General features: G+C 35.4%; 2 protein-coding genes and 1 long non-coding RNA gene across 3 annotated transcripts; 1 reads left to right on the top strand and 2 right to left on the bottom strand.

The window, feature by feature from the left end:
• Window positions 1–36,277: 36,277 nt before the first annotated feature.
• Window positions 36,278–61,332, top strand: GTF3A (general transcription factor IIIA). The gene is made up of 9 exons (XM_051986538.1): window positions 36,278–36,793; window positions 42,612–42,712; window positions 46,095–46,191; window positions 46,346–46,434; window positions 48,601–48,674; window positions 54,349–54,429; window positions 58,698–58,927; window positions 60,602–60,661; window positions 61,069–61,332. Exons 1-9 carry the CDS (start codon window positions 36,626–36,628, stop codon window positions 61,219–61,221), a joined length of 1,053 nt encoding a protein of 350 aa, XP_051842498.1. The 5' UTR covers window positions 36,278–36,625; the 3' UTR covers window positions 61,222–61,332.
• LOC127554728 (uncharacterized) lies at window positions 58,275–58,845 on the bottom strand. The gene is made up of 2 exons (XR_007952055.1): window positions 58,748–58,845; window positions 58,275–58,412 (listed from the first exon to the last, which is right to left on the bottom strand). It is a non-coding gene; the product is annotated as an uncharacterized LOC127554728 (long non-coding RNA).
• MTIF3 (mitochondrial translational initiation factor 3) lies at window positions 61,277–70,334 on the bottom strand. The gene is made up of 4 exons (XM_051986540.1): window positions 70,220–70,334; window positions 65,122–65,579; window positions 63,877–64,031; window positions 61,277–61,543 (listed from the first exon to the last, which is right to left on the bottom strand). Exons 2-4 carry the CDS (start codon window positions 65,576–65,578, stop codon window positions 61,319–61,321), a joined length of 837 nt encoding a protein of 278 aa, XP_051842500.1. The 5' UTR covers window position 65,579; window positions 70,220–70,334; the 3' UTR covers window positions 61,277–61,318.
• Window positions 70,335–72,089: the final 1,755 nt, after the last annotated feature.

Here is a 72,089-nt window from a genome sequence, read left to right as displayed (position 1 = left end):
TAACAAAGAGAATTGGCCATTGAGCCAGGAAGAGTTGCCTACTCAGAGACCTTTAAAAAGAGTGATTTCACCCTCTTGAACTCTCTTCTGTTTCCTGTCTAACAAGTTAAGATTTTTTGATCTATCCTTCAGACTTACATGGAGGATCTTTTAACCACTAGTGAATGGGAGGCTCTTTCCAGTTCAGCCCTCCTTGATTGACATAACCTGAAACCATAGTGACCAATAAATAATAAGTCGCTGTATCACTCCAAAACACAAATGCATTGGGTCTGAATCAGAGCACATTTTCTACCTGAAGTGGCAAATACAAGATAAGCTCTATGTGAAGTAAAGAATCACATGGATTAAGTGGCAGGGTACAGTCTGAGTTTCGTGCATGGTCTATGGGTTGGCCCTAGAAGGCCAATCAGTAGGTATGTTCCATGAGATGTGTTCCAATCTGCCCTTCTCTACTCCCCACAAAGTGTAATTCTAATTTCCCATAATCCTGACCCTTAGTTAGTAACTTCTAGGCTACTACAATGGACTGATTCCCAAGATGGAGTTGTGCTATTAGTCAGAGATTATATTCATGTTGAATCATGGAAATGTGACTAATCACTTCCAGATTGGAAAGTCTGGGTAAGCTGCTGTGAGTGTGAATAATTTCTCTTTCAGTATATTTGTCAGTTATAGATGAAAGGGGACAATTGAGGCTGACATTAGACTAATAATCACCAGAAGCCTACTCTGGAGTTGTGCCTTTTATATCTTATAAATTTTAGGGTTAAAAGTTATCATTTTTGACATAATAAAAGATTAATGATGGGTCAATTTCCTTCTTTATTTCTCTGTAACTTAATTAGATGATCTTATTTGTCTTATTATTAACTGTGTTTGTGAAGGGCAATTTAAAATTGGTAATGTAAATGAACTGTATGGCTCTATTCTGCCCTAGGTAAAGGAAGAGGGCAGTTCAGCTCAGTGGAGTCTTGTATACATGGTGGGGGATTCAAGAAAGACTAAGATATGATCCTGTAGCTTGTAGTAGAATGAGGTCACTCAATCTCATGAAATTTCTTTTTTCCTTCCCTTTTTCCTCCTCCCTTGAAATGGTTACTGTTGGATACAAATATTTATATATATATATGCAAAACTATGCATACATATTTCTGTTTATCAATACTTTCTCTGAATGAGAACAATCTGGAATTATGCCCAAAAAGTTATAAAATTGTCTTAGTATTTGTAAAGTGTTTAACACAGTGCCTGGTACAAAGTATTTAGTAAAATATTATTCCCTTTTCTTCTCTTTCCTTTCCCTTTTGTTTGTATACAGCTAAGTGCCCAATACATAGTAGGTGCTTAATAAATTTTTATTTAGTTGGCTTGAATTTGTGTTTTAGCAAACAATCTTTAAATAACTGTGACTGAAAAAAGTCATCACCTAGCATTTAACATTCTGGTGATGAGCCTTTCTAAACTTACCTGAACTGGCGTTCAGATAACTGTCTGATGGGCCATTATAAGGCTAGGAATCTGAGTTTTTTAGCTTGGTAGATTTGCCAGAACATCTGCTATAAAGTCTTTGAAAACCCAAGGTCATCTTCACACCATAATAAGAACTCACAATAGGATGTTTATAGAAGTTATTTTAACAATTTACATGAATTAAAAGGCAGTTGAACCAGATCAAGTGATTGAGAAGGTAAACATTTGTCATGCAAGGACCAACTCGAATTGATTCATACAGCCAAGTCTGATAAGTCTATGGCCAAGAAGAAAGTCATTTAGCAGCTTCAAATGGAAGGGAGGATCAACAGCACAGACTATGAGCTCCTTGAGACCAGCAATGATCTTTTGCCTTTCTTTGCATCCTCAGTGCTTAGCACTGGCACATAGTAGGCATTTAAAAATGTTTATTGACTGGTTGCTTCTGGAAGATCTTGAATATTTTTGCCTGCAGAACATCAATCATGATCCTCTGCTGACTGGAGGTATCCTCAAGCCCAAATCCTTTTAGGCTTCAGAAAGTCCTTTCCTTCTTGTAGTAGGATATTACTTAAGTCTCTTTGAAAGATCCCCTAATATATATTCTTTAATAATGGATTTGAGCAGTATTTTGACATGAGTTATGACTGCCCAAAGGAGAGGGAATTTTGAAATTCACACAAAAGCTTAGCCGTATGAGCAGGTATGAAACTAACCACAAATGTCTGCTTTCGTCAGACCTTCCTATCTATATCTCTGAATTTCCATTGATTTCTGTTTTATACCTTATAAAGAAAATAACAACCAGGTAGTCAATTTAGAACCCCTAAAAAGGAGTTCAGGAGAAAAAAGTTAGATTTTTAGATTGGATTTACAGAGATTGGATTAAAAATATCTAACTCTGTCACAACCTGAGACTAACTTCTATCTCTTTAAATTATTTTTGTCTGTTAATCAGCATTTATTTATTAAATGCCTACAACATGACAGAGAGGGGCAGTTAGGTGGCACAGTATATTTATGCTGGGCCTGGAGTCAGAAAGACTCATATTTTTGAGTTCAAATCCAGCCTCAGACATATACTAGATGTGTGACCCTGGACAAGTCATTTAACCCTGTTTGCCCCAATTTCCTCATCTGTAAAAATGAACTGGAGAAGGAAATGACAAGCACTTCAGTATTTATACCAAGAAAACCCCAAATGGGGTCACAAAGACTTAGACATAACTGAAAAATGACTGAATCACAGATATTATAATTACATAGTATATAAAGATATACATAAAATGAATAAAAAGTAATTTGGGGGAAGGAAGAAGACATTGGAGGAGGGAGGGCTCCTCTAGAAACACTACAGAAGGGAATACTTGAACTGAGCCTTGAAGGAGAGTGGATATTCTAAGTGTCAGGAGTAAGGAGAGAGCACAATCTGGAAGTAGAGAGGACCATGATATCAGGGAGGTGATACTATGACATACAGGTGAAATTCTGAGCCTGGAGAATATCTAAGGCAAAGGCATAGAGACAAGAAATGGGGTGTCATATCTGAGAATAGCTAGAAGGAAAATTTAGCTGAATTGTAGAATGTGAACAAAGTAATGTGTAAGTCTGGGGAAAGAATTTGGACCAGAATATGAAGAGCTTTAAATGCCAAAGGAGTTTGGCCAAAAGTCAAATGATTGCCTTTGGAAAAAGTAAGTTCCCTTCACTGGAGATTTTAAGCAGAAGCCTGATGACCACTAATTAGGGACGTTGTTGCAGTTAGAGCTTGGACTAAAGTCTAAGTTTAATGGCTCTAAGTTGTGGAGTAAAAACAGTAACACCCATTGAACAACATCATAGAGAGAGATTATTGTGGACATAGGTAGCAAGAAAAGGCTTAGAAGGAAGATGTGGTTTCCAAGTTAAACTTTGAAAAATAGGCAGGATTTCAAGACAAACAAATCAAAGATGTGTTTTCTACCCATTCTAAAACTGTTGAGATAATGAATGTTTCAACATAATGAAATTATGTTTGAGAATTATTTTGAGACTCCTTTCTGTGAAAGGATAAATCATATGAAACTTCTTTTTTATTTGTAACATCATTTCATTTCATATCTCAAAAGCAGCACCTCTGGTATTAAAATACCATCTATCCATTAAAATACCATCCATCTAGGAAGTGGATATCTTCAATAAAGAGAAGATCTAATTCAGTTCCAATTGATCAATGATGGACAGCATCAGCTACACACAGAGAACGAACACTGGGAAATGAGTGTAAACTGTTTGAATTTTTGTTTTTCTTCCCAGGTCATTTTTACCTTCTGAATCCAATTCTTCCTGTGCAACAAGAGAACTGTTCGGTTTTGCACACATATATTGTATCTAGGATATACTGTGACCTATTTAACATGTATAGGACTGCTGGCCATCTGGAGGAGGGGGTGGAGGGAGGAAGGGGAAAAATCTGAACAGAAGTGAGTGCAAGGGGTAATATTGTAAAAAATTACCCATGCATATGTACTGTCAATAAAAAGTTATAATTTTAAAAATACCATCCATCTATCCATACATACATATATATATATACACACACACACACACACACACATCTCCTAGCTATTATTATTATTATAATATCTTCAGTAAGCCATGAGACTTCACTTCTGTCTTTTATTCTTTCCAATTCTTGTGTTATACTATGCCCCTTCCTACCCTCCATTTTCATTTTTATGACATTTCCTGACCATCACATTTCCTTTGATGATAAAAATATCTCATATTTATGTACTTTGGGCTAAAGTTTTCATTTAAGAGTATCAACAGCTAAGTTAATATTCACAAAAGACCTAAAAACTATGATTCTTAGCATTTTGTGGCCCTTTTTATGACATGTTGCTGTTATCCTTGCATAATCAGAAAGGGACACCTAAGATTCATGGCCATTTTGTACTTTTCTTTGTTTTATAGATTGCATCAAAACAAGAATTACCAAGTAGCCAGACTACTGGTGATGAGTACCAACCAACCAAGGACTTTTTTAGAGAGAATTTTCTTATAATTCAGAGCAGGTGGCACCTCTGGGAGATTATATTGTTGGTAAGGAAAGGGATTATATAGTAGCAAGCAATTGAGATTTTTGAAAACATTGTGCAGTTCACCTAATGTAATCCAATCTGCTCTCCTCCTCAGTTTTAAGTCCAGCTCATTTTCTATCTGTTGCAATTGTCCACAATATAGATGCTGAAGAACTGGCTCAGTGGGCTGATTATTCAGCTGTACTTTCTAATCTTCAGCTTATCATTCAAAAACATCATTATCTGGCTATAGACTACTTTTCCAAGTTTATTTCACATCACTTCTCTCACACTTTCCATGTTCCAGTCAAAATGACCTATTTATTATTCTCCAAACTCAGCATAAATTAAGTCTTTCCATCTTGGAGCTTTTTGAGAGCCCAGAGCCATCTGTGTGGCAGTAAGAGACATTGGTGAATGACCTAAGTAGAGCTGGGATGCTATAAAGATGTGAAAAAAAAAAAAAAAAAAGGAAGGAAGACAAGTCATACGTGCTTCAAATGAAGACAACAGATGAATAGCTTGAATGGAATATTGGTTCCTGAGAAAATTTGTGATCAGTCTGAAATCTCACAAAATAAGCAGGCATAGAATGTTTTGCATTTGTATGTATGACGATATAAAATAAAGGGGCTGGATTTGACATCCTTTGATGCACTTTCCCATTCTCAATATATGAATTAATTGGATAGAACCCATATAGACAAAATCACAGAACCACTAAATAAAAATGTTTAAATCAATTAATACAAAATAGTAAGTAGTATAAATATCTTCCCTGGTTTTTTAATGAATGATGTTATATGGCAGAAAGCTTCTAAATGACTGATTTGAAGTCCCATCACTAGAAATCTGCTGAACCTGATTTACAAGCCAGATTTTCTTATTCTAAACTTAGAGTTCTCACCACTGCACCACACTGCCTTTTCTGATACCACCTACTGTTTTATATAGCATTTAACAGTTTAAAAGTACTTTCACGTTCATTATCTTATTTGATCCCCCTTTCACTTTTATTATCTCTTTGGTAAACAGAGTGTTGCTTTACCCTACAATAAAATTTATAAAGAAATTTAAATGCCTGTTAAATAATTTACTCAGGAAGACTTGAAAAAAACTGCCCTGGATTGATTGCCACATCCTTGTACCCATAAGTAAATGATTAGAATAGTCAATTGCTGAAGAAATGATATTGAAGCTAATAATATGATTTCTAATCTAATCTAATCTAATTAGAAAAAGACAAGGTAATCTGGCTTCTACACATAGTTAATAAAAGGCCTCAAGGTTTTTGGATAAAGAGGCAATTTCTGACCTTTCATATTAAGATCAGTACATGTTTTGCTTATTTCTAATTACTAAAATCTGACATTTGGAAATAATTGTTAGCATATATATAGCACTTTAAAGTTCACAAAGTGCTTTACATATTTTATTTTTATCTTCACAACTACACTAGTAAGTTTACACTATAAAATGGAGCTATTACTATGTCCATTTTATAGTTGAGGAAATTGGGACAGAGGTTAAGTAACTTGCCTCATGGGGTCTGCTTTGCTTTGCATTTATTGAACTCAAGATTCAGTCTTATTATGAAAAATTTCAAAAGATACCCAAAGTCTTTTATAGTACTATACACTTGAATTTTATTTTATCAAAAATTGTTTAACAGTAACAAGTTTTAGGAAAACTTGAACATAATAGGCTCACAAATTTTCAGAAATGGAAAAGCCCTTAGAAGTCTAGTTCAAGTACTAGTTTATAGGTGAGAAAATTGAAGCTTAGATATAAATGATTTTTCTGTGGTCATACAAAAGCAGCAAAGTATGACTGAATGTCATTTAAACATATACATAGCAATTATATGTGCTAGAAATTATACTTTATTTTTCTGGCTAAGCTTTTCAGTGGAAGATTCTCCCTAGTGCCACCTATGACATTGATATCTTAATTTAAAACTAATCTTTGGCAAGCTCACTATCCTGCTAGATCAGGAGAATTCCACATACATCATATACCTGGATTTGGGCACAATATTTGATAAAGTCTAGCATGAGAGAATCAGGCAACTTTGGTTCTAAGCAGAAAATTACATATTAAATCCACATTATAGACTACTCTCTGGATTACAGCTCAGAAAGTAAACTATAAAATATTTGTGTTATTGTTTGTTTAAGCCAAGATAATAATGATTCCCGTATTGATATAGTAGAACAAACACCATTTTGAATAAGAGTTTTAACTCTATCATTTAGTACTTGTGTGATCTCTGGGTCATTTGACCTCTTGGGACCTCAGTTTCCTCATTCTACAAATGAAGAGGTGTGATATGTAACCTGTAAGATTCCTTCCAATACTAAAATACAATGGCCCTATTAATTAAATACTGGAAAATATGAAGGATTTATTGATTTTATCTATGTGGGGTGTTCAGCCTTGTGTGGAACTTTATCCAATTGCTGTGACTCAATTGAAAATTCCTCAAGAATTGTCTGAAGTATATAGAGGATAAATGACCTACCTAAATTATTTCAAATCCTAAAAGGATTTGAATTCAGGGCTTTCTGACTTCAAGTCCAGCAATCTATCCACAATATGTAGTTACATGTGGTTTTATAACTGTGAAAATTATAAAATAAATTTTTTGATAAATATGTTTAATGACTTGGGTCTCAGTCACCATAAAGATAACATCAAATGGAGATATGACAGTTCTTTGATGCATTTTTCCCCTAATAAATATAGCTACCAGATAATTCTGCCTCCCCTCCCACCAACATCCCACCTATAGACCCCCAGGGAATGATTTTAAAAAACCTACTTTGAACCTTGGTTACCCTACTTGGCTGTCTACTATCAACTAAAATTACCAAATAATTGCCAAATTGGTACTTCTTTATTTATTGTATAGATCTGGTCAAGGATATGGAGGCATCTAGGAAGAGAAGACTCTATTCATGCCTAGCACGTAGTCAAGAAGATTCAGTTCAAATTTAGTCTCAGACAGTTATTAGCTGTGTGATCCTGGGCAAATCACTTCACCTTGTTTATCTCAGTTTCCTCATCTGTAAAAGGAACTGGAAGAGAAAATGGCAAATCACTCCAGTATCTGGACCAAGAAAACGCTAAATGGGAGCATAGAATCAGATACAAATGAAGAATGATTGAAAAACAACAATTAGGGAAGTAAGGGGAGAAAATCTCCTGAAAAATGCTTTTATACAACAATTTTAATCCAATTACTTTATCATCAATTTTATCTATTACTATAATTACTTATAACTGATAACTCAGTCATTTATAGTATTTGTTACTATACCAAGTATAAATAGAATTATATAGTTGATGACTATTTTTAAATGCTGCTTAATTATGTGGGTTAAAAACAGACCTGGGGTTGGATTCACAACAGTTATTGAACGGTTAAGTCTATAAATAACTCATGCCCCAAAGAGAAAGGCTGTGCTATCTTTCTTCAACCACAAGATGGCTCTATCTAGTTTATTTTATCCCTTCATTACCTCTCCAAAGTCATAAATACTGTAGCGAAAATCACCACTTCCAAACAAAACATCATGATCTGACAAAGGATATTGTTTTTGCAAAGCTTGTTAGAAGCACATTTTCTTTCTATGAATCACATGATGCCCAGGATTACACCCCAAATTAATCTAATTTGCAGTGGGGTAAAGAGCATCTCTAGGCACAGCTTTGTAATGGAAGGGTATAGTGTATTCCCTCATCCTTTCCTTTCTTTGTCCTTCGCCTGTTCTGGGTTGCCTTCTTCTATGCTCTCTGCCTGCTCTCCTCCCTTTTGCCCTGGTAACATTCCCAACTGTCTCTAAGCTTCTAGGTCACAAAACTTGTCCTCAGTAAGCATCTGATGACTGCACACACATTCATTCCTTCTTCCTCTGCCCAGGCAGAATAAAATTCTGTTGATTCTTTTGGAACATTTATTGAGTTTATCTCGTGTTTTAAATTCTCACCATTACCAGCCTAATCTGGGCTTTTGTCACCTCATGACTAAACAACTTAATAGTGTATAGTCAACCTGTAGTCAGTTACCTTGCCTACAAACCCCTCCTCTTCCAAGTCAACCTACAAACCATTGCTAAATTAATCTTCTTAAAGCATAGATTTCACCATGTCACTCTGGTTCAAGACTCTCCAATGATTGCCCATCTCCAGCAGCAACAAGCCCAAGTACCTCAGCCCGGCATTCAAGGCTTTCTGCAATCTGCAATTTCTATAATTTACAGCTTCTACTACAACAACAAGCATTTGTTAAGTATTTGCTATGTGCAGGGCACTATGCTAAGTGCTGAGGATAATAATATAAACAGAAAGAAAGACAGCTCGGGTCCTCAGGGAGTTTATATTCCAGTAAGGGAAGACAATACAGAAGGGAGCTAGGAGTTGGAGATGAGAAGGGTCCTAATTGTGGTAAAGTCCAGAGAACGAAACATGGCAATCTGGTCCCTTCCTCAAGGTTAACTGGCCAGCGCATTATCCAGTTTCATGTCACTTACTTTCTGGGACCTTGGTTTTTTCACTCATGAGCTGAATGTTCCAAACAGCCACAGTGGCTTGACTCAGGACCATTGTTGCTGAAAAGTCAGGAGAATGAGTCACCAGCAGTCTGTAAGCTAGAATCCATGTTGGGATTTGCCAAACGCCAAATAGCAAAAAGTGAAGTACTGAGCACCAGATCAACCCAATGTCTCAATCACTAAGATGCCAATTATTCATGTCAGCCATATTGTATTTGGATATAAACTTGGTAGGATAGGTGCTTTGAAAAAACTGTGGTAAATTTGAGCCAATAATCCCCAGGGACCAAAGTGGCATATACATCCCCCTCTAAAAGGTTATTTGTTAATTGGCTAAATGGAATTTTTGCCACTTACTAGAAGCTATATACTAGAAGACTAAAGGTATACACAATTGGCAAGCCAATAGCATTAGAGAAGAAATAACTTCCCCATGTATCTCGGAAATACCCCAGAATTCTCCCCAATAAGTCTAGTTTCTCCATCTGTCTCTGTCTCTGTGTGTATATAGGTGTGTGTGCATGTATGTACACATATACCTATGTATATATATACACATGATGCATGTATACCTATGTATATATGTATATGTCTGTGGGTATACATGCATTCATATATATACATTATATATATATTATATTATACATACATATACATTTATATATATATATATATATATATCCACAGACATATACATGGTATTTGTCCTTAAAATTGTGTATAAATATTACATTGGAACAAGCAATCACTTTTTAAAAATTTAAGTTGTCTTTGATCAGTAAAAATATACCTTCTCTACATCCCACCTTTCCCCTACCCTTTCCTAAATGATAAAGAAAGAAAAATAAAACCCCAGCTATAGTCAAACAAAATAAATTTCACATTGGCCATGTTTAAAAAAAATTATCATACTATAACTTGAGTCCCTTACCTCTCTACCAATCAAAAAGCATTTATTGAAGAACATCTATTAAAGAACAAATTAACATTTGTTAAGTTCCAGGCATTGTGCTAAGTGTTAAGGATAAAAAAAGCCCTTAAATAGCTCACAATCTAATTAAGGATCTAATCTAATGGAAACATACTACTAGAAGACATGTAGCATGTTTCAATGTAAATTTTCTAGAATCATATTTGGTTATTATGCTGAACAGAATTCTTGCGTTTTTCAAAGTTGTTTGTCTTAATAATATCGTTGCCCTTGTATAAATATTTTTGTTTCTGCTTACTTCACTCTGCATCAGTTTAAGACTTCACAAATTTTCTGAAACCATCTTTTATTATCTTACAGCACAATAGTATTTCATCACATTTATATACCATGATTTGTTTAACTATTTCCCAAATAATGAGTGTTGCCTCAGTTTTCACTACCCTGACACTTCAAAAAAAAGAGCTTTTGTAAATATTTTTATACACACTTAAGTTTGTTTTGTTTAGGACTAATCCTCCCTTAAACTGTTCTCCCTCTTATGCCTCATTCTTCTTTCTCCCCTTTCTTTCCTGTTGAATGCAGAGTATTTCTCTACCAAAATTTCTGTGTGTCAATTTTTCCTTCCTTTGACTGCTTCAAAGGTGAATGAAGTTCAAGCTAAAGCTTTTTCCTGGACTTTTCTTCCTCATTTGTATTGGGTACACTCCAATTCAATCTCTACTATACAAAGAAAGACCTCTGAGCATGTGAGTTGTTGGATACAATTTGCCAATATTGCCAAAACTAAAAAGTTCCAATATATGAAATATTCGAAATATATGTAAAACAAATGTGTGAACAGAAGAAGAATCTACTAACCTTCTAAGGATTTGAATGCCTAAGTTCCAGGTTATTCAGGAGCAATATCACTAAATCTACAGTAGGCTTACAATAGTTGTAGGCAAAGAATGTAGGAGCCCCACCTATAATTGAATGAGCCTGCCTTTTTTGGTTTGTAATAAGTTTTATATGACCTTCACAGGATAGAAGCATTAAACATTCACTTAGAACAGGTTGGAAAGTTGGGTTCTACTTAGAATTCTCCTATCTGGGTATTTTATTATGAATTTTCTCTCCAAAATGCAAATTAAGGGAACTCTTGGGTACTACTACACATCTCTCAGATTGGCTAAAATGACAGAAAAAAGATCATGATGAATATTGGAGGAGATGTGGGAAAACTGGAACACTAATATATTGTTAGTGGAGTTGTGAACTGATCCAACCATTCTGAAGAGCAATATGGAACTATGACCAAAGGGTTATCACACTGTGCATACCCTCTGATCCTGCAGTTTCTCTACTGGGCCTCTATCCTGAAGAGACCACAGAAAAGGACCCACATATGCAAAAATGTTTGCTGCAGCCCTTTTTGTAATGGCAAAGAACTGGAAACTGAATGTATACCCATTAGTTGGAGAATGGCTGAATAAGTTATGATATATGAAAGTTAGAGAATATTATTGTTCTATAAGAAATAATCAGCAGAATGATTTCGGAAAGGCCTGGAAAGACTTACATGAAATCATGCTAAGTGAAGTGATTAGAACCAGGAGAATATTGTATATAGCAACAAGCAAGATTATACAATGATCAGTTCTAATGGATGTGACTGTTTTCAACTGCAAGGTGATTCAGGTCAGTTTCAATGGTCTTGTGATGAAGAGAGCCATCTGCACCCAGAGAGAAGACTGTGGGAATTGAATGTGGATTAAACATAGTATTTTCCCTTTTTTTGTTATTGTTTGCTTGCATTTTGTTTTCTTTCTCATTTTTTTCCCCCTTTTTGATGTGATGTTTCTTGTGCAGCATGATAATTGTGGAAATATGTATAGAAGAATTGCACATGTTCGACATATATTGAATTACTTGCCATCTAGGGGAGGGGATGAAGGGAAGGGAGGGAAAAAATTTGGAATACAAGGTTTTGCAAGCATTTATGTTGAAAATTATATATGCATATGTTTTGAAAATAAAAAGCCTTTTTTTAAAAAAAGAATTTGTTCTCCAGAATATATTATGCTTCAGCTGAAGTAAAAACAAACAAACAAACAAAAAAACAAAAAAAACAAAAAACGCAGGACTAGTGATCTTGATTTTAGACTAGGCAAGAGCAAAAATATATCTAATTAAAAGATATAAGAAAGGAAACTACATCTTGCTAAAAGATAACATGGATAATGAAATAATATCATTACTAAACATATATACATCAAGTGGTATAGCATCCATATTCATAAAGGAGAAGTTAAGTGAATTGTAGGAAACTATAGTAGTTGGGGATCTTAACTTCCCTCTCTCAGAGGGATAAATTTAATCACAAAATAAACAAGAAAGAAATTAAGGACATGACTAGGATTTTAGAAAAATTACATATGATAGATTTCTGGAGAAAATTGAATGGGTATAGAAAGGAATATATCTTCTTCTTAGTGGTACATGGAATCTACACAAAAATTGAACATATAAGACATTAAAAAAAAAACCTTATAATTAAATGCAGAAAGGCAAAAATATTAAGTTTGCTCTCTTTGGAAAATAGTTTTAAGTTTGTATGTAAAGTCTCTAATAAGGTTTGGCTTTATAGACTACTGTTTGAGGAAGAAAAATCTGAATAATCCAATAAATTGGATTTATTTATTTTGTTTTCTTGAAGGGAAGGACTGATTTAATTTTATCTTTTTTATCCTTACTACCTAGCACAATGTCCAGCACATAGTAGGCATTTAATGAATGCTTATTGAATTGAGATTGAATTTAAACATTGAATCTAATTGAATTCAATTTAATTGCATTCAATTGTTGAATCAAATAAAATTTAATTGAATTCATGCTTAGAAATAATGAATTCCCATGTGTAATTGTGCTATGAAAGACTCTCTATAAGTAAAGTCAAGTCAATAAGCATTGATTAAGCTCCTGTTATGTGCTAAGTATTATGCTAACCCTAGAGATACAAGGAAAAACAAAACCTCTCTCCTTTTAAGAAATTCACAATCTCATGAGGTAAAGAACATGCAAGGAACTATGTGCAATTACAATATATATAGAAAACAGAGAAAAGAGTTCCCAGATCGCACTTGTGAAAAGTGTGCTTGTAAGAAATCCCAGTGAGTCTCGGGCGTGCCTTCATTTGCTGAGAACATTGGAATGTGCTTGCAGTTAGCTGATAGAATCTCAGAAAGCACACCAGAAGGATGGTTGACCTTTAATTAATGAGTATCCTTTATTGTAGGTCTGTGTTTATACCAGAAACCTGGCTAATTCCTGGAGTAAACATAATCTTCCTAAAAGAAAAAACAAATATTCTCCTTGGTGGGCATCTTGTGATGGAGCACCCTGTACCTAAGTGGGCTGCTCCATCTCAAGAATCATATACCAAATGAGAATACTTAGTGTTGTGCCTTCTTTGTTCTCAGCCTATAAAAACCCCTTAGTGGAAAAGGACTTTGAGGATTTAGCTAGGAAGTGTTGTACAGCTTGAAACTCTGAATAGCTGTGACCAAGGTCCTTCTAGCCAAGGAACTCAGATGTTGGTGATTCCTCATAATGGTGATGATGTTGTATGTTATTTTTGTTATTGTGTCTTTATTGTTATGGCAGCCACTATGTTTGTTAATTGTGTATTACTTTTATGCGTTAAGTTCCCTCTTCCTTTATGTCATTTAAATCAAGGTTCTGAGCAGTAATGAATTTGTACCCATCCCTTGAATGCAAATTTTGAACTTAAATTAATCTTACAGGGCTTATGGAGGGCAGCACTGGTTCTGGGTATATAATAATACTATAATGTTCCAATAATTTCTTTTCTTTTTTTTAATTTAAATTTTATTTTATTTAATAATAACTTTGTATTGACAGAATCCATGCCAGGATAATTTTTTTACAACATTATCCCTTGCACTCACTTATGTTTCGTTTTTTCCCCTCCCTCCCTCCACCCCCCCCCAAGATGGCAAGCAGTCCTATATATGTTAAATATGTTGCAGTATATCCTAGATACAATACATATTTGCAGAACCGAACAGTTCTCCCGCTGCACAGGGAGAATTGGATTCAGAAGGTCAATAATTTCTTTTAATAATCTAAAGACAATATTTGCTTTTATTTCTCTTTTGTTATTCCTCCAGAACATTTTTTTCATACCTAATCTTACCTAAAAGTAATATAGTGTCTATGGTCTTTTTAAAGGGACAATATCTCTTTTCACTGCCATTAAATCACATCAGTCAAAATTTTATTGGTAGAGAATTGACTCTAATTTATAAGAAATCAAGCCATTTTCCAATTGATAAATGGTCAAAGGATGTGAACAGACAATTCTCAGATGAAGAAATTGAAACTATTTCTAGCCATATGAAAAGATGCTCCAAGTCATTATTAATCAGAGAAATACAAATTAAGACAACTCTGAGATACCACTATATACCTGTCAGACTGGCTAGAATGACAGGGAAAGATAATACAGTATGTTGGAGGTGAAGTGGGAAAACAGGGACACTAATACATTGTTGGAGTTGTGAATACATCCAACCATTCTGGAGAGCAATTTGGAACTATGCTCAAAAAGTTATCAAACTGTGCATACCCTTTGATCCAGCAGTGTTACTACTGGGCTTATATCCCAAAGAGATCTTAAAAGAGGGAAAGGGATCTGTATGAGCACGAATATTTGTGGCAGCCCTCTTTGTAGTGGCCAGAAACTGGAAACTGAATAGATGCCCATCAATTAGAGAATGGCTGAATAAATTGTAGTATATGAATATTATGGAATATTATTGTTCAGTAAGAAATGACCAACAAGATGATTTCAGAAAGGCCTGGAGAGACCTGCATGAACTGATGCTGAGTGAAATAAGCAGGGCCAGGAGATTATTATATACTTCAACAACAATACTATATGATGACCAATTCTGATGGACCTGGCCATCTTCAGCAATGAGATGAACCAAATCAATTCCAATGGAGCAGTAATGAACTGAACCAGCTACGCCCAGAGAAAGAATTCTGGGAGATGACTAAGAACCATTACATTGAATTCCCAATTCCTATATTTTTGCCCACCTGCATTTTTGATTTCCTTCACAGGCTAATTGTACAATATTTCAGAGTCCAGTTCTTCTTGTATAGCAAAATAATGGTTTGGTCATGTATACTTATTGTGCATCTAATTTATACTTTAATATATTTAACATCTACTGGTCATCCTGCCATCTGGGAGAGGGGGTAGGGGGAAGGAGGGGAAAAATTGGAACAAGAGGTTTGGCAATTGTAAATGCTGTAAAGTTACCCATACATATAACTTGTAAACAAAAGGCTATTAAAATAAATTTTAAAAAAAAAACAAAATTTTATTGGTTACCAGTTTAAAAAAAATCTAAAAAAATTTTTTTGAAGGCAATCGAGATTAAGTGACTTGTTCACAGTCACATGACTAGTAACTGTCAATTGTCTAAGAACAAATTTGACTCCAGGGCTAGTGCTCTTTCCATTGTGTCACCTAGTTGCCTCCAAAAAACATCTAACAATTTAAAAATGTGACAAATAACAAAATTTAATTTTAATTTTAACAATTAGAAACTTTACAATTGGAAGGATTATGGTCAAAGCAACAAGACAAAATAACCTTGAGAGTTAAGAATACATCTTTCTTTCTAACTGCTCTTCTTTTCTAAGAAAGGAGAATAGGGAGTAAAGAATTCAAATAGGAAGGAAGGGGGGAAATTATTAGGGTTTATGTGTATAAGGATCATAAGCTCACTGCAGGAGTAGCTTCTTCCACTATGTTAATGGAAATATATTGCCATTTTCTATAACAGCAACTTACAAAATTTGTGCAGGGGTCAGGTGAGGTTTGGTAGTCAGCTGAGATCTGACTGTTAAAATTTCAGAAAGAGCATTTGCATCCAAGAAATCAACAAATGTTATAAATCAGGACTTGACTTACTGTTTATTGAGCATCTAGAATATAGACATAAGAAAAGTGATGAAAAAATGTTAATGATGCTGATTTAATTTAAAATTATGCCATACATGCATTGATTTATTTTAATTTCTAGAGAATTGATTGTTAAATATTTACCAGTACACCCCTGGGAGGCAAGGAGAGAAGGGGAAAAAATACCCAATGCCAGGGCTTGTTCCTCTAACACTTCCATCTAACCTTTTGCTTCCTTGTGACTAAGAAAAATGAATTTTCCAGTTACAGCTAAGGAAGTTAGAAAACAAAGTCGCATGTGATTGGTTATGCGCGCGCGCGCACACACACATACACACACACACACATTGAATGGTCAGTGAATTAAATTCTGTGAATCTCAGATCCCCTGCTATTGTTCTGGTATTCTAACCTTAATTCTCTTTATTCCTGGTTGCCTAATAACCTGTTTCTGACCTATACACTGGCCATTGACTTTACACTATCATTTTCACACTTCTGACCTTTTCTGAGATGAGACTTCCAAGCTACAGACTTTCCTCAATTCCAGACCTAGGACAATTCAGTCTATATCAGAAAAAGCCTTCAGTCCCTTTCCATCCAGGAGAGAGATATATTAGCTCCATGATTTCCCTGTCTACCTCATCTCATCTCTAATTGTAATCAGTAAATCCGAGTTGGAAGAAATTGTAGAGAGGATTTAGTCTCAATCCCTTATTTTATAGTAACAGGAAACTCATCCAGAGAAAAATCACAGAATCTTAGCACTGGAAAGGAATCTTAGAGAATACAAAGTTCAACCTGAGCATCTTCTCTAGAGCATTCTCACCTAATACATGATCACCTAACTTTTGTTTGAAGACTTTTGGTGTAGGGGAAGTCAGGAAGCCCATTCTATTTTGGGACTGATTCATTGACTTTCTGCAGCTCACTGCTTAGTTTTGTTCTATGAGACTATCTACAACAAGGCTAATACCTTTTCTAAATGAGTCCGTCTCAAATCTTTGAATATATCATTATTCCTTAATCTTCTCATTACTTAAGTATTCTCTAGATTATCAATATCATTACTAAAATGTGGGATGCAGAACAAAACCCAGATGTGGTCTGATCAGGACAAGTATACATCAGGACAATTAGTGTCATCTTTCTGGATATTACTCTTAATTCGAGCTCTGGCTTTGGGGGAGGGGGACAAGTTGTTATATTACTATTGACTCATATTGAACTTGACAGTCCTCTAAAAGTTCCGGGTTTTGAAGATAAATTATTTTTTAGACATGCATGCTACATGTCTAGTACTCATGAATTTTTTTTGAAGCCAAATACAAGATATTTATCGGCATAAAATTTCATTTCAAGCTATTTTCCCAGCCTGTCAAGCTATTTTTGGATGCTTACTCTGTCACCTATCATGTTCTCTTACCCTCCCAGCTTTGTGTCAAAGGAAAATGTGATAACATGCCATTCAATTGAATGGAGCCCTAGGAGGCCAAGCATAACAAGTTTAGCCTTGTCAAACCACATCCCTGGATTATTACTATCACCTGCTTACTCCATTATTAGTTGTTTAGTTACTCAGTAGTCCTGGAAGAATTCACAAAATAACAATGACTAGATCTAATACACACATTTATATTATCTAATCTCAACTGGATCCTCACTTTAGCAAGGTAATCCTTGAAAGATTACTGTTTCACTCTTTACATGGCTGATCCAAACCATCTCTTTTTTTAGGCCTCCAACATTACTTCCAATCCTAACTCTTCCAGTTAAAAAGCTCACTTCATACTTTATTGAGAAATAGGAATCATTCACGATAGGAAGGATCCCTCTTCTCTTCATCTCATAACTTCTTTATATCAACCTCCATTCCTTTCTCTTTCAATCTGTTATTTGGTGAAGGGACTTTCATCCTTCCTAACACCAACCCTTCCCATTTTCATTTGAAAATTTCTTCAATGATCATTCTCATATCCCCATCTTTAGTCTAATTCTATATATCCCATCAATTGTGAGATCTCATCATTTCTACTTCTAAATCATCTACCAAATCTCTTTCTTTCTCTCTACACATATAGTTATCATCTTAGTTTACTTTACCTCATTACTTTTTGCCTAGACTACTGCAATATTAGGGACATGTAATCTTGCTGAATTCCAATTCTTGTTCCCCATATATATGAAGAAATATTTTCTTTCTTTTTTGGAATTTCTCTAAAATGAAAGTCTGAAATAATATGTTCTTATTTGATAAAATCAGTGCTTCCAAGTACCATTTAAACAACTTTGTTTAACATCTAACATCATTAATAACCTGGTTTCAATCTACCTTTCTAGTTTTATCATACATAACTCTCCTTCACACACTCTCAATTCAGGCAAACTGGTTTTGTTATATAGCTCCTAAGAGATTGCGCTCCTTCTTATCTCTGTCCCTTTTCCCTCTGTCTACTATTCCTGAAGTGCATCCTTTTGTAATTTCTAATTTCTTTCAAGATTTAGTTCAAGCATTGTCTTCAGCATTAAGTTTCTCTTGGTCCGCTCCCCAACTCCAAAATTATTTTGGATTCACTTTGCACATATTTGGCATAAACTTGTAAATATAAGTCAGAAAAAATATTAATTGATTTAATAAGCATTCTGGATTTAGAGAATCTTGGTTCAAATTCTGTCATTGATACAACTACCTGTGTGACATTGGGTAATTTACTTAAGCTTCCTGGGTTTCTTTCCTCAATTGTAAATTAAGCAGACTATACTAAATAGCCTCTAACATTTCTTCTAAGCCAATATCTATGATTTTATGAAATAAAAAGTAAAATAACCTTTGCTCTTGAGTTTGCATACTGCTGGGGAGAAGGCAACAGCATAAGGTTACTGCCACGATCCTTGGCTACTTACACTACTTTCTTTCCTGTGGACATCCAATCATTAATGACTAGTTTTTGATTCTGGCTATTCAACTACTTCCAAGTCTACTTAACTGTACTATCACCAAGTCTAGCTTTTGCCATCTTTTCAATAAAAATAGCATGAGAAACTAGGGATGAAGAGAAAAAGGTTCTGTATTCTATCTTAATTACCTCCATTTTAGTGCAAACTGAGCACCCATGTCTATTCCTCATTGAGTTTCTTCACCCCATTAGGCGGTTTTTAAAGCTTGTTATAACATGTTTCTAGCACCAGTATCCTTGTTATTACAATCATTACAGTGAACAAGGTTGCAAGATATCACACAACCATCCATATTTGAGAACTGCTTACTCTGTCCTATTTTTACTTTTAAAGAACATTATTTCTTGTACTTAGGAACAGTGTATGATTCAAAAAACAGCCTTTGCTTTTTTTCTAGTCTTAGATAATGTTTATTTTTAGGAAATGGCTTGTATTCAGCTCCCATTTGCCTTAAAATGATTTTCATATAAGCTAAATGACTAATCATGGTTTGTAATATCAATAAAACATTTTTTAACTGACATTGAAGACTGGTTATTTTTTTTTTTTTTTTGCCATGACAGATTCTTTCAAATGCTTTGCTGAATCTAGGTAAACTATAGCTGCATCATTCTCTTGATGTATACTAGTGTTACTCTGCCCTCCAAAGTTGGGCTGTAATTTTATCTCTGTAAGAAATTTCCAATGTGAAAATTCCTTCCTCTTATGAGAATTAGAGCTCATTTATAAGTAACAATCTGAGAAAGGTGCCTATAGTAGAGAAAAGTTAGATGACTTGTCCATGGTCATGCAGTTATGACTTGAAGTTGTTATTAACTCCAATGTCATCCCTTTATTCATAATGCTGCATTGATTCTTGATCTGTTCTTGATGCAATATGTTTACTAACTCAGTGATTATTCCTTTTTTTCTAGATGATTATTAAACATCTCTTTAAAAATATGTTCTAGAATGTTTTCAAATGTGGGGCCTAGAGTTTGTGGGTGTTATTCTTTCTCCTCCTTGAATATTGGGATAATGTTTGCTCTTATTTAATCCTGGAGAACTTCTTTTCTCCAAAATTTTCAGAAAACAATGACATTGGCTCAGAAATCATATGGATAAGTGCTTTCAGCAATTATGTATACAGGTGATATAGAAAACACTCTGTTTGGTTCAGATGCCTTGACTGGGTGCAAATACTTTAAAAAAAAATTAATCATTCAGAACTGAGCATGAATAGGGACTATAAATCTTGAATCAATCCAGGTCATTGTATGAAAGTCTAAATGAGGCCCTAGCACTTGAATAAAAAAGAAAAACTATCTCAGACTTCGGAAGAAGAGACTGTGACCCTCTGGATTACTGAAGTTAGAGCAAGGTTGGAAGGGAAAGTCCCTGGCTATGTGGCCATAGAACAGGGAGGATCTAGAATAAGAGAAGTCCTCCCAAAAGGTCAGCTCTCTCCCTGACTTCATTTCCCAATGTCTATTCACAGACACTACAAAATAATCAGTTGTTTCATTACCCAAATGCTTCTAGTAATCTGAATTTTGCCTCATCTACAAAAACACCAGAGGTGTCTATTAGATAGAAATATAAATGTAAGATTAGTCAGAAAGTCCAACTTCTGTCGAAGTGTTGACAATCATTTCCTAACTGAAATTTAGAGTGATTGTGATTGAACTCAGAATTTTTCAATAAATTCCCGAAGGCCAAAGAGAGGGAAACTATATGGACTGTAAGGGCTATTAAATTATCTCCTGGACTTAAGGGTATTACACAGAAATTAAGTTCTTTGGATCTGAATATTTGAACTTTTCTTTTTTTTCCCTTTCTTTTCATAATATTTTATTTTTCCAAATATATGCAAATATAGTTTTCAACACTCATCTTTGCAAAACCTTGTTATCAAAATTTTTCTCCCTTTCATCCTCCCTTCCTCTGCCCCAAGACTGCAAACAATCCTATATAGGTTAAACATGTGCAGTTTTTCTAAACATATTTCCATATTCATCATGTTGTGCGAATAAAATCTGATCAAAAGAGGGGAAAAACACAAGAAAGGAGGAAAAACCAAGCAAACAACAACAACAAAAAGGTTAAAATACCATGCTTTGATACACATTCAGTCTCTATAGTGCTTTCTGGATGTGGATGGTACTTTCCATCACAAGTCTGTTAGAACTCCCTTGAATCACCCCATTGCTGAAAAGAGTCAAGTCCATCACAGTTAATCATCACATAATCTTTTTGCTACTGCATACAATATTCTCTTGGTTCTGCTCACTTCACTAAGCATCGAATAATGCAATGACTTCAACTTTTCAAGAGTAAAAAGTTGCTCTCTTATTATTACCCTATTAATCTTTATTTTCCTTCCAGAAAAGAGAATAAAATAAAAAATAATAATTAAATAGTAAGATTGTAATTAATTCCTGGAGAAAATATAGGACATCTTATTAAAGGAATGGTTTGTGAGTATTTAGAAAGGTATATGATTATCTCTAGGAGTCAAATTGGTTTCATCAAAAACATGTCATAATAACTTCCTATCTTTCTTTAATATGGTTGCTAAGCTGGTAGAGCAAAATTCCATATTAATAGGATACAGAGATTCCAGTAAAGTATTAAAGTATATTTCAATGTTTTTAGACAAGATAAAGAGATGCACAAGATAATAATATTATGAAGTGGATTAGGAACTGATTGAATTAATCACTAGACTCAAAAAGTAATGTTTATAGTACCAATGTCAAACTGAAGGAAAATCTCTAGTGGAACTCTCCAGGATCTATCCTTGCTCATGGTTTCTTACATATTTTTATCAATGCCTTGGACAAAGACATAGATAATACACTTTTCAGATTTGTAGATGACAAAAAGATGAGAGGGATGAGTAACACATTACATTACTAAATTAGGATCTAAAAATATCTGGCTAGACTAATGAGTCAAATCTAAAAAAAAGATAAAATTTTAAGAGACAAATATGAAGATTTTTTTTAAGTTACATTCATGGACACAAGATTGTTGGGAATGAGATGGAAAGAATGACTAAATAATCGGGGTGGGGGGGATTGGGATTGATTTAATGCATTATAGCTTCAATGTGAGGCAGCAGTGTGATGTGACAGCCAATGAAGCTATTGTGATTTGGGGGGACATAAATAGAGGAATAGTTAAAATAAGAGAGTCATGTCTACTCTGAGTCAAAACTGCATCCAGAGTATTTCGTTCATTTCTAAGCAATACATTTTAGCGGGGACAGTAGCAAAGGAGAACCAAGTCAGAGGAAGACTACTAGAATGATGATCATGGAAAGTCATGGAAAGTCAAATCATGGAAAGATCAGTTGAAGAAAGTAGGGATGTTTAGCTTGGGGAAAAGAATGTTTAGGAAGAGAAGGAATGATGGGGATCCTTAAGTATCTGAAGTACCTGTGGAAGATTTGCTTTACTTTGCTCTGTAAAGCTAGAAGAAATAAGTAGATGTTGTAGAGAGGCAAGTTTCAGTTCAATGTGAAGACAAACTTCCTAATAATTAAAACCACTTAAAAGTAGCTAACTACCAAATATGTATTATATCTAGGATATACTGCAACATATTTAACATATATAGGACTGCTTGCCATCTTGGGGGGGGGGTGGAGGGAGGGAGGGGAAAAAACGAAACATAAGCGAGTGCAAGGGATAATGTTGTAAAAAATTACCCTGGCATGGATTCTGTCAATACAAAGTTATTATTAAATAAAATAAAATTAAAAAAAAAGTAGCTAACTACCTCGAGAAGTACTAAATTCCCCATTGCTATAAATCTTCAAGTCTAGTCCTTTTTATTGGGATTGAAGGGGGATTTCTGTTCAGATGTGGGTGGAACTTATTGGCATCTGACATCCAGCTCTGACAATGTGATTCTGATGTTATAAATAATTCTCTTCTCAAAAAGATGTCTCATTTCTTTTATCTCCTTCTCATCAAAAAATTTCTTTAATCAGAACAATGACTTCTAAATAAAAATAATCTCAATATTAATCTGTAAGTAAACATGTAAGTAAAATCAATATTATATAATAATTGACAAAAATAAATTTGATAGGAAGTGGAATTTCCTTTTGTAGAACAATGTCTTGCATTTCTCATAGATTTATACATTATTTTATTACATTTATTATTACTACCATTTGGTATTTATATAGATACACATCTATGTACCTACACATATACATATACATACATATACATATATATATATATATATATGTAGTTGTCCAATTATTTCAGTCATGTCCAACTTTTTGTTACCCAATTTTGGGATGTTCTTGGCAAAAATATTGGAATAATTTATCATTTCCTTCTATAGCTCATAAGGAATTGAAACAAACAGGACTAAATGACTTGCCCATTGTCACATAGTAAGTAACTATCTGAAGATGGATTTGAACTCATGAAGATGAGTCTTCCTAATTCCAAGCCTCATGCTCTATTCACTGTGCCACCTACCTGTCCCACATGTATACATATACATATAAGTGTATTTGTTGGCATGTATATATACATATATACATATATGTGTATATATATACATATATGTATACACACACACATATACACACACACACACATAATTATTCAAGTCTGCATCCTTGGAAGGCACCATCCCTAAGATCAGGAATTTCTCCTTATTGAATTAGAAACTTTTCTTTGTCCTACTCACTATCAAAAACTGCTTTGTATTCTAATTCTTTTAGATATGTCTTATCTCCATATTGCTAGATTTTAAAAGTTTTATTGATTATATTATATTATATTAATATTGATTACATTCTATTATTATAATTATATAATAAACTATTTCATATACCATATAATTATATATTAACCTATAATATAATTATAGTATATTAATTATACTCCCCTTTTAAATATATTCCCTTTAATGCCTACCAAAATTGTTGTTCAGTCGTTTTTCAGTCGTGTCTGACCCTTAATGACCCCATTTGGGATTTTCTTGGGACACTGGGATGGTTTGTCATTTCCTTCTCCAGCTCATTTTACAGATGAGGAAACTGAGGCAATTGGAGTTAAGTGACTTGCCTAGATCTGAGGCCATATTTGAACTCAGGAAGGGAAATCTTAATTTAATAATTGATTTGTTGAATGAATATTATAACTTGTGTGTAAGCAGTTAAATGTCTTTCCTGCCCCTCCTTTTCCCATTATAATCACTATTTCTAATGTTCCTGATGGCAACATTAGATAGTTCACTATGATCAGGATAAACAGTGTTCCTACAGTTGTCAGTGCAAGCAAAAAAAAGATTGCTTTCCTATAAGCTGCTAATTACAAACATTTCATTTCATTTGTCACTGTGTACATTTTTCAACAAGTGCAGAAGTCGATGCACATTGCTGATTTCCTAATGAGAAGTCATATTCTAGTGCTTTGCAGGGTAGAAAGAATAAGTTGCCGGGTTCTTCCTCACTCCTGGTTGATAAACTTGAGCCTGAAACAATCACAATTTTCAATTTGAAATGATAAAAACTAAGACAAACAAATTAGCAGCCACTCAACTCTAGCTTTCCCAGTTGTGCTAATTTAAACTTTTTTTTTTTTTTTTTTTTTTTTTAATGCTGAACCTCTGGAAAACTAACCAACTAACTACACATAATGATGGTTCCCAAGCATGACCAAAAAAAAAACCTTATGTTGCTCAGGTAATTTATTCTTTCCACAATTTACCAGCAAAATGGCAAAGCACAGTAGGTTGGTTTTATCTAACACAATTCTATGGGAGACACTGACAAGCTGCAGAGAAAAGTAAGACAAGCAGGAGAAATAGGGTCAACATTATACACAGAAAAAACATTAGTGATCAACAAGTTCATCACCCCCATTTTACAGAAGAGGCAATTGAGGCCCAGAGAAATGAAGTGACCCACCCTAAGAGTACTTAGCTGGTGAGTGACAGGAATGAAATTATACTAAACTTTCACAGAAATAAGGCTCTGTATACTATTGACTACAATAATCTTCAGAAGAGCACAATTTTTTTCCTTTAGATTCCTTTCCTTTATCATTCCCTCTCCCCTTAACTCTTTTTCCCCTTACAGAGAAGAGTCAGACAGGTCAGGTAGAAATGATATTGAGCAACTGTTCAAGCATCTGTCAAAATTCCTATTTTTAGTGAATGAACATATTAGGCAAATTATTTTCTCCTCTCCAAAGGAAGCTGAATCCCATTAGAGGATTATGTTGAAGTCCTTTTTATAGCCTAATTTTGGTGTACGCCATCGAAAAAATTAGAACAGAAGTCATCCAATATGGATTTCATTCTGTTTTTCAATAGCCATCCCAGGAATAGCTACTTCTGAGGAATTGTGAGAAGAGAAAAAGGCAAAATAGAATCCTTATTCTTTCTTCTGCTGGGGATAAAGACAATTTGTGTCTATGATGTCTAATGCCAAGCCAGCTAACTTCAGAGACAAACACTAGAGGAGAAAGGTATAAGTGAGAAGGCTCAAATATTTTTATCACCTCATTTTTGTGATTAAGCATAATAAGATATAGGAAGATAAAATATCTAGTCTCAACAAATCAGCCTAGAGGCAAAGCACCAGACTAGTACCTTGAGCTCTATGACTTGTATCATTCTAACCATATATTCAGTGCACCATTTCCCATGTTCTTTTTTAAATAGCTTCTTTTTTTTAAAAAAAATCCAAGTTTTTATTTTTTTATGTGGTTTCTTTTCTGTTGAGGGAGAGTGCTCTGGAGGAACATCTGAGCCATGAATACATAAGTGATTACCCCAAAGCACCCCACCTTGAACCTGGTGATAGGAAAGAATCCTAGAGCCAGAGAGGATTCTATGGTACCTTATAAATATTTCAAAGGAAAAATTAAATGTGGTTTATATGAAATGTTATCTAGATCCTTGAACACTGGACTGAAAAAATATAGTGGATAATGATGTCTTTGTAATTTCTGCCATTTAATAGTGGCTTATATAGTTTAAAAAAAATTTAGGGGAAGTAAAGAATTTATAATTTAAGGTGATGCAATATATTATTTAAAAAATAAGGAAGTCTCTCAAAACTGCCCCAAACCTCTCCAATAACTCCATGAGGAGGATTTTATCATAAGAAATCACCAGGAAGATAAAACTTTCCAGTATTGTAGACAGAAATTCTATGCACATTCAAATCTCTGACCCTCTGGATAATCAGGCAGCAATTAGCACAAATCAGACTCTGCTCACTAGATGGATTCTGGCTCTTCAAGACTAAAATGGACTTAAAGTGGATATGAGGTGATTAAACACAGTCCTGCAGCTTTACCCAGGGGAGGGATGTAACAACAGTAGGTAAAAATGTGATGATTCAATGAAGTGAGGAGGGCTAATTAGAGAAATGAAGTATAAATTGCTTGATGAGCTGACAACCAAGTGGGAAATGTTCTATTTTAAAAGAGTATAGGTCCCTTGTCCTAAGGAAGAGAGCAGACCATACAGGTCAAATTCTGAATCTAAGGACATAGGTAAGAAAGAGGTTATAGTGCAAATAATATTGAACAAGGTATTTTAATTTTCAAAGATTTATTGATTATAAATATTTATCTACCCTGTTATAGGTATAAATATATACAAATATAGAAAATTTACATATTTGTATATGTGTGTATACACACATGTATGTATACTCTCATGCACACATAGTCACTGTTAATAATTGTTGGTATAGACTAACCCTTGAGGAAGCAGAGGTACTTAGAAAGCATCTGTGGCTTCATCCTTTGTTTCAATGCAGAGTTTCTCAAAGGTGGTCAAGAATATTCCACTGCCATCAGTAGCAAGATCAAGAAGTCAGTTCATTAGTAAATAAACATTTATTAAGAACCTACTCAGAGTCAGACACTTTGCAAAGCTGTTGTTGTTTGCTCTTTACTCTCAAAGAGAACCAAGACACCAGGGAGCTAATGCCATGACTTATAGGTGAATTGGAATTAAGAGGTGGGGGTGCTGTGCAAGGTCACAAGTCTTACTTTTTTCTCTAGAGCCATCTGGGTCCAGTGGCAAGACATAGATCAATATGATGGGAGATGGTCCTGTATGCAGTGGGAGACCCTGGCCTTTTTAAGCTAAGGTTTTTTTCAGGTCTCAGTTTCACTGAGGCAAAATCCATTCAATAACTAAGAATTAAGAATTGAGGCAAAGAATGACCTCTTTTGCTTAGTCAAATAAAACAAAAAACCAATCTGGGAGGGAAGATCCTCAGATTTTCTGGCCAAAATAGAAACAATTGCTATATACATTCACTTTGAGCCACAGGGCCCGAAGATAACTTACTATGGTAAGCTCTAGGGATACAAAAAAAGGGGGGGGGGACACAAAAGACAGATCCTGCTCGCAAGAAGCTCACATTCTACCAGTGTCGTTGAAGGTTAGGGGGGAGGGTGGTGTAACTTGTAAGAGAACTGAAAAGATAGGAGCATGGTGGGGAGCAACTTTGAATATATTGTGTTTTTTAATTTATGAAATCAAACAAACATTTCCAGAACATTGTGGAATTTTTTTAAAAAGATGGTTGCAAATTATAATTCTATTATGTTTAATAATAATATTATATAAGAATTTTATATTTAATCTGGGAGGTAATAGGGAGCAACTAGAGTTTTCTGAGTGGAAGGCAAGAGGGTAGACATGATCAGAAGTTATCTGGGTAGAAATTCCTTACTAACTAATGCTAGATTAAAACCTGAACTAGGCAAGTGACCCAATTTCTCTTGGTCTCACTTTATTCATTGCTAAAAATGAAGAAATTGGACTAGATTAAAAGTTCTTAATCCTTTGGTGTATGTGTGTCACAGATACCTTTGTAAGTCTGATGGAGCCTCTAGACCTCTTCTCAGGATAATATTTTTAAAATGCATGAAATACATCAAATTCCAAAGGACACCAATTATATCAAAATACAGTTATCAAAAAATTATTTATGAAGTTCAGAGATCCCAGATTAAGAAATTTTGGACTATATAATCTTTGTTAGCTAAATGATTCCAACTAAAATCTATAAATTGATACATAAGCAAGGTCCAGAAATTTTGTGGCATCTTTACTAAAGCTATTCCTTTAACTTGTTCAAGAGCAAAATTTTAAAGAAGTATCCTGTTCACTGAATCACAGAATTTTAGAGTTGGAAGAGGCCTAGTTGAAATCATAAATCAAAAGAAAGCAGATATACTTATAGACACTGAATGTGATTTAGGAGAGCACCAAATGTTGAGACTGATGTAGGCACCAAATGTTGGGATTTGGTCATAGGAAAATTTCACAATGGCGATTCTCTTTGGCAGAGTATGTTTATTTACGAGAAGAGGTTACAGACAAAATAAAGAAATATTAATAGACACCAGAAATGGTATATATGAAACAGTGTTGGGAGAGCACATAGCAAGGAAAGGGGTTTTAACAATTAATGATGGAAAAGACAAATTCCCTAGTAGAATATGTTATATAATCATAATTAACCAGGAGAAAGGAAACACTCCATGAGTTTGGAGTATGCTTTTAACTGGTAGTGCCCTAAAAGAGTTAGCTATAAGAAGGAAAAAGAAGCCACAGGGCATGGTGGGGTGATAGGAGAGATACCAATGGCATAGGACAGGGGTGAAGGGAAAGCTGTGATGGGCTATAACCCCAAGAGGAATTCAGCAAGGATGTTATGACCAATGGACAGATCTATAGAGGAAATTTAACCTCAGGGACATGACTCGAATTTCTGACAAAACCTATCAAGGCCATTCTGTAAGATTAAAATGACTCCTATCAGTGCTCTTCTTACTTGTCGCAGGGAACAATTCCATCACTGCTCTAGCCCCAATTTGTTCGCTGCACCTCAGTTACTGAGAACCTCATCAAAGTCTCACTATATAATACACTTGATGAGTGGTCATTTAAAGTCATTGAAGTTACCTTCAGTAACAGGGAATTCATTACCTTCAAGGTAGCTCATTTGGGATTACTTTTGGACATTTTAAAAATTCTTGTCTTTCCTGACTCTAACTTTGAATTCTTTCTGCTGTGACATGTTGCCCCTTAAGTGAAACATTTGATAGATGCTTATAAACCACTATTAACTATTAATTATAATATATTGTATTAGGCACAGAATAGCATTATTTAAATTTGGTGAATTTTCCCTGACATCGAGCCTAAATTTATCTGTGTACTTCCAATAATTTTCTCTGATACTGCCTTCTGGGATCAAACAAAAAAAGTCTAATCTTTCTTCCATATATAACAGCCCTTTAAATACTTGAAGACACTTATTGTATTTCCTCTGAATCTTTTCTCATTGAAATATCCACCAATCTGGTTGCCCTCCTCTACACATCCTCTATCTTATTAATGTCCTTCCTGAAATGTATTGCCCAATTAACCAATCAACCAATTTTTATTTAGTACCTACTATGGTCAGGTACTGTGCTAAGATTTGGGGATACAAAAAGAAGTAAATTAAGATCCTTGCCCTCAAGGATTTACAATCTGAGAATTAACACAATATTCCAGATGAAGTCTGATCAATGAAGAAACATGACCTCCTTATTTCCAATCTTCAAAGCATTTTTATTTTCATATCACAGTACTAATTCATATCAAGTGTACAATCCACTAAATCCCCCAGAATTTTCTTTTACAGTGTAACCATGCTCCTCCTGTCTTATATTTGCAAATTTTATTTTCCCACCCAAGTGTAAGATTTTGCATTAATCATCCCTGAGTTTTATCTTATTAGGTTCATAGCAGTGCTATAGCCTGCTGGGGTCCATTTGGATCCTGTCAATAATTCTAAACATTAGTTCTCTCTCTCAGTTTAGTTTCATCCTTGAACTTGAAATCTTTGTCGATGTCAATGATAAAAACATTCACCAGTACAAATCTCCGAGGAGTTCCACTGGAGATATGTGCCCAGGTAACATTGAATTATTAAGAATCACTCTTTTATAAATATTCTAATGCCTCACTGTGGCATGGAAAAGACCCTGAGGTCCCCAAAGCTATACTATTGAAAATTAAACTCTATCAGATCCAAAACTGGAAAGACTTTGAACATAGTTGTAGCCAACTTGGATAATCCTCAGAACACAAAGGAAAGAATGTAATCCTAGAGTGGCAAAGCAAATTCTTCTCTCCTGAATCAACTCTGAATTCTTTCTGCTCTGCCATGCTGCCCCCTCAAGTCAAACACATGATAAGTACTTATAAGCCATGATTAACTATTAATTATAATGTAATATTGTTATTAGGCAGTGATTAAAATAATCACAGAATAGCATTATTTAAATTTCGTGAATGATACAATTGGACTTTTAAAAAGAGGGCATAGGGGTAAGAGAAGGCCAAAAAATGGTGACACAATGGATAAGCTGGAAGAATCTGGCTTCAGACAATTACTAGATGAATGACTTAATCTTATTTGCTTCAGTTTCCTCATCTGTAAAACAGAACTGCAAACAGAAATGTTAAACCATTCCAATATCTTTGCCAAGAAATCCCCAAATAGGGTCACAAAGAATAAAAAATGAACAATAATAACACATAATTAAAAGATAAGTGAACATTATTAATAATTAAGGGTATAGTCACACAGTTGTTGCTGGGTATATATTTGAAGCCTTTCCAAACTGATAGGATCTTTCAGAATTTATACAATAGCAATAAAGCATGTTTAAAAAAGCACTGAATTTGGATTTAGGAAAGATTTCGGTATGAATCACACCTCTGATCTTAACTGATCTTGGGCTTATGAGTTCAATGATTTGTTCATGTAGCTCTAAAATAGGGAAAATAGCACTTTTTCCAATAAGGGCAATTTAATGAAATAACGTATATAAAGTGTTTTGTAAAACTCAAAGCACTAAATGTCAACTATTATTGCACTGATGTTGAGAGTCCAAGGTCATTTCAATGTCACAACAAAGCATTGTGGTAGAGGTCAGTACTTTTTGTTTACTCATAATTATGAAGAAAGGTTCTCTGCTTTGCTGAGATTTTTGTATTTTATCTTCAAAGCTAAAGGAGTCATTGAAGCACTTTAAATGGGGGTGGGGAGGGAAACAAATCTGGGTCTTTAAAACTATTTACTTGGCAGTTGGGTAGAGAGAACAAAAAAAAATTGATTAGAGGACATGGAATTTGTCTAAAGAAACCAACGTTGAAGCACAGAGAACTCACCAACCAATTTAGATTTTTTTTTAAAGTTGTATGTATGAGCATGATGAATATGGAAATATATTTAGAAAAATTGCACATGTTTAAACTCTATCAGATTGCTTGCTGTCTGGAATGAGGGAAGAGAGAGAAAAATTTGGAATACAAGGTTTTGCAAAAATTAATGTTAAAAACTATCTTTGCATGTATTTGGAAAATAAAATTCTATTTTAAAAAATGTTGTATGTATGGCCAGATTACAAAGGATGGGTTCAAAAAAAGTAGTAAGGTATTATATGAATAATGTTCAGCATGAGGAAAGTTAAAAATAAAACAAACAAATGAAAAAAAGATGGGAGAGGCCGTTTGTTTAAATTAAAATTGAAAAAAGAGGAAACCCAAAGAAAGGTATAGTACAATTATTCAGACTGAATGGAATGATGATAACTGGGAACAGAGAGTAGCAAGTGAAACTCACATTTTATTTTGTTTCTCTACAAAGGAGAATGGCAAACATATTGGCTAATAATAAATAAATTTCCTTTATAAAATGACCTTGATAGAAACTATAACCTCAGTAAACCAACTTCTTTTGCAGAAATTGTTAGAACAAAAAATCTGACAAATTATGAATTCACGAGTGGATAAGTTTCAAAAATATGGATAATGTAATATGCAGCAAAACAGACTACAATTAGCCATATTTAATGCCAAGGTTTCTTCCTCTTAGGAAAGGAGTCTCTCAGAATAAGAGTTGCATGTGCCATTACTGTATACAATATATAACAATAATAATGATAAAAAACAATAATATTAATAGCTTGATCCTACATGTAGTCTCTTACTACTATAGATAGAAATTCGGTTGTCAGGTTTACCTTGAACCAGGAACCAAAGGCAATAGATAATGAATAAAGGCAATTCAGGATAATTACTAATAATTAAGAGCACAGGTGATATGCTTATTAACTTTGTAAATAGCAAAATGTTCGGCTAAGTAACACAGTGGATAAAAACACTCTGGAGTCAGGAAGACCCGAGTTCAAATACAGCTTCACATTGGCAAATTATGTAACTCTGGTACTCTGGTAGCCTCAGTTTCCTCATCTTTAAAATGAGCTGGAGAAGGAAATGGAAAACCATTCCAGTTCCTTTGCCAAGAAAATCTCAAATGGGTTCACACAGAGTCGGATATGACTGAAACAACTAAAGAATAACAAGATAATACAAATATAGGAGAGATAAATAACTTTCTGGTGAGACCCAAGATCCAAAAAGATCATGAAAGGATAGAGTATCATATTGAATCTAATAAAAAATTCAGCAATAATAAATGTGATATCTTATAGGCAGGTAGAAACTTGCCTGCAAAAATTAGTAGGCATTGATTGGTACACTGAAAGCTCAATATAAATCATCATTGTGACAAAGTTGACAAAAAAACTGTGGTTTTACGAATATATAGATGATAGTTCCACAGTACTCTAGCTTGATCAAACCGCACGTGGAGCAGTACGTTCAGTTTTAAGAATCAGAATTTGGAAAGGACATGGCAAGGGTTAGAGTGCCAGACCTGGATCTTACTAGATATGTGGCCCTTGGCAAGTCACTTAATCCTGTTTACCTCAGTTTTCTTATCTGTTAAAAAACAACAACACTGCAGTATCTTTGTCAAGAAAACTCCAAATGGAATTAGACAAGAGTCAGACAGGAATAAAAGAACTGAGCAATAAATTGATAGATTGAGCTTTCAGAAGAGAACCACAAGAAAATGAAAGACTTTGAATCTATACATTATGAATATTGGCAGAAGGAATTAGGGAGTCACAATAGTTTGTTTTTTGAGTTTTTGAAGGACTAACACAAGAAAAAGGAATTATATTTGTCCTCCTTGACCTCAGAGGCCAGAATCAGGAGTCATAATAAGAAGTGGTAAAGAGGCAGATTTAAGCTTGATGCCATCAAAAACTTCCTTATAATCAGAACTATCCTAAAAAGAAATGGACTACCTGGGCCTCCCCAGTGGATTTGCCCTTAGTGGAGGTCTTCAAGGAGAAGCTGAATGGATTCTTGTTGGACAAAGAATTAGTATAACAAGATTGTGCTAGGGGATGGTATTTCTGCCTCAACTCATAGACCTTGGTCCCCTAACTTTACCAAAGCTTGGAACCCACAGCAATTGTTCCCTAATGAAATACTTTACTGTTTATGAGATAAGGAAGGGCTGTTCTGAAAAGGCAATCTTGAAGGAGATCAGCTTTCACCAACCTGGCTGAGCCTTGGCTAGAGATGACTTTAAGTCATATTAATGAATCACTAACCCTGGAATGCTGTTTCTCCTTTTAAAATGAGGGAGTTAGACAAGATGGGGATTTTTAATGTCTTTTCTAGCTCTGATAATTTGAGTTTATGAGATTCAGAGTCCATTGACTCCATTTCAGCTCAGTCTAAATTTCATTAAGAGTTGGAATGAGTTTTTCTTTGTGGCCTTAGACAAGTCACTTTTTCAGATTAATTTGAAATCAGTGATGCGTCCTTGTATGGAGGAAACCTAATCAATGTTCAGGACTTAATAACCTTTGATTTGTCACATTAGCTTTTTTCCCAGATTTTCCCCTTCCCTATTCTTCCCTTCTCTTTTTCCTTTCCTTTTTCTTCTTCCTTGTCTTTCATCCCCTTTCCACTCAAGGGAAGAACCCAAGGCTAATAGGTATGGAAACTTTAATTTGCTCTGGTTTTCCAACTTAGGCTGGTTATGCCTCCTTGGGCAACCAGATGGCCTTTCATTCTTGGGGGTTTGCCATATTAGTACCAGACTTAGCCCTATTATCTCTCAGACTCCTGAACTCATGTGATCCAATAGTTTCCACCTCCCTTAGTAATGAGGATTACAGGTGTGCACAACAGGACACATTTAAATAATATTTTTGCACAGTGACAGCAATCAGTACAATTAATGAAGTTGTTTATACACCTGGTCTTATCTATGGCCAATAGGGAACTAGATCTTTTAGAGATGCTTTCATTTGATTGTTAGTTGACAGCACTGCAGAATATAATAAAGTTGTCCTTTTTTCATAGCTTTTGATGCCACTGTTATTAACTTCACACTAAATATTTACTTTATTTTTTGAGAAAAATACAGAATTACTATTATGGGTTTACACGACTTTGAATCTTATTCAAACTAGTGTATTCACTTTAAAAATAAGGCTATATAGAATTTCTTCTTGGGTTTTCTTTACAATCCTCTTTACCCTGGAAGCTCACTCCATCCCTGGAGAAACATAGGAGAAACCCTCCACCTCTTCAGTCTTATCCTTTGACTGGTTCTTCCCAGAACCTTTTTTTTTTTTTAGGACACTCAGGTCAACCATGTCTAAATTTTTCTCCAGGCTAGCCTCCTTATTCTCCGGTACTCCTTGACAATGATCCCTTACCAGGTACCTTCCTCTCTTTCCTACATTGCCACTCTCCATTAGAACACAAATTCTTTGGGGGCAGGGACTATCTTTCTTTTTGCTTATTCGTTTCCAGCTCTTAATTTGGTGCCTAGCACATAATAAGGCTTAACAAATATTTTACTCACACCTGTGCTGAGCTTTGGAGGAGGATTCTAAAAGAGATGAGGAGAAAATTCATTCTAGTAAGTTCTAGATATGGGAAAAATCCTATGTCAATGTACAGAAAGATGGGAGACAGAATGTTGATTTTCAGAAACAGCTAGTATTTCAGATTGATTGGAATGTGGGGTACATGAAGCGTGGTAATGGGAAATAAGGCTGGAGAATAGGTTGGAGCCAAATTGTAGAAATCTTTAAATGCTAAGCTAATGAATTTGTAGCCCATCCTAATGGAGAAAAGAACCCACTGAGAGTTTTTAGGGGAGGAAAGCAACAAGGTCAGACCTATACATTAGGGAGATGATTTTGGCAGCCATGTGAAAGATTAATTGGAAGTGAATGGCAGGCAGAATGCCCAGAAGGAAATAAACAACCCCTAAATATCAGTTTTAGGAGCTCACATTACAAGGAGATTGAAAATATCATGGGTGTTTTAGGATTAATCTGGCATTGGCTTGCAGTATTTATGACTTTAGGTGGGGAATGAGACTGTAAATAATGAGACCAGTTTAAGAGTTGCTGTAGTCATGGCATGAAGGTATCCTGAATTAGAGTGGTAGCAGGGTCAGCTTGGAAAGAACATTGATCAATAGGACTTCAGTGACTGAAAGCTTTAAGGGATGCAGGAGGTGGGGAAGGAGCATCTTGGAGAACTGGAAAATTTATGACATCTGTGACAGAAAAGGGAATATCAGAAAGTATATTTAGTTTGGAGAAGACAGGATGATTCTGTTTTGTACATATTGTCTTTGGCATGGCAAAAATTCAAATGGAAATGTTGACTATTCAGCTGCACATACAAAACTGGCCTTCATCAACAGATAGAGATATCATTAATCATCTGCACAGGTATAACTGGAGCAAGAGACTGGTTGAGTAGTCAACTTTAGTTAGAAAATTGGACCTCACCAACAGGCAGAAGTGGGGGAATATATTACTAGTTATTTGCACAGGGATGGCTGACACAAGGAGGATGGGAAGGGTTCACTAAAGGAGAAAGTACACTAGTAGATGTCTAGAAAGCTAAGAATCGAACTTGAAGGGCCACAGATGAAGGACACCAATGCTGGCAGGAATCAGAGAGGAGAAAAACTGGGATAAGGTACCACAGAAATCAAGGGAGTTTTGTAGAAGCATTTGATTTGCCAAGAAAAATAAAGATCTTTCTCTTTAGGGTAAATTTAAGTAATAATTTGGCTTAATATTTATAGAGTACCAGTACTTAGTACTTTACATTTATTATCTCATTTGTTCCTCATAACAACCCCGGCAGGTAGGTGCTATTGTTTTCCATATTTTACAGAACAGGAAACTGAGGCCCAGCTAGTGTCTGAGGCTTGATTTGAACTCGTTTCCTTTATTCTAGCAAGGAAATGTACACTTGTGCTCTTCTCACTGTTACTACACCAATAATAAGGAGACTTTAAACTTTTGCCTCCAAGGCAGGGGTTCTTTAATCAGTACTGTGTGAACTATCCCTCAGATTATGTTTGCAGACGCATAAGTGATATTCATACGATTACAAAGTGAACAGAAGATTAGGGAAAATAAGAATGCAATTTATTTCCCACCCAGGCTCCCGAATCCCCTTTAATCTACCTATAAATTCCGTGGGGTTTCGCGAACTGGAGACTAGCAAAAGACCGGAGGTGAAAGCCTAAGGAGGCTAGATGTCTCTTTGCGCCTGCGCACTTGAAAGGTGCTACACGGTGGAATTAAAAACTCGCTTTCCCAGCATGCTTGGGCTACTTAACGTCAGGTTACAAGTCAAGCGGCGTTCCCGGAACTTTCTTGGGCTTGCTTTGCAAGTCCGGACTTGTGCTTAGGCGTGAAGCGCTGAGGTTCCGCTAGGAAGCATGGTTGGGGGCGAGGAAGCCGATGGGTCTCCGGCCACTCCAGCTTCAGCCTCGTCGCCCTCTTCACCCATCGTCCGTAAGAAGTACTTCTGCTCGTTCCCTGATTGTAGCGCCACCTACAACAAGGCCTGGAAGCTGGACGCGCACCTATGCAAGCACACGGGGGAGGTAAAAGCGCTGAGGGACTGCTAACTGGAGAGCCCGACCGGATTTGCCCCGCCTCCGTCTCCCCGCGGGACTCAGGGCGAGCTGAGTGGGTGTGGCGAACCTCGCCCGCCGCGCGGGGATTGGAGCCTTCTGGCTGGCCTCGTTACTTGAGCGCGCCGCGCCCCGCAGCTAGCGCTAGAGTAGAGTGGCCCACTGAGGGAATTTATCAGCCTCTAGTTTGGTTACTTTGCGGAAAAGACTTGCTGGTTTGGATGCAGGTGGTTGCCTTGCGGGGGGTGGGAAAGTTAAAAGACCGCTTTTAGTATTGTTTCTACTCTGAGTATTGTCTTTAATTTAGCACAAGGCCTGCGCATGTTAAACACTTAAGTAAGTTTCATTATCTGTCACTGCCTTCCAAGTTGGAAGTAAGCACAGGGTGACTAAAAGTCAGTTTAGCAAACATTTATGAAGTGCCTATTGCTTTCCAGAAGCAATAGACAGTCTGTCTAGGAGCCAAGACCTGCGTGTCAAACCGAGACCTGGGAGATACGTTAGTTTGCAAAGGCCAAGGTCTCTCCTTGGATCCACGATCATCTCCACCAATCAGGGTTCATTTAGTGGTTGGTTGATTGTCTGGACTTAAGAAAGTGATAGAGCAAATATTAACGCAGATTAAACCTAATGTTGTGCATATATTCATTTTTGGAGAACCATTTGTTAAACGTTTACTGTGCCCCATGTTTGAACTCTGGTTTCTTTTGCCCTGGTTCCGAGCCTCAAGCTATTGATACAGTCAATTGGGAAGCCATTCATGTGCTAGGATCTATGCTCACCCCTGAGGATACCAAAAAAAAAAAAAGGCAAAAGCCAGTCCCTGCCCTCAAGAAGCTCACAATCTAATGGGGAGGACTACATGCAAACAGCTATGTCAAACAAGTTATAGACAGAATAGGAAATAAGCTGCAGAAGGTTGGCACTAAAACAAAGGGGGATTAGAAATGGCTTCCTGGGATTTAAGATGGGTCTTGAAGGTAGCTTAGGAGCCAGAGAAGGAGTTTTCCAGGTGTGGGGAAAATGGAATTAGGAGATACTATCTTCTTCTAAAGCACATACTTTTAATAAAATTAATAGTTTAGTATCTATGTAGCACTCATTAACTTTTCACTAGGTAAGTCATGCAGTGGATGGAGGGCTGAGCCTGGAGTCAGAAAGACTGCTCTTTCTGAATTCTAATCCAGCCTCAGACATTTAGCTGTGTGACTCTGGGCAAATCATTTAATCCTATCTGCCTGGGCTCTTCATCTGTAAATGAGCTGGGGAAGGAAAGGCAAAGTCACTCAACATCTCTGCCAAGAAAACACCAAATGGAGTAACAAAAGAATTGGATGTCGCTGAAACAACTGAACAATAAAAATTAGCTTTTACATATGTTGCATCATTTAATTCTTATAACCACCTCATTTTACAGATGAGAAAGCTGAGACCAAGTAGATGAATTATATGTCAAAGGTCATACAAACATTCAATTCTACATCTTCCAGAGCTTTTATTTCTTATGCCAAGGTGCCCTTCCTAGTTATGATCTCCATTCTATGCTTGACTATTCACTGAAGATTCATTTAATTTGCAACATTAAATCCTGTCAAGGGGAGTTGCCCAGCTCTTCTGTCATAGGATTTAGAGCTGGAAGGGGCATTAGAGATAACTGGTCCAACCCCCTTATTTAACTGTTGAGGAAACTTAGATTGTATAACCTGTCCACCTTCAGCAATAGACTTGAAATTCTTCATTCCCTGAAGATGCTCCAATCTCCTTTGTTGCCTGGCTGAATTAAATATTAACACTCTTGGTACTTTCTAGGTATAGTAGGTAGAAATTTTGTTCCTCAATAGGGTATAGTAATATCAAAATGCTCTGTGGGGTGAGTGGTGCAAAACAATATTGCTACTTATCAACTTAAGAAAGGATCGTGTTGCATAAATTCATTTGTAAGTAAATTGGGCTTAGAAAAAGATTTTTATCTTGTATCCTAAGAATCTATACTGTGATATAGTATAATGGAAATAAAGTCAGAAAAACCCACGTTCAGATCACTTCTGAGACTTTTAACTAGCCTTGTGCCTTTGGGCAAATTTTTTTTCCTAACTTTTTGGATCCCCAGTTTTTTCTTCTTTATAATGGGAGTAACATTAACATCTGCCTCACAAGAGTTGTTTTCAGGAACAAATGAGATAGTATACATAAAATATGTTGTTTATATATAAGCTTTAAAGTATGCTATTTTCAAAACAAGGCTTGATACCAAGATTGGCCCATAAAACTCCTGTGTTTTAGTCATATTGTCATTTAATTAATTTTTAGTGTTATAGGGTATGTTGCATTTTCTTACACTTAATGGGTGTTTAACAAATGTTTGATGAATGAATAATAATAATAGTAGTAACGAAACAGTCTTAGTTCTTATTCTTGAAGCTAGGAAACCTTGCAATGTCTGAGAAAGGAGCAAGAGGAAGAACTGTTCCCTCATCATTTGGGTACAGACATCATAGGCAAAATTTTGAAATAAGGGGAATTTTTTTTGGTATATCTTTGCTTTGTGCATCATTGAACTGGAACTTATTTGAGAGCTTTAAAAGCACCGTTCTCCCCAAGTCCTTAGTGCCTTCTTATGAATGATAGAGCTATGACTCCATTCTGCTCATCAACATAGGCATTACCTAGACTCAGACAGATCACAACCTCTCCATTCCTTCTCATTATCTGCATTTCCTTTTTCTTGTTTTTCTGCTAATCTTCCAAGTGAGGATTTATGTTTAGAGGCCTTCTTCTCATTTCTTTTCATATCTGGAGAGTTCCAATATGTCATTTGGACTGTTTCTCATTTTTGATAGAGCCCACACTCTATTCTGTCCACATTCTGGGCCACTTCCTTGATGCAAAACGTCACTGGAATGTGCTTAAGAATCCACCATGTGTCTTTCCATTAACCTTTGAATTATTTATAATTTTGGTTCTTCTCATCTCACAGTATTCTGATTTACAACATTTGAAAGACATTGACATTGATAAAACAAGTAGCAAAATATAACTTGATGATTTTTTTATTGCTTTTTTTCCCCCTTAATGAAAGAACTATTAAAATCTTGTTGCATTCTTGTGGCGTTTTCCCCTCATTGAAATCATATAACTTCCAACTTTCAAGGGTCTTGGAAAATTTGTAGTTATTTTTATGAAAAGGAATACTTCCCAAAACCACCACCAAAAACTTCTTGCAATGATTAATCCAGACTTTACCTTTCTCTTTTTTTGTTGCCATTAGGTAAGTGATAAACTAGCTTTTTCTCCAAGAAAAATCTGTAAGTCCTTTGTTCTAGCTGTAATTTATTCTTGTCTCTTGGTTTCATTGATCATGAGAATGCCAGTGGGGATATGGTTTGTTGCTTCTAATAGTAGCCTCATCTCTATTGCTCTTTGAACAAAGATGAAAAATTAACAACTATCGACAAACGTCATTTTAGCTGTCTACATATTATATGGTTTTAGCACCATCTTCTTTCTCCATTCTTACTCTCCCACTGCCATTGGAAGGAGTCTGCTGGAGATTGCTGAAGACTAAAGACTATTTTAGATAATTTTGGTATTTGTTCATAGGTTGCCATAGCTAAAACATGTGGTTACTTTATAGTCAACTGTCTGGTATCTGATTTCCAAGATGAATTTATTTCTTTGTTTTTTTAATTTGTTAATTAAAACAAATAATAGCTTTTTATTTTAAAAATATATGTAAAGGTAGCTTTCAACATTCACCCTTGAAAAACCTTGTGTTCCAAATTTTTCTTCCTAACCTTTCCTATCTCCTCCCCTAGACAGCAAGTAATCCAATATATGTTAAACATATATAATTATTCTATATATATTTCTACACTTGTCATGCTATACAAGAAAAATCAAATAAAAAAGGAGAAAAAAACATGAGAGAAAATAAAAAGCAAACAACAATTAAAAAAAAGGTGAAAATACTATGTTGTGATCCATGCTCAGTTCCCACAATCCTCTCTCTGGCTGCAGATGGCTCTCTTCATCACAAGACCATTAGAAGTGGCCCGAATTACCTCATTGTTAAAAAGAGCCGCATCCATCAGAATTCCAAAATGAATTCAAGCTTTCAGGTAGCATATAAGCATGTTATCTTGTACCCTGACACTGTACCCATTAGTACCATGTTCTGTTCATCAGTGTGCCAAGCCTCAAAACTTATTTTTCTGTCCTCTTCCAATCCAAGCTCCTATTTCCTTTCTGCTAGTGGTCCCAGTGGAAGCTTTAGTTAGGGGTCCTCAAACTACAGCCCGTGGGCCGGATGGGGCAGCTGAGGATGATTATCCCCCTCACCCAGGGCTATGAAATTTCTTTATTTAAAGGCCCACAAAACAAAGTTTTTTATTTACTATAGTCCGGGCGCTCCAGTCTAAGGGACAGTGAACTGGCCCCCTATTTAAAAAGTTTGAGGACCCCTGCGGATGGTTAAGTAAAAACTATCTGATGAAAACAATAAGATTCTAGGGTTCCACAGTAATATGTAAATGCCCATATTTTCTTACCCTCCAGTGGGTAAATCCCAATGTTTGTAAATTAAAGACTGACTTACATTTAAGAGAACTAGCATAAGCATTCATTCAACACATAGTGGGAGTGAATTGGAAAATAAAATGTTTTTTGGTCCTGAAACTCCCTGTTTATTTCTGTGTTGTACATTGTATGTATATGTATATGTATATGGCCAAAGGGAATAGTTGATATCAAATATTTTTTAAAACAGCAGGCAAAGAATAGTTTATATTGGGATGATGGTTGATACAGATTAAATGTGCATTTTTACCTATAGGTGAATTTCTACTACATTCCTAACCATTGTTGATTTCTTAACATCTGGATTGTTAAATTTTCCATGGATGCTCACTCTGGGTAATAACTTATTTTATCTTGATTTGATGCCAAAGCCTAATGGGTATCTTTAGGGACCTGGTTGTAAATTACCACCCATACTATGTTGCCATTTTCCAAATGGTGTTTTCCATGCTTTAATACTACTTCTGTGTGCTTTCTCAGGTGTGGTGTGTATGAGGTTTCATTTTAATGTAGTCATTGGGCTTGTCTGGGATGAAGTAGAACTTGCATGTTTACCACAGGCTTTGTCATTACAGATTAATTCATGCTGTGGGGTGGAGATCTGGCACACTGAGAGCAGACAGGGAGACTCTCCATCAAGGGGGTTGCTATATTTGGTTACAGTATAATCTTATGTTGAAAAAAAAAAACTCAGCATTTAATGGAACTTAACTTTGCATTATTACTATCTCCTCATCTTTTGAATGTGAAGAACTGTGTTTTTACAAAGCTTTCCTATAGATTAGTACTAACACCCTGAAAATCTCTGGCCAAAAGCTGGCCTTGCTTCCCCCTTGATATTCCACTTATTTTAAGCAGTATTTCATAGGACCACATTTCAGTTCAGTAGGGTGATCTGAGTAAGTGCCTTGGAGTCTGTGTTTAGATTTGATTGGCATAAAATAAAGAGAGCTGTGGCATTTATGTGATCAGTGATAGTCAATAATTAAAAATTGCACAGAAAAGTACTATCGTAAGCTTGTACAGATTAAGTGTTCAGTGAATGTTTGTTGATTGAATGAGAACAATGTATCTCTGAATATAAGAAAGCATTTATCAGCTTTCTTTCCTTATTTTACATTAAGGTTCTTAAATGAATTTATTTCATTAATATCTTGATTACAATAGCCAACTACAACAAGATTAAAATGATGATTTTTTTTCTTTTTATTAGAGACCATTTGTTTGTCATTATGAAGGCTGTGGCAAAGCATTTATCAGAGACTACCATCTGAGTCGCCATGTGCTGATACATACTGGAGAGAAGCCATTTGTGTAAGTCTATTTAAAACTGTTATCTTTCAAAAGCTTTGGAAGGAGGTTAGTGATTTGTGAGTGGCCAAGTAGAAGGAAACCTTACCATTACTTCATATGAGAAAACACACATTTCCCCAAAATTTTTATCTTCTAATATAAATTGACAGTGACAGTGATACATACTTTTTTGTGTATGTGTATATAATAGAAGGGAGAGAGGGTTTTGTTGATCATAATTCTTTTTAGATCATTGTTTCCAGGCAGGGACTTAGAGCCTTTCTTGCTTGATGGGACCTGCTATAGTTTGTGCTTCATTGGTTCATTCTTTAGGGATGCAGCCTTAGCTCCATGCCATGCTGAAGCATATCAGCATCACTTGACAGCCAAGAAGTAGGATAAGCTAAGAATGCTTAAATGGATTTGTGATCTCATCAGTTGAAATATTTCCTCCAAAAATCTAGCTAGTCCCTGCCTGCATATCTGGTGTGATTCTTGTCCATCTCCTTCTGTAGATTAACTCCAAGCAGTTCACCTGCTAAGTGGGAAGCCTTTTTTACTTTTTCTGATGTCAATAGTAGTGGATACCTGTGTAGTAATTGATCTGACCACTTGCTATCCTTCTTCATATGACCAGCCCTTCTGCCACCTTCTCTTCTTATAATACATTACCTGAATGGCATCTTTTACTTCTCCTCTTCAAAGTTCCCCATTGGCTACAACCCCAGTGCCCTCTCCACTTCTCTGTTGCCTTCTGTGATGCTCATTTTCGTTTCTTTTGAGTCCCTTGCATTCTGTGTCTCATAGCCATACAATGACAATAGAATATTAGTATTAAAAAAGATGAGCCTTTATTTCTTGGCATAATTAAAGAAGCATAAAGAAGGTGGTGTAGCTTCAATGCTTGTTTTTAATTCTGGGCCCATTATGCTATGCATATGTACTCTCGTCCGTTCTACATGTTACAATCTGAGTAATAGACATTCTTGATCTTCTTAGTCTTTCCTATGTGAATGGGTAGACTAGATTCTTGGGAGTAGTTTAGATCTCTTGTAAAGGATTCTGTAGTACTTGGAAACTCAGTGTCATCTACAAACAAAAGCATCTTCAACTTTATATCTGTTCTAGATATCTTATTTCACAGTATCTGCAATCAGAAGGACATTGAACAGGTTTATTTCTGTTTTGTTGCTGTACCTTTCATTTGAATGATTGGTATAGAATGACTTTGATCTATGAGTGGAAAACATTTTTAAGATGGTATTTTGCTTTTGAATCAAATGCTTTGTCACAATCATCAAATAATAAGCATTTGTGTTTTTTCATGTTCTTTACATTTTTTAGTTAAATATGAGATGGTTAAGAGGTCTGCTGATTGAATAAATAAATGCATAAAAAGCATTTATTAAACCCTTACTATCTGCTAAGCATTATAGAATATTACTTATCTGCTTTCTACCTGCACTTTTTTTAGTATATCCTCAATTTCTATATAACTTTAAATCAAAGACTTTATGTAGCTGGGAAACAGCTGCTGCTTTTTTTTCTCCAAATCTTTTTTTGACATTAAGGTCCGAGATATTTTTCTACATTTTTGGTATCTTCACTTTAATAAATACTCAACAAATCCTTCTGTTAACTCACAATACATTGAACATCATTTATCCCTCTTATCACTTTGTAACAATCCACATTTCTTTATCTGACTTTTAAAAATGTGCTACTAGAAACCTGCATTGATAGACAATTTTAGTTCATCATTTGATGTTCATCATTTTTTTTAAAATAACTTTTTATTGACAGAACCTATGCCAGGGTAATTTTTTACAGCATTATCCCTTGCACTCACTTCTGTTCTGATTTTTCCCTTCCCTTCCTCCACCCCCTCCCTCAGATGGCAAGCAGTCCTTTACATGTTAAATAGGTTACAGTATATCCTAGATACAATATATGTGTGCAGAACCGAACAGTTCTCTTGTTGCACAGGGAGAATTGAATTCAGAAAGTATAATTAACCTGGGAAGAAAAACTTCATTTCCCAGTGTTCTTTCTTTGGGTGTAGCTGCTTCTGTCCATCCTTGATCAATTGAAACTGAATTAGCTCTCTTTATCGAAGAGATCCACTTCCATAGAATACATCCTCAAACAGTATCATTGTTGAGGTTTATAATGATCTCCTGGTTCTGCTCATTTCACTCAGCATCAGTTCAGGTAAGTCTCGCCAGTCCTCTCTGTATTCATCCTGCTGGTCATTCCTTACAGAACAATAATATTCCATAACATTCATATACCACAATTTACTCAATCATTCTCCAATTGATGGGCATCCATTCATTTTCCAGTTTCTAGCCACTACAAACAGGGCTGCCACAAACATTTTGGCACATACAGGTCCCTTTTCCTTCTTTAGTATCTCTTTGGGGTACAAGCCCAGTAGAAACATTGCTGGATCAAAGGGTATGCACAGTTTGATAACTTTTTAAGCATAGTTCCAAATTGCTCTCCAGAATGGCTGGATGTATTCACAATTCCACCAACAATGTATCAGTGTCCCTGTTTTCCCACATCCTCTCCAACATTCCACATTATCTTTCCCTGTCATTCTAGCCAATCTGACAGGTGTGTAGTGGTATCTCAGAGTTGTCTTAATTTGCATTTCTCTGATTAATACTGATTTGGAGCATATTTTCATATAGCTATAAATAGTTTTAGTTTCTTCATCTGAGAATTGTCTGTTCATATCCTTTGACCATTTATCAATTGGAGAATGGCTTGATTTCTTATAAATTAGAGTCAATTCTCTATATATTTTGGAAATGAGGCCTTTATCAGGACCTTTGACTGTAAAAATGTTTTCCCAGTTTATTGTTTCCCTTCTAATCTTGTCTGCATTTGTTTTGTTTGTACAAAAACTTTTCAATTTGATATAATCAAAAATTTCTATTTTGTGGTCAATAGTGATCTCTAGTTCTTCTTTGGTCATAAATTCCTCCCTCTTCCACAGGTCTGAGAAGTAAACTGTCCTATGCTCTTCCAATTTATTTATAATCTCATTCTTTATGCTTAGGTCATGAACCCATTTTGACCTTATCTTGGTGTATGGTGTTAAGTGGGGGTCAATGCCTAGCTTCTGCCATACAAATTTCCAATTTCCCCAGCAATTTTTGTCAAATAATGTGTTCTTATCCCCAAAACTGGGGTCTTTGGGTTGACAGTTTCTTGATTTCAGGGATTGTTTTGTTTTTATATTTGTACATATATATTATCACACCTATTACAGTGCCTGGGACATAAATCCATGTTGATAAAGTAGGTAATTTCTTAGGGAAAACATAGGGGTGGACAGACAAAAAGTAAAATTTCTTTTTTTTTCTTTTTGATTTTCTTTAACAATTCCTTATAGTTGTACAGCTATTGGCTGTGAACAGAAATTCAACACCAAATCAAACTTGAAGAAACATATTGATCGCAAACATGAAAATCAACAAAAACAGTATGTAGTAAGTATTTGTTATGGATGATTGGCTTTGTAGAAATTTTTAAATATTCTTTAATGGTCTCTGACATCCTTGAAACCTAGAAGTAAAAGAATTTGCTATGATTTTTTTTATAACAGATTTTCTCTTTAAAATTTTTACAAATGTTTCTTTACAGTGTGACTTTGAAGGGTGTAGCAAATCTTTTAAGAAACACCAGCAGCTGAAAGTCCATCAGTGCCAACACACTAATGAACCATTATTCAAGTAGGTATTAAAAGTGCTTGTAATCCATTAAAGATTGTTTTATTCTCTCTCTCATCAATTATATTTCTAAGGGTTTTGAATTAGTTAAGTTTGTTCAAATGAAAAATGAATTAAGGGATTAAATAGCTTATTGGAACATTAGTGGAACTGTGGTTTAGCCTAAAGAAGAAAAGAAGACGTGATTGCTCAAATTGGACCTTAAGTGTATGAAGGGGAATGTGAAGAAGATGCTGATGATAAGTGTGCTCTCTCTTCAAAAGGAAGTGATATTAAGGTGGCATCCAAGAAGAGTTGGTAGACCTGGAGAATGATGATTTCATATTGGAATAGACTAGCAAGGAAAATTCCATTCTTGGAGAAGATGACACATAACATATTTAAGACTTGTTGATGGTGATTCCTATCCATGAGCAGGTGTGGCTGGAAAAACTGACACTCATCCAGCCCTCTTTTGCACATTGCACATGCAGAGAGGGTCCTTTGGCTTGTGGCTGCAGCTTGTCTCTGCTTGCCACGTTGCCTCTTTGACTCATTTTTTCTTGATGTCTTTACTTAAGCATCTCCACCCTGGTTTTTTGTTTTTTTTTTTCCTTTTTTTATGATTGTATTTCAAACTGAAATGTCTAATGCCCTTGTTTCCCACAGACATTCACAATTCTGTAGCATCATTTGGAAGTAAACTAGGACTGTGTTAAGTGACATGTACATCTCCACATCTGGGAGAAGGAATTACCTTTGGAGGGTTTTACTAGGTGCCATGATTCCATGAGTACATCCAGGAGACAACTCCCTTTTAATCCTTTTAACCCTTTTTAAATTTAAAAAAATTAACCTTTAATTTTTCACCCATATAGAGGAAACAGAAATACAATGATATTTCAGGGTTATATGTAATCACGTCAACCAAAAATAGAACATGGGATAAATTAGTCCTCCCAATAATAGTCTTGCATTAGTCTTGTCACAAGGTTGTTCAACATTTACTTGTGATTTGGACTTCATGAAGTTTTGCCAATTCAGTTTTTCGAGTTCAGCATAGCTAGGAATTAGAAAGAATATAGGAAAGAGAGATGTACTGATGGGTAGTCAAGTACAACAAGCATTTTTTTTTTTAATGCTTTCTATGTGCCAGATATTATGGTAAGTGCTAGGATATACAGAAAGGCAAAAACAGCCTCTGGAAACAATATCTATATAAATTAGTATGACAAATACATAGTAGAAGATAATCTCGGAGTTATCAGGGAAGGCCTCTTGCAAAAGGTGAAATTTGAGCTGAATCTTGAAAGAAATCAGGGAAATTAAAAATGGAGAAAGAAAGACAAAGAGCATTCTAAGCAATGGAAAAATCAGTGCTAAGGAATGGGGTATCATGTGAGGAATAGCAAGTAAGCCATTGTAGCTAGATCATAGAGTGTAAGGGGAAGAAAAATGTAAGAAAACTGTTAAAGGTAGGAACTGACCAGGATGTGAAGAGCCAAATGGAAGACTAGGTATCTAGATGACAAAGTAGATGGAGTGACTCCATGTCCTAAAGACTGCTTCAGACACCTATTAGCTGTGTGATTCCGGGCAATCCAGCCTTTCTCATCTTGGATTTTCTTGTCTGTATAATGGGGAAAATAATAGCAACTACTTTAGAGGGTTATTGTGACCCACAAAGGAGATTAGATGTAAAGCCAATCTTAAAGCACTTTTGCTAGTTATTGATATTATAATGAACCTCTGGAGCTTGAGGAAGTAACAGGAACATGGGCAGATGTGTGTTTTAGGGAAATTACTATGGTAGCTGAATGGAAGTGAAGAGAGAGAGTAGAGACGATTTTAGAAGGCTATTAAAAGAGAGAAAAGAATATAGAAGAAAGATGCAAAGGTAGAAATGACAAGATTTCACAGCAGTCTGAATATATGGAGTTAGTAAAAATGAGGAGTTGAGAATGATAGAAGTTTTTAAGCTTGGGTGAGAAGATGATATCTGTGACAATAACAAGGAAGTTCAAAAGAGGGTAAGGTTTGGGAGGAGAGGTGCTAAACTCTGATTTGGGTGTGTTAAGTTTGAAGAGGATCAAGACAAACTAATCTGTGCCCCATCTTTAAATTTGGAACTATGGATTAAGTGTGGCTGTAGATTTGAACTGGCTAATACCTAATACATTGATTATATAGATGTAACAACGAAGGCTGTGGAAAACACTTTTCTTCCCCTGGACATCTGAAACGACATGAGAAGATACATGAAGGTAATTTTAGTTTTTCCCTTGTGACAGTCACATTATACTATACAACAAATGCATTCTAGAGAATGCATTTGTTTTCTAGAATGTTAAATGTTTTTCTTTATTCTGCATTTTTACTCTGGAAGACTATCAGATACATAAGTTTTAAAAAATAAAATTTGATACTTAATTCTGATATGAGATAACTGGCAGCATTTTCAGGTCTCATACATACTATCAAATAGGTCTTGTGTACTAAATACATCAGGTATCTTCCTGATTTATTATCTGAATGGGTTATTTTAAATTATAAGTATCTCTTTTTGTCTATCAATACAGTAATATTATATGTTTACCAGTGTCTGTGGAATTTTGTATTCATAATAAACAGGTTGTTGGAGGGAATACCATCTGTCTTTTTATGTAAGTTTGCAATGCAAACTTGAATCTCTTTCATTTTTAAGATTTAAACAAATCTTTGTACTATTTATTCTTTGAAATGTGTAATATTCAAATTTACATGAATACAATTTGAGTTTGGGAAGAAAAGATACTATATATATATTTAAAAAATGTATTAATGTCCTTACAGATATATATTTTTAATGTACTAAATAACTTTAAAAGAGATAGCATGGAGGGATGGAAAATGGAGTGAGCCTTGGAATCATGACAAGCTGGGTTCAGATATTGGTTTTGATATATTCTGTTATATGAACCTAAACAATTCACTTAACCTGATGGGAATTATCCAGAACTAGGTTACAAAATAATTGCTAATCTGCATTGACAGAGGAAATTTCCTTACCAAAAGCTCTGTATACCAATATTACAGGTTTGAACTTCCTGTTTAACCCTCCCCTCTGAATGAGTTTTAAGTGTTTGTGCAAGTCTTCACAGGTTTCTCTGGAATCATCCATTTGCTCATTTCTTATGAAACAATAATATTCTATTACACTAATATACCATAATTTGTTCAGTCACTCTCCAGATGTTGGATACCCTCTTTGTTTTCAGTTCTTTGCTAAGGCAAAGAGAGCTGCTACACCTTTTTATTATTATTATTATAGCTATTTTTTAAAATATGATCTCTTTGGTGAGTAAAATCTTAGACCTTTTAAAGAGACTTTTATAAATGATTAGGTAACAGAAGCTTTATGAATTTCTAAGTCCATTTGTTGAAATTGGGTGCTACTGGGAAGTCTACTATTACCCAAGTAGTATCTCTTTTTGCTTATGATGATGCATAGAACTGAAATGCTATTCAAAGAATAAAGGCTTTTGTTTATGTAGGGCCAATGTAATGACAACTAGATGAAGATAGATAATCTACCAAAACATACCTGACATGTATATGCTTCATATACTCTTAAAAAGAAATAATAATCTCTCAATCCAACCTCCTCATCTTAGAGATAAAGAAATTGAAGCATAGCGGTTAGAGGGGCCAAGAGTCACATAACTAATTAGTGTCTGAGGTGGGATCCGAACTTGGGTCTTGTGCTGGGCTTCAAGTCTCTTAATTATATGCAAATCAAACTAATGAAACACTTTATAGAGATAAGCAAAATAATAATGTATTTGGAGAGAAGTAAGGAAGGGGCAGTAGCATTTGTAGTCCTCTAATTCTGTTAAACAATAATCAGAATTATTTGGTTAAAATTTTTTTAAAGTACATCACTGAAACAGACTAGATAAATAAAAATCAGAAATAATTAAATTTCATCCAACAGGAAAACATTAAAATATTTAGGAGAAAAACTGTTTTACAAGAATTTCTGGAAAACTAGTAAGCAGTATGGAAGAAAAAAGGTTTGAATGTGATTTAAATGAGTGGTGTCAGATTCAATAGAAACTGATCCCTGGGGGCAACAAATTGGCATAGAAAACCACATCTTAACATTATATTGTATTATATTTTTATTTTGTTAAATATTTCTGAGTTACATTTTAATCTTGCCTCATACCACAAAAAGTTTTAAATGAATTCAACTTAAATGACTATAATAATCTAGTGTTTGATAAACCCAAAGGCTCTAGCTTCTGGGATAAGACTTCACTATTTGTCAAAAAGTGTTGGAATCCTTACTAACTGCTAACTAATTAGAGTTGATCTAATCTTACAAGAAGATGTTTTGGGCAGAACCTGAAACAAGGTACTAAGTAGAACTAACTAATACAAGGCTTGTGTTCACACCTTTACTCATTGGAGTTCAATGAGTTCATACCTCCCTTGAAGCTCTTTGGGCCAGAGAGCACTATGGGAGAAAACCCACAATCCCTCTCTCTGGAAGGAGCATAAATAGGCCAATGGGCCAGTCGAAGAAGTTCTTCAGAGGAAGACGCTACAAGTTGAGATTTCACCGGAATGACATGAAGACTGGAGCTGGCTGGAGGCTGAAGAAAGTAGAGGCAGAGGCTGAAGGACCAGACCTTTGGATTTAAAGACATTTGGAGAGAGCTCTTGGAACCAAGCAGAGAGATAGGCCTCTAAGCTAACCGGGCTATATTGGAGATAATAAAAGATCTGAACTTTCATCACCTGGCTGTATTTTGAGAAGAAAAAGCTCACCACAAAAAAGTGCTAGAAAAATTAGAAAATAGAATGGCAGAAACTAAACACTGAACAACATCTAAAACCCTGTACTAAGATATGGTCAGAAAGGGTTCATGATTTAGACATAAAGGATGATACTATAAGCAAATTAGGAGAACAAGGGATAGTCTATCTCTCTGATCTGTGGAGAAGGAAGGAATTTATAGCCAAAGAAGAACTAGAGAACATTATAAAATTTAAAATGGATAATTTTGATTATATTAAATTAAAAAAATTTTTGTACAAATAAAACCAATGCAGCCAAAATTAGAAGGGAAGGAAAAAACTGGAGGGGGGGGGGGGAATTTTTATATCCAAGGGTTCTGATAAAGTAAAGACCTCATTACCAAACTATATAAAGAATTGACTCAAACTTGACTCAAATTCACAAGAATATAAGCCATTCTCCAATTGATAAATGGTCAAAGGATATGAATAATTTTGAGAAGAAATTTTGTTTTGTTTTGTTTTTGAGGTAATTGTGGTTAAATGACTTGCTCAGGGTCACACAGCTAGAAAGTGTTAAATGTCTGAGGGCAGATTTGAACTCAGGTCCTCCTGACTCCAGGGCCAGTGCTCTATCCATTGCCATTTAGCTTCCCCAGATGAAGAAATTAAAGCCATTTTTAGCCATATGAAAAATTGATCTAAATCACTATTAATTAGGGAGATATAAATTAAAACAACTCTAAGGTATCACTTCATACCTCTCAGATTGGCTAAGATAACAGGAAAAAATAATGATAAATGTTGGAGGGGATATGGGAAAACTGGGACATAAATACACTGTTGGTGGAGTTGTGAACTGATCCAACTATTCTGGAGAGCTATTTGGAACTATGCCCAAGGGCTATAAAACTGTGCATACCCTTTGATCCAGCAGTGTCTCTACTGGGTCTGTATCCCAAAGAAATCATAAAAAAGGGAAAAGGACTCACATGTGCAAAAATGTTTGTAACAAGCCCTTTTTGTAGTGAGGAGAAACTCAAAACTTAGTGGATGCCCACCATTTGGGGAATGACTGAATAAGTTATGGTATATGAATGTAATGGAATACAATTCTTCTATAAGAAATGATCAGCAGGATGATTTCAGGAAGGCCTGGAGAGACTTCCTTGAAATGATGCTAAGTGAGTAGAACCAAGAGAACATTATACACAGGCAACAAGATTATATGATGATTAACTGTGAGGGACTTGGCTCTTTTCAACAATGAGATGATTTGGGCCAATTCCAATGGAGTTATGATGGAAAAATCTACATCTAGAAAGAGGACTATTGGGACTGAATGTGGATGACAACATAGAATTTTCACCTTTGTTGTTGTTGTTTGCTTGTTGTTTTTTTTTCAACCCCCACCCCCCTTTTGATCTGATTTTTCTTGCATAGCATGGTAAATGTGGAAATATGTTTAGAAGAATTGCACATGTTTAACTTATATTGGATTACTTATTTTCTAGGAGAGAGAGGAGGTGGGGAGGGAGGGAGAAAAATTTGGAAAATAAGATTTCACAAAAGTGAATGTTGAAAATTATCTTTGCAGATATTTTGAAAACTAAAAAACTATTATTATGAAAAAAATAAATGAACTTGACTTAAAAGATCATATCATTAAATAAAATTAAAGCAAATTAGGTGGAGGAACTTTGATAATTATAACCAAGGGGAGAACTCTTAATCCTATAGGGTTGAGAATACAAAAGTTAAGATAGTTATTTTTGAGTATATGACTTTGAAAGGCTTTTGTATGAACAAAATCAATGCAAGTAGTTTAAGAGAGGAAAGTACTGCTTGGGAAAAAAGCTTTGCATTAAGTTCCTGATAAAGTTCTGATACCCAGGATATCTAAGGAATTAATAAAATATACAAAGTCCATATATATTATCTCTAATGAATAAGAAGTTAAAGGGTATAAATAAATAAGGAATAGTTCCTTATTCACAATCATATAAAAGATTGCTCCTAAGCATGATTAAGCAGTGCAAAACAAACAACATTGAGATTTTACTTCACACAGAAAATTGACAAAGGTGAAAATAGACTATGTTGGAGGGATTTTGGAAAAACTGGCATAGTAATATGCTAAAAATAAGTGGAACTAAAAATGTATGTAATCATTCTGGAAAGCAATTTGTATAATACTTTTTAAAGAACTAAGATGTTCATACTTTTTATTGCAAAGATTCTACTATTAGGCCAAAGAGAGAATTAAAATATTTATAGCTGTGTTTTTTACACAAGGGAAAAAGATGGTGTCCACCTATCAGGAAATAGCTAAATATATGTGATTTATGATTGTAATGAAACATTAGGTGCATCAAAAAAAACAATAAATATAAAGAATTCAGAGAAGCATAAGAAGGTTTACAGAAACAGATACAGATCAAAAGGAGCAAAACAAGGAAAACAGTATATATAACTACAACCATATAAATGGAAATAATAAAATGAAAGTGAGAATATATAATTGTAATGACCAAACATTTCCCTGGAAAAGAGTTGAGAAAATATATCTTACACCCTTTATTGCAAAGTGAGTGATTACAGGTGTGATATATCACATAAACTGTCAGACATAATTGGTCTGTTAATTGTTTTTGCTAAGCGGCTTCTCTCTTGCCCTTCCATTTTTTTGGCTTAGAGATATGGTTCCCCCTGAAGAGACATCAGATGAAGATTGGTAATTTCTTTGCAATTTAAGTCTTAGAGAGCAGCTTGGGGAATTGAGAGGTTAAGTGATTTATATATGTGTCAAAGATGTGACTCCAAGGCTGATCTCTATCCTCTAAATCCTGCTGTCTTTCTCAGGTTCTTAGAGTATGTGTATTTGTATGTATAAGATAAGATATATGTATATGTATACATATGTAGTTAAGAATATATAGTTATATGTTCAAATGAATCTCTGGTTTTATTTATTTGAATGTCTTCTAATGATACAGATCAGATCTCATCTTACCAATTCTTCCATAAGTTTACTTCCATAAGTTCACCCAAGAGTGGCCCTATCTTTTTTTTAATTATAGAATTGGTATTATGTTTCCCTGCAATTTATTGAGGTCATCTATACTATACTAACAATATGCCCTTTAAAAAAACCAGGATATATGTGTCGAAAGGATTGTTCCTTTGTGGCAAAAACGTGGACAGAGCTACTGAAACACATGAAAGAAACTCATAAAGGTAAAAATGATATATTACATTGTGTTAATGTCATGTTACTATTTACTGTTGTGACCAGTAAGATGATGGACTAGATTTTTTTTTCTCAAGGTTCATTAAATTCTTTTTCTTTCAAAAAAAGTCATTCAAAAAGTAATTATGTGGCATAAGTAGAACAAATATAAATAACTCTACAACATAAGAAACAGGAACCTCAGCAAGTTACAGCTTAATAAATTAACACTGGAGGTCATTAATATTGAAATGCTCATCAGCATTCCTCCCCCATCAGCTTCTATTCTCTAGAAGAGTGTACAAACTGACTCATAGGCTTATGCCTAAGACTCACAAAAAGATTCCCAGCTTATTACAGAGGTTGCCAGAATCTCCTCCACTCCCAACCCCACCACTCTGTCCCTCACACGGCTGCACAGAGCAGCAAGAAAACTGCCTATTTAGTAGGAAGAGGTAGATTAGAGGCAAAAGGAGATTGAACTTGCTATTATATGGGATGGCTTTTTTGTTAGGAGGCCTTGAAGTATGCAAAATCTGCCCAGAAGATTCACCCTATCCTTTCTAACACCCTGCAAAAATGTGGTAGAAACTGATTCACCTTAGCCACAGAAGGAAAGAATGAGAACTAGGAATGGAACTAGGACAGAAGGTTTGAGTGATTACACTGAACCTGAAAAGGAAGTAAATCTAAATGGGGCCAGTTCTGCCTTCCCAGAAGCTATTGTTCTATTTACAGCACTAAGATCAATGAAAAGCAAATTCCCATTATTATAGTAGGCTGAGGCAGTTCAACACTCCATCCCTAGGTGTACATGTACTCATTCAGGAGTAGGAAGAAGATAAAAAGTGATGAGAATATTATGAGAAAAGACTAAAACCATTAAGTTTCAAAAAGAAGAAAATACTGTTAGTAGAGATTCTTAAACAAAGGAAATTGAAACAACACTTGATAAACACAGAATCTTGTGGAATCTTAAGAGAGGATAGGTAAATAACAAACTATTCCAGAATGGTTCATAAGAAATTAAAATTACATTAAAAGGAGTATGGACAAGAACATAAATTATAACTTAGAACCTATCCAGCATAATTAGTGGTATAGAAAAACTTGAATCCAAAATATCAAGTCTCTTCAGAGAAAGAATAGATCAATGAATTGGGAATACAAAATTTTAAAATCTAAAGACCAAAATAAAAATCTTCAAAATCAGGTTCACAACACAAAGAAGTAAATGATCCAAGTAGTCTAGTTTAATAAAATCAGATACCTCAACCATGGTGATAAGAACTCATGGCTTGACAAAAATTGCTGGAAAAATCTGAGAGTATTGTAACAGAAACTAGGGCTAGAACAATAATTTATACCTAATACTGAGATGAACTTCAAATGGATACACAACTTAGATGTCAAAGTTCATATCATAAAACAAATGATGAGCAGAGAATATTGGTTATCTATCAGATTTATGGATAGGTAACAGTTCATCCAAATCAAGGATAAGATATCACAGAAGATAAAAAAGGATAATTGTAATTACATAAAATTTAAAAGTTTTCACAAAAACCAATTAGAAGGGAAGCTGGGAAATTGGAGGGGAAATCTTGTTAGTTTCTCTGTTGAGGATCTCATTTCAAAGGAAAAAATTCAACTTTATAGGAATAAGTTATTCTTCAATTGATAAATGATTTGTGGTCAAAAGATATGAATAGGCAGGCAGTTTCCAGAGAAAGACAATAAAATAATTACTTAAAAATTAGAATTGGGCAAGAGAAAGCTAATGACTCAATGACACAATAAGGAAACAATAAAATCAAAAGAATGAAAAAGAAGAAAGTGTGAAATCATCACAATGGAAAAACATCTTATCTAGAAAATATATCCAGGAGAAATAATTTAAGAATTATTAGATTATGTGAAAGCCATAATTAAAAAAAGAGCCTGGACATATTTTAGGAAATTATTAAGGAAAATAGCTCTGATATTCTAGAACCAGAGGGTAAAAGAGAAATTGAAAGAATTCACTAGTCATGTCCTAAAAGAGATCCCTTCTGTTACAGCCAAATTTCAGAGCTCCCAGCTCAAGGAGAAAGTATTGTAAGCAGCTAGAAAGAAATAATTCAAGTAATGTGGAGCCACAGTCATGATGACATAAGATTTAGCAGCTTCTAATTAAAGGATTGGAGGGCTTGGAATATGATATTCCAAAGGACAAAAGAGCTAGGATTACAACCAAGAGTCACCTACCCAGCAAAACTGAGTATGATTCTTCAGGGGCAAATTAAATGCATATTAAATGAAATAGAGGACTTTCAGGCTTTTCTGATGAAAAGACCAGAGCTGAATGGAAAATATGACTTTTCATATACAAGACTCAAGAGAAGCATTAAAAAAAAAAAAAGATAAACAAAGGACTTAATAAAGTTAAACTATTGACATTCCTGTGTGGGAAGATGATTATTTGTAACTCATAAGAACTTTTTCATTTTTAGGGCAGTTGGAAGCATATAGAGAGAAAGGGCATAGAAGTGAGTTGAATAGAAATAATATCTTAAAAAATTAATGAGGAATGTATTGGCAGAAAGGAAAAGAGAGAGATAGAATAGGATAAATTATCTCACATAAGAGGTAAGAAAAAGCTGTTACAATGAAGGGGGGTAGGATAGGGGATGTTGAGGAGAATGAGTGAACTGTATATCATCAGAACTGGCTCAAGAGGAAGTAACACACTCTCAAATGGGTATAGAAATCTTACAGGAAAGTAGGAAGGAAAGAGTATAAGAGAAAGGAGAAGGCATCAAAAGAATAGAGGGCAGATTGGGGGAAATGATAGAAGCAAAGCACTTTTTAGAGGAACAGGGCGAAAAAAAAAAAAGAATTGAATAAATGGGAGGAGGGGGTAAATAGCATAGAGGGAAATATAGTTAGCAATAGTAACTGGAAAAAAATTGAAGCAAGTTTCTCTGATAAAGGTTTCATTTCTTAAATATATAGAGAACTGAATCAAATTTATAAAAATGAGACCCATTTCCCAGCTGATAAATGATCAAAAGATAGTGTTTTCAGATGAAGTAATCAAAGCTATTTGGATCCACATGGGAAAAAAATGCTCTCACTACTGATTGGAGAAATGCAAATTAAAACAATTCTGAGGTACCATCTCATACCTAATAGATTGGCTAATAGAATAACAGAAAAGTGACAAATTTTGGAGAGGATATGGGAAAAATGAGACAATTTGGAATTATGCCCAAAGATTATAAAACTATCCATACCCTTTGATTCAGCAATACCTCTACTAGGTCTGTGTGCCAAAAGAGACTTTAAAAAATACAAAATATATACAAAAGTATTTATAATAGCTCTTTTTTTGGTGGCAAATTGGAAATTGAGGGAATGCCTATCAGTTGGGGAATGGTTAAACAAATCATAGTATAAGATTATAATGGAATACTGTTGTAGTGCTATAAGAAAGGATAACCAGAAAAAACCTGGATTTACATGAACTGATTCAAAGTGAAGTGAGCAGAACCAGAAAACTACTAAACACCGTAACAGCAATATTATACAATGACCAACTGTAAATGACTTACTTAGCTACTCTCAGCAATACAAAAATCTGGACAGTTTCAACAATGAAAAGTGCTAGCCCCCTTTAAAAACAAAAAAAAACCCCATGGAATTTGAATGCAAATCAAAGCATGTTATTTTTCCTTTGGGATTTTTTGGCATTTCTTTTACAACATGACTATGATGGAAATATATTTTACATGATTGCACCTTTATCAAATCACTAGCCTTTTCAAAACAAAGGGGTAGGGGTTGGAGGGCCAGAGAAAATTTGAAACTCAGATTGTAGACAAGAGAGGTTAACATTGGTTTTATTTGTAATTATAAAATAATAAAAGAGATGACATCTTTGTAGTCACAATGTTGAGGATCTTCATAGCAGGATAATGGGATAACACTCTCTGAATTATATAGTAGAAACCTTAACAAGATTAAAAGAATAAGGCTTTTAATTGATATGGAAAACTGGATTTGAATTCCCTCAAATGAGATAACATTTGTAAAATCACATAGTTGGCTCTAACATGTTTATTCCCTTGTCTCTTCTGAATTCCCTTAATTACAAATGATGTTGATCTTAACACTCAGGATCAGTCACATAACTAAGGACTGACTTTTTCTGTATGATAGGGAAAAAAATAATTTGTAATTTAACCTAAATGCTTTTTGTTCTTTGCCTTTCTTCTCCCTACCCACTCCTAACCAGAGGAAATAACTTGTGATATATGTGGAAAAACCTTCAAACGCAAAGATTACCTTAAGCAGCATAAGAAAATTCATGCGCCAGAACGGGAGGTGTGCCGATGCCCAAGAGAAGGCTGTGGCAGATCATACACAACTGTGTTCAATCTTCAAAGTCATATTCTTTCTTTTCATGAGGAGCAGCGGCCATTTATTTGTGAGCATGCTGGCTGTGGAAAGTCATTTGCCATGAAAGTAAGTTGTTGTTTTTCTCTATGACCAACTACTAAACATTTGGCCAATACCACACCTGCCTAAGCAATCCTTTTACCCTTAATAGGAAAACTTATATGAATTGATGATACCAGGTGAAGTGAGTAGAACTGGAAGAACAACATAAGTAATGACCACATGATTAAATTATGTTACTATGAAATACCTGTTATTTGCATGTTCACTTGGACTTAGGGTTACTTTTTCTGGACATTTCTTAGTCTATGGGGGAAAAAAAGCTAGCATTTCAGAACACATGGAGTAAGGTGAAGTTTAGATGGGATATACAGATGTGTAATCATTCAATCACTTTTTGCTTAAGACTGACCTTCCTAAAACATTTTTACAGTCAAAGGTTCTGATAAAGGCCTCATTTCCAACATATATAGAGAATTGACTCTAATTTATAACAAATCAAACCATTCTCCAATTGATAAATGGTCAAAGGATAGGAACAATTTTTAGATGAAGAAATTGAAACTATTTCTAGTCATATGAAAAGGTGCTCCAAATCACTATTGATCACAGAAATACAAATTAAAACAACTATGAGATACCACTACACACCTCTCAGATTGGATAAGAAGACAGGAAAAGATGATGACAGATGTTGGAGGGGATGTGGGAAAACTGGGACACTGAAACATTGTTGATGGAATTGTGAACTGATCCAGCCATTCTGGAGAGCACTTTGGAACTATGCTGAAAAAGTTATCAAACTATGCATACCCTTTGATCCAGCAGTGTTTCTACTGGGCTTATATCCCAAAGAGATCTTATCCACATGTACAAAAATGTTTGTGGCAGCACTTTTTGTAGTGGCTAGAAACTGGAAATTGAATGGATGCCCATCAGCTGGAGAATGGCTGAATAAGCTGTGGTATATGAATGTTATGGAATATTGTTCTGTAAGAAACAAGCAGCGGGATGATTTCAGAAAAGCCTGGAGAGACTGACATGAACTGATGCCGAGTGAAATGAAAAGAACCAGGAGATCATTATACACTTCAACAACAATTCTATATGATGATCATTTCTGATGGACATGGCTCTCTTCAACAATGAGAAGATCCGAATCAATAATGAAATGAAGCAGCTACACTCCGTGAAAAAACACTGGGAAATGAGTGTGGGCCATAACATAAAATTTATACTCTTTCTCTTATTGTCTGCTTACATTCTTGTTTTCCTTCTCAGATTATTTTTACTTTCTAAATCTGATTTTTCTTGTGCAGCAAGATAACTGTATAAACATGTATACATATATTGTATTCAATGTATACTTTAACATAAAAAAAAAAAAAAAAGACTGGCCTTCCTAGACTGTTAGCTTATTAGCTTTAGAGCTGTTTTTGTGGAATTCTTTTTAATGTTTTCATGGATGCAATTAATATGGGGAGAAGAGAGAGCTTGTATGAAGGAAAAAGATACAATTAACAGCTACAGGAAAATTCATCCTCTAGAACCTGAAAAGATTAATGTTTCTTCCTTGGTTTCTAGTAACGGGGAGTTTTCAGTATGTGGGAGGGGAGACAGACCTTTAATGATAGTATAACTGGCAGCTTTTTTTGAAGTTTTAAACTCATATTTGTAGTAGGTTCAAAATTTGTACATAAAGAATATCTGGTTTGACTTTTTTCCCTCCCTTCTTTGCAGCAAAGTCTTACAAGACATGCCGTTATACATGATCCTGACAAAAGAAAATTAAAGATCAAAGTAAGTTGGAACTTATGAAAATGATGATTTCATGTTAGCATAAATTTAAAAAACAAGTTCATTCCTCTGCTGGACATCCAAAGTACCTTATTTTTAATTTGATTATGCTGACTTTACTTCTTAAGAGGAGACAATGTTGTGAGATAATAATATGGTAAGTGTTATGGTGTCAGGAACATTTGGTTCAAATCCATATGGTTTATGGGCCCATTATCTCAGAGCCCTGTGTAACCTTCTAAGACACTTAAGTTATGGGTGAATTGCCCACTTAGCTGTTACTGGCAAGAAAACTTTACACCAATGACATCACAGGTACAGAACAAAAAGAAAAACTTAGATGTTGCTTAGAAGTATTAAAAAAAAATTATTCAAAGAAATAAAAGTAACTTGATTTTAAATTTCCAAAGGTGAAACGACCCTCTGGAAAACGGAGCCTGGCATCTCGCCTCAGTGGATACATTCCTCCGAAAATTAAAGAAACATTACCTAAAAATGGCAAGTCATCAGACTGCTTTGAAGAAAACATGCTCTCAACTGTTGCAACCCTGACTCTTGGCTAAACATCACATATGTAGATTTCTATGTGGCTCTTTTTTTTTTTTTAAATTAAAAATGTTATTTTCCTTTTGCCTTTGATAGTTTTTCTTTATTAAAATATCACTGCTGCAGAATATTTGATTCCATATTATTATTATTTTCCTTATTCAGAGCGTCTGTGGTTTCTTGAGTTTCATCTTTACTTTTCTTACTTCTAGCCATTTCCTTATTGCTCAAGTGGCGAAAAACACAGGTTGCAGCTTTTCCACCTCTCGTGATTTTGGGCTTGGATGCAAAAGTAGCTAGTTCAGGCATACTCTGTAGAATTTTATTAAAGAGGTCCTCCTAAAAAATAATCAAAATCAAGTTTATATGTAAGTGTCTTATATACTGTTTCATGTTAAAACACAGACATTTGTAAAAAGTAAGATGTGATTCCTTTCCTCACAGAGCTTTGGAGCCTAGTAGATACTATAGAAAAGCTGAGGTTGGAAAACCTATGTGATTTTTGATCAAATAAAATACCAGGCATATACTGCATGAAATTAAACTGACCAACACTGGCAATGATGTACCCAGAAGTCTTTACATACCACTGCTAATCATGAAATAATTGCTACACTTAGTAGCAGAAAACCATAAGGGAACATCACTGTGAGTCATTTCATTGTAGTAGCTGTAAGAATGATGATAGTGGTGTATGGCAGAAATTTGGGAAGATGTGACAGTTTCAACAGACCTGGTATATTGCCAAATGATTTATATTTCTCCCATACCTCTAGGTTGCAAAAGATAGGGAGATACTTGTGGGGGATGGCTCCCTGTTAAGCCCACTCCCAACTAGTAAAGTACTCCTGTCAAGGAGTCAAGGAGGAAGGTGTGTAAAGCTCTGACAAAATCACATAAGATATGTCTTCAGTGACCATGTTTCTGAACTAAAAAGTTAGATATATGGCCTCATAAAGGTTATTAAAAACCTTCTTAAAAAAAGACTTATGTTCTCAAAAGTAGAAATGTCATGAAAATCCTAGACTATCCTGACAAGTCTATCTGACAGATCTCCTTTCCTTCTTTAATGCTTAGCAATAGCTTACACATAATAGCTATTCATTAGATTAATCTGTTGAATACACACACACACACATATATATATATACATATACATACATACATGTATATGTATTACATTTTGACACTTTATCTTCACAATTTATCACTCAAGGCAGTTTTTCAATTTCTAATTTATATATGGAGAAACTAAAGGACCAAGAAGGTAAGTGACAAAACTAAATCCAGATTTTACCTATTAATCCATTTATTTTTCTTAAGATCAGGGATCTCAAAGCCAGAATGTTTGTTGTTGCTTTTTAAGTCCTTCTGTTCAAATAAATATGGAGTTAAAGTAACTAGTTTTTGTGGAAAATGTTAAGCTATTAGTAGTAATACAACTATAATACAGAATTAAAATGTCATTTGAATTCAAGGACTACTCTAATATACTTTCCTCCTAAATTAATTATATATTAATCCATTATTGTCCTCTTTTAAATGTTTAAAGTCTTTTTGGAAACAAGCACAGTGTAAATCTTGTGTAAATGCAATGAATCAGTTGTGCATGTCCAAATTAATATAATAATCTACATCAACTTGTAATCATTGAAAAACTATAGAATAACAATTTTTTTTTTTTAAATGAAGGCCAGGTAACTGAAAGCTAAACAGCAGTTTGAAATGACAAAGAGGGGAAACCTCTGGCTCCAAAAGCAACATTCTCTCTATATTCAGCACAACCAAATTCTGAGATTACAGATTAGTTTTAAATTTCCTTTCAAAGGTGGCACTGCAGGTAATGAGGTAACTGCCAGGAACTGGAAGCAACTATGTTTGGTGGGTGACGTGCTTTATCTCCTACTTCCAAACTTGCTTTATTACCACAGGTGTGGTACCTAAAGTGTAAGACTTGAAATAAGTAGGAATTAAGTTCAAATCTTTAGAGGGTAATTCTGATGCTTAAATGTGTCTTCTTCCCATTCTCTATTGCCTCATCACTTCTAAGATCAAATATGAAATCCTGTTAAACATTCAAAACCCTTCATAATCTGGTCCCCCTTCTTACTTTTCTGATCTTTTTATACCTTACTCTACTTTAACTCTGCAATCCAATGACAACCTCATCTTCGGATTCTATGCAACTTCTCTGTCTGTCCAAAGTCCTGGGGGACTCTGCCACCTTCCTTCACGGAGTCCCTTCAAGTTCCAGATAAAAATCCTGTTTTAGTTAATTATTTGGGAACCTTTTCCTGATCTCTAATGCTTGTGCCTTCCTTCTCTTGATTATTCCAAGTTATCCTTCTATATCTTGTTTGTACATGGTTTCTGCTCCATTAAACCGAGAATTCCTTGAAAGCAGACACTCTTTTGCTTTTTTTTTTTTTGTATAGATTAATTCCTGGCATATGGAACTGTCCTTACTGACTACCTCCAGGCAAATCATTTCACCTTTTGGTGTCCCTTTTTCCCTCATTTACTTGAAATATACAGTCCTATGACACCATTTAGATAATGATCCAGCAGCTAACTTTTAAAATTAAATGTTTGGACACTTTTGGTTGCACATAATTTTGTCTTAGTCTTAAAAACTATGTAGAGTAACAAGTGTTTTATACCTGATTACTTACCATATTGTCTTCTGGGTCTATTGTTTTCCCTTTCTTGACTGTAATTTGGACTTTATATTTTTTCTCAATCCACTGTTGCATCTGTTTAGTTTTGGTGTCCAAATCATGTTGTGCAATATTTGAAGAAAAGATCAATTCCTTTAACTGGTGACGTTCTAAAGACAATGATATTTGCAAGTTTACTATTAATGAGAGAGGGCTAAATCTCTATCTAGTTACTATTATAAAGATACTTTAAAAGATCTACATGTTCAGCACTGTTAGTATTCCTTCCACTGATGGCAACCTCTCTATAATTTAGCAGTTTTATGAGTTGCTGTGCCAAATAATAATAATGATGATTAATTTTGTGATGAATCTTCTAGTTCAAAACTTAGCTAGCTACTCCTGCAACCAGTCAGAGGCCAGGACCATAGTCCCAAAAGCCTATTCTTTTAGCATAGAGTCTGAGAACCTTCTAGAATTTCTGCCTATTAACTCAATTCATTTTTGTTAGTTGCTACCCTCTTAGGTCTTTGGTTCTATGACTATGTAATTGGACAAACAAAAAAGCAATTAGAATATTACTTTAGCGAAAGAAAATTATGATAATTTGTTTTTGTTGAGATTTCTAGTTTTCAGAGTACTTGGACATAATTTCACCAGACAGCACAAGATAACAAAGACAAGTTACTATTTTACAAATGAGGATATTAGCTCAGAAAGATTAAACAATTTATTCCAAAGTCATGTCTAGGAAGAGGCAGAGTAAAAAAGTAAAACCTAGATCTTCTAACTCTAGGTTCAGTATACTTTGCTCTCCAAAATACTTTATTGTTACTAATAACTAATTAATAATTTAGCAAACATTTTAATGTTAACACCACAGACACTAAGTATCTATCTGGTTGTGCATAACAGTAAATTAAGATTTATCATTTTTACAAAAAAGAGTGTCTTTAACTCCTAAGAATTTGTGAGAAAATTAAATTCCTAAAAATTCAGACCATAAAAAGGTCCTAATAAGAACCTCATTCCTTCCTCAGTAGCAAATAAGTATTGTTTCGATATTTTTGCTCAGTATTTTTTTTTAAGAGAGCTCTTAAAGAGATAGTAAGAAAGAAATGGAGATGGAAAAAGTCTCATTAAAATGAGAAAAACAGTAAAGTGAGAAATGATTAAAGAAATTAAAATTCCCAGATGACTTAAGACTTATAATCTTTCTAATTTCCAAGAGCAGTTTGAAACGATTACTAAAATACCTACCTGTTTTTGGTTGAGCCTTTTCTATGTCTCTAAGTCTAAGCTGTTCTTCATGTATCTGTTTTCCTGTCATTAACTGGTACACTGGAGGATCTACATTGGCTTTCCGCAAAACAAGTCTCATGCCTTGTTGATCCATTAGACGAATCACATTTGCCCGATGCATCGATCCTAAACTGTTCCCATTACTATCAAGGAGGTGAACAATTCGGTGATGAATTTTTCTCCCAACATTGCCAAAAGTTGGTTTTGACTTTTTTTTCTTGTCCATTTCATCTTCTGTGTAATCAACAGTACTAAATGCCTTAGCATATGTAGGTAGCAGTAATCTTTTGGCAATAGTGATAGCCCCAAACTGTGCTAGTGCTGCTTTTGGCACAGTCTGTGTAAAATATCTATCACTGCAGTTAATTCCAGTTTTCACAGTCTGATGTATGAACTTCTTTATAAGAGTTGTCATTCTAAGAAAGCAGGGAGACAAGGTTATTAAAATTCGGTATCTTGTTTTCCTTTATCCTGGCATTATGGCACCTTAGAAACTACAATAGTATCCCCTGTAAATGTAATTTAGGAGAATACTGATTCTGGAAAAGAAGATCTCTTACATGGGAAATATACATTAGACTTTTACCAAAGATGAAAGTGTCGGTGGCTATTAACTTATTTGTACTCATAAGCCACTTGCCTATTTTTTGAGTTTCTTTCAATTTTAGATACACAAAATATCTTCAGTATATAACATATACCAAGATACTATGGTATCTAATATTAGATATAGGAAGAGGATCTTACACATTTCATATCACTGATTTAACAAAAGGTTAATGAATTTGGTTTTATACGGAACCCAAGAGTATCCTAGATAAGATGGACCATAAAGCTGTTTCACTGAGAAAAGTAAATGAAAACTGATAATTGCGGGGAAAGGACAACCCAAAATCTGTCAATCACTATCTGATTCCTAATACCTATAGCTAGATATCTTTTTGATATCAATCATCCCCTAGCTATTACAAACTGAGTAAAATAGGGGATGATGAGAAAGATGCTTATTATTGTTTTTCCAGCAGAGTTCCTTAGTGAATGAATGAATCTCTTCCTTTTAATAACATAAGAGAAACCTAGAAGTGTATTAGGCCAAAGGATGGGAGTAAGTATCCTGAATGCATCCCTGCCTAAAAAATATATGAGATGATATAACTTGGCATAACTGTTAGCCAGTGAGGTTACTTCTTGCCCAACAAAGAGAGGTAGTAATATAATACCAGAATGAGAAAAAACTAAAGGAAACTATAAACTACATACTGGGGAAGTTCATTAGTACTTTGGAATTGACTAATTCAACGACTCTCCCCTTAATTCTATGCTGAGGTCTTTTATTCCTCAAGTAGTCAGGGAGCAGACCTGGGAAGATGAGTGGCAACAGAATCCAGGGGGCCTTAGTCTCCTTCTAATGACACAAGCTGACAAATGGCTAGAAGCTATTAATACAAGAGAGTAATGTGGCAGGCCTGGTGGATAAAGTGCTAGATCTGGAAGAACAGAGGCTGGAGTTTGAATCTTATCCCTGACATTTAATTGTTTTGTGACTATGTGCAAGTCACCCTTTCAGAGACTCATTTGGTAATGAAGTAGGCTCTGAATCACAGGGTTATTAGGAATATCAAATGAAATAACGTATGAAAAACATTTTGCACTAGGAACTGGTAGTTTCTGATGATAACTGAGAAGCTTGTTGGAGACATGATGGGAGATAAGGAGAAAATTTTGAAAAAGCATAAAGGTAGATTCCAGAGAAGAGAATAAAGAGCAAAGTATCTCCCTGTTTACATAAGTTACTGAATTGCTAAAAAAATTCCACCTATATCAAAATGGGAGTTTTGGAACCGACAAAAGAAGTTTAATAATTTTGAGACAGCAAGTAATATTTATTAAGTCACTACAGGATCAAGAAACGTTTAGTTATATTTCTGGCTGAATCATGGTAGATTAAAGGGAAAAAATGATTAAAGGATAGCTGAGCTATACCTGTTACATTTGGAGATTGAAGTTATGGAAGAAAGCTTTTCTTTCCTACACAATGTCCTTTGGGGGGAGGCCTGAGCTGTATATTATGTAAAGATGTATCTGCTGTAATTCAGCATAGTAATTCTCAAGTTTTTGTGAATGTGTGAGAGCCAACACTTGGGACTTATTATTTCTTCTACTCCAGCTTTACAGAATCTGATGTAGAACAATATGAATCCCACAAAAATATAGTTTATTCTCATATATGAACCAAGACGTAAAAAATAGCTGAAAGGACTGATGCAGGATCAACAATCCTTTCCACACTGCAGCAGACTGGCCTTTGGCTTAAAGTTATAGCTACTATTAACAAAGCCTGATTTAATTTGTTAAGTCAGTGGTATCTACTCAACATTAGATTGTACTAATGTAAAAACTTCCTGAGGGCTAGGACTTTTTTGTCTGTATTTCACTAGACCAGTTTCTTAAAGCAGAAGCTCAGTAAGTATTTATTGAATGAATAAAATAATCAACTGAATAGTTTGGATCTATCAAAGCCTTTTTTTCTTTTCCAGAACAGTGGTTCAATGTTTATTTCATTGGTATGAAAGTACTTCAGTAGCTGCAAGAAATACACAAATATTTTTAATTTATTACTAAATGTTACTGAAAACCTCTTTTAATCCCCAAATAATGAGTTTGCACCTGTCAGGAAACACTATTTTTCAAGTATACAATTATGCTTATAGATTTTAAATAATGTGCAGGCTACCAAATAACTAACATGAGAAGGTGGGGAAATATTACTGATTTGTATTGTCATACTGCAAATTAGATTTTATGTACTTAGAAGTAGATACTAATAGATAACAGTTTAAAGAGAAAAATGTTTTGTAATAATCTCTTCTTTTACTCAATTGCTTTTCTTTTTGTTTGACAATTATTCATAATTAAGGTCTGTCTTATCTTCACATATAAGTCGATTATATCTAATGGATATTATATGGATCAGCTAAGTTGATAAAACTTATACAAAATGCCTCATTTGCTCTGTATCAACAGAATTTTGGAAGGAGATACTAATACACTGTAACTGAACTATTGAATCCTGCTTTCATTTGCATGCCTCTGGGTTTTGCCCACATCCAAAGAAAATAAAAGCATTCCTAGTAATAACACATGCTGAGCAGAGAAACAGTATGAAAGGAAAACCCAGGTTTTCTTTTCACAATGATCCAGTATTTATAAACTCAGGTCAAGTTGCCTAATCTCATTCACTTTTTTACCTGCAAAAGAAGAGAATTCTTATTTCCATAGAACTTAAAAGTTTATCAAGTGTTTTCCTCAAAACTAGATGAATAGAAATATTAACTTCATTTGACAGGTGAGAAGACTATCATCAGAGAGGTTAAGTGAGTTATTTGATTTCACACAGTGAAATCTGTTCTGGAAAAGAAAAAAAGGCTTTGATAGATCCAAACTATTCAGTTGATTATTTTATTCATTCAATAAATACTTATTAAGTTTCTGCTTTTAAGCCAAAGGCCAGTCTGCTGCAGTGTGGAAAGGATTATTGATCCTGCATTAGTCCTTTCAGCTATTACACGATCTGAACATAAACTTGACTCAAGGTCCGGGGCTCCTTTCATTACACCATAGATTCACTCAGATAAAATATGAAAAACCTTTCAGAATTTTGGATTAAGCCCTAAAATAAAGCTACAGGATGCCTGATTTCTAAGCATTTTCTAGTTCCAAACTTTGTGACACTACATTTCTGCCTTTTCTGTAGCTTTGTTTCTCAGCCTAGTTAGCACAAATTTAGGGCCATATAAATTGAGTGTCAACTGTGCAGCACAGTTCTATTTCCTTCAAAAACTTTTTGTGACAAAGGTATCCCAGAAAAATAGAACTTCACTTGTTTCCTCTTCTTTAAGGCTTTCCTTCCAGGATGTATAGGAGTAAACAAATGGATATCATTAGGGAAATGTGCCTGTTTCTTTTGGATTTTTTAGTATTAAGTTTACCATTGCCCCATCTCCTCTCAGATAGGATGACCAACTGACCGATCACTCTCAAAGCCTTTCTCCTTCCTTTCTCCTTAGTGAAACCAGACTAGAAAATGTCTCTTACGTGGGCTTCCCTCTCCATTCTTGTTGTTACCATTATTTCAAGTACTTTTTTTTCCTACTTAACTTTTGCTAACTACCTAACTAGTCTTCCTATCGACAGCCGATTTCCTCAGAAAATCACTTTCATTGCATTCCCTGCAAAAACCTGCCGAGTCCCCACTGCTTAGGAATGAAATTTGCACTCGAGATCATGCGTCATTAGCTCCAACCCTCCTTTGCACCTGTTTTCTCAACGTGATTCCCTTTATCTAGGCCTAAGGCAGTCCCCATTCTCGTTTATCCTCTCTTCGTGCCATATCCTTGGAGTGGGGTCCCGAATCTCACAACTGGGAGCCACAACGAGGTGAAGAGCTGGGTTCAAATCCAGAAGCTACTAGCCAACCATGTGTCACTTTATCTAGAAGAGCGATCCCTTGGGAACGGGATGGCTGCGAAATTTAGCGGCACGTTTAAGGTGCCTCGTATCCAGGTCGCCAGTGTTCTCTATCTCCGTGGCCGGCAGCCCGGCCTATGTGTTCACAGGCTGCCCCTGATTCCACTCCCAAGGCATCTCTCCTTTTCCCAGCGCTTTGCCGGGCTGCCCCGGCCCCAGGCTCCCGTTTAACCCTAAGGTCCCTGCGAGGAAGGACGAGGTCCGAAACTGCCCAGGGCTTTGCCTATCACCTCCACGCCCCGCTCCTCAAGAACTTCAGGGTTCCCCAATGCCTGTGAGGCGGTGTGCTCTCGGTAAATGCTTGTGGATTAGCGGGGGACGTCCTTCCCGCAGCCGGGCGTTTCGAGGCCGAGGGTCCGAGGCTCCCTGGCCTGGCCCCGAGAATTCCAGGAAGGAGGCGGGGCCCCTCAGGACACGGCCCCAGGAGGCCTCGCAGCCTCTGCCCGCGCCCCGGCGGGGAGGAGGGGGCCTCGAAACGGGTCTTTCCCCAGTCGCCCTCCCTAAGGCGGCAATCTCGGGTCAAATTTACCTGATGTGTGACGGAAAGGAACGGGATGGAAAAGCCAAAGGAGAGCCGGAAGCAGAGGGGCCCCGCGGCTTCCCGTAGTGGGCGGAGCTCCCGCGAGTGGCGCTTAAAGGAAAGGCGGCGCGGCGGGCCGGGGAACGGGCTGTATAGCAGGAATTAAAGTCCTCCTATGGAAAATGCTAGCCTTAAAGCCCTCCGAAGGAGCGTTCTCCCTGAAGGAAGTGGGGCCGGGTCGCTGCCTGTTCTCTCCGTCCCGTGCTCCGCAGCGCGCATCTTCTCCAGAAGGTTGCTGTAATTCCCTCGCCTTATGACTTTGTAACCTTTGCTTGTTATGGGCCAGTGTCCAGGAGAGGTTTGGGGGCCCCTCCAAACTGTCTCTGTCAGGAGGCTTTAATTCCGAGGGGGTGCGAGGACGGACCAACTTAGTGAAAGTTAGTGACGAGGAGTGCGAAAGCAAACAGCCTTTGTAGCTCTGCCAGGTTAAATCGTACAGTAAAACAACTAGCGTGTGAAGTCTGCTTTAGAAACAAAGCACTTTCAATTTAAAAGCCATTGCCATGTGGATCCCCAAGTGATTTTCCGCTATAACAAGTTCTGTCAAATAAAGCCTAAGTTAAGGTTTTTCCCCATCTTGGAATTCACTCTTTCTTCCTCTAACCTGGTAACGGCTTTCAGTTATTTTCTTCTGCAGGAAACTTGCAGGTTGCAAAAATATGCTAAGTTTTTCGGCTTGAAAGTTAATGGAGATTAATTCTGTCTTCTTCTAATCTCTTTTAACTGAGTTTCAGCTCTCACCTAATTCAGGTTCAACCCAGAAACCCTTCCCCCTTTTCCCCAATCCCCCGCAAATTCTAACTCCTTTTTCTTTCCACCTGCTTCTTCAATGCCTAATTATTTCTGGAATTAATCATGACTTTCCTGACTAGGTGACATGTTAATGCCCACCATTGCTCACTGTTATTCCAGCCATAACTGCAGCTCTCAGACATCCGAGATTGTCACATGCAAAATATAAGCCTTCTTTTCCAGTTCACTCCATACCCCATCAGGATGTGTCAAAGGAATTTTTGTGGTGGTGTTTTTTGGTGGAATTTCTAGGACCATAGACAACTAGTACCATAGGATCCTTCCATCCAGATCCTTGGTTCCTTTTAGAGTTTTTCTAGTGTCTTAAAATGGTTTGCAATGGGATTTTGCAATTTGGTTGGTTGTTTGATTGATTGATATGCTCCCAAAGAAGAGCCCAAACTAAGCAGTTCTTGTAGACTCATAAAGTTATGAGGCAAGAAGTGATCATGGGATGTCATTCAATCCATATATTTCAATTAATCAAACATTGATTACAGGCCTGTCCTGTTCAGAACACTGCCAAAGGTTAGCTAAAATACAAAGGTTAGATTAAGCAGGGGACAAGGTCCTACAACTGCAGGTGTCTACAGTTTCACAATCTGTAACACTAGAATGCCCAAGAGCATAGGGAAAGGATATAAGGAAAGCATGGGGAACCGCGGGGAAGGTTTGAGCCTCTCAGGAGCTCTAGGATCAGTAGACTTCCTTTATTGGGGATGTCTGAACTCAGAATTCCTGCATCTTTTAGCAGAAATACCCTTAAGCAGGGGACTTCTGTCACCTCTCTCCCTCTCAGGGATACCTGAGAGGACAGGGTCCTGCAGAATCTGGAAAATCTAAGACTTGTGGCAAAAAAAATAGGGCAATATACCTCTGTCTCTATTCCTAAGGATTCTCCCTTAGGCTGTCTCTTAAAAAACAGACAAATTTGGCCTAAACGATCTCAAAACAAAACCAAAAAAACCAAATTAAAACAGCACCGCAGAATACTGCTAAAATTTACTGGAGGAGAATCAAAATTAGA

The sequence above is a fragment of the Antechinus flavipes genome, chromosome 3 (genome assembly GCF_016432865.1).
Source record: "Antechinus flavipes isolate AdamAnt ecotype Samford, QLD, Australia chromosome 3, AdamAnt_v2, whole genome shotgun sequence".
Classification (NCBI taxonomy): Eukaryota; Metazoa; Chordata; class Mammalia; order Dasyuromorphia; family Dasyuridae; genus Antechinus; species Antechinus flavipes.
This window is presented reverse-complemented; position numbering and strand designations above follow the sequence as displayed.

What these genes read in the sequence shown, in the direction of transcription:
- GTF3A (XM_051986538.1), top strand. Translation starts at nt 36,626, where the DNA reads ATGGTTGGGGGCGAGGAAGCCGATGGGTCTCCGGCCACTCCAGCTTCA. An exon ending in ACATGAGAAGATACATGAAG is followed by an intron (nt 48,675 to 54,348) that starts GTAATTTTAGTT and finishes TAAAAAAACCAG; the next exon opens with GATATATGTGTCGAAAGGAT. An exon ending in GAAAGTCATTTGCCATGAAA is followed by an intron (nt 58,928 to 60,601) that starts GTAAGTTGTTGT and finishes CCTTCTTTGCAG; the next exon opens with CAAAGTCTTACAAGACATGC.
- MTIF3 (XM_051986540.1), bottom strand. Translation starts at nt 65,578, where the DNA reads ATGACAACTCTTATAAAGAAGTTCATACATCAGACTGTGAAAACTGGA. An exon ending in AAAGGCTCAACCAAAAACAG is followed by an intron (nt 64,032 to 65,121) that starts GTAGGTATTTTA and finishes CATTGTCTTTAG; the next exon opens with AACGTCACCAGTTAAAGGAA. An exon ending in TAGACCCAGAAGACAATATG is followed by an intron (nt 61,544 to 63,876) that starts GTAAGTAATCAG and finishes ATTATTTTTTAG; the next exon opens with GAGGACCTCTTTAATAAAAT.